General features: G+C 42.4%; 2 protein-coding genes across 2 annotated transcripts; both read right to left on the reverse strand.

Moving 5' to 3' along the window:
- Window positions 1-7736: 7736 nt before the first annotated feature.
- Gdpd1 (glycerophosphodiester phosphodiesterase domain containing 1) lies at window positions 7737-39766 on the reverse strand. The gene is made up of 10 exons (XM_048366336.1): window positions 39518-39766; window positions 32022-32064; window positions 25388-25523; window positions 22768-22813; window positions 16718-16836; window positions 15338-15427; window positions 14311-14444; window positions 12586-12645; window positions 9680-9731; window positions 7737-9047 (listed from the first exon to the last, which is right to left on the reverse strand). The coding sequence occupies exons 1-10, from the start codon at window positions 39657-39659 to the stop codon at window positions 8925-8927; spliced, it is 945 nt and encodes a 314-aa protein (XP_048222293.1). The 5' UTR covers window positions 39660-39766; the 3' UTR covers window positions 7737-8924.
- Window positions 39767-43025: 3259 nt separating this feature from the next.
- Window positions 43026-50849, reverse strand: Smg8 (SMG8 nonsense mediated mRNA decay factor). Its single transcript, XM_048366235.1, has 4 exons — window positions 49089-50849; window positions 47438-47583; window positions 44973-45845; window positions 43026-43454 (listed from the first exon to the last, which is right to left on the reverse strand). Exons 1-4 carry the CDS (start codon window positions 50845-50847, stop codon window positions 43257-43259), a joined length of 2976 nt encoding a protein of 991 aa, XP_048222192.1. The 5' UTR covers window positions 50848-50849; the 3' UTR covers window positions 43026-43256.
- Between the last annotated feature and the right edge of the window lie 3482 nt (window positions 50850-54331).

A 54331-nucleotide genomic window follows, 5' to 3' on the forward strand; every position in this document is an offset into this window, starting at 1 on the left:
AATCCAAATATGAAAGCCCATTCCCCCTCCCTGCCCCTCAGGGAGGTTTGTGAGTTCCTTTAAACAGGCCCCATCTGACTGAACCGTTAATGTGCATAATGGGTTCCCAGAACCAGGCCATTTCAGGCCATAATCACAAACTTTCAAGGCATGACCCGAAACTCCAGCTACTTTCAACCTTGCCCCCACCTAGGACCCTACTTATGTCCCTCCACCCCTGCCCCCATTACACTTTGTGTCTCCTGACTCTCCTCAGGTCACTGTGATGTCCCTCTTCAACTTTGATTAAAGTTGATCTGGTTTGTTGAGGTCAGTATTTTGGTCTGCCTTTGTTCTTCTCCCCTTTCAAATTTGTCCTTTTCCGTAACAATGCTGGCAGCTCTCGCTGGCAATCCTAGCCTACTGTGGAGGCTAAAATCTGAGACTTCTATGAGACACTTATTCCAACTAACCACCAGAAAACTGTAAGTGGCACTGTGGCTTAAGTGGTAGAGCACTAGCCTTGAGCTGAAGAGCTCAGGGACAGTGGTGAGGCCCAGAGTTCAATCCCCACACTGACAAAAAAAAAAAAAAAAAAAATGACAGAAAGAAAGAAAGAAAGAAAGAAAAGAAAGAAAGAGAGAGAGAAAGAGAGAAAGAAAGAAAGAAAGGAAGGAAGGAAGGAAGGAAGGAAGGAAGGAAGAAAGGAAGGAAGGAAGGAAGAAAGAAAGAAAGAGTTGGAAAAGGGCTAAGCGCCAGACCCCTGAGTTCAAGTCCCAGCAACTTCAGCAAAAAAAAAAAAAAAAAAAAAGGAAAGAAAGGAAAAAAGGCAATGTGAGAATCTAGTTTTAGATATAGCTTAAAGAAAGCAATTTTGGGCTCTGCAACCTCCATTCTAGGCCCTCCCGAAATTGTGAGTAACTCCAGCCTCCAGCTGTATCCACGGAATGCTGTCTGCCTGGGCCTGACCACAACTGTTGACTCGCAGGCTATGTCCAGTGGCAGCTGCAGACGTGACCCCGCCCCTCATGGCGCCAGGATGAGACCTTATGGAAATTGCTTATGATAAGGCTAACAGCAAGGTTAGCTTCTGTGAATCAGCTTGCTTGCTTGGGAAACTGCCTCGCCACCTGCATGTGGTTTTTGCCTTTATAAACCCTGCCTCACTGGGTGCCAGAGGCTCACGCCTGTAATCCTAGCTACTGAGGAGGCTGAGATCTAAGGGTCACAGTTCAAAGCCAGCCAGGGTAGAAAAGTCCTCATAAGACCCATCTCCAATTAACCACCAGAAAACCAGAAGTGGCACTGCGGCTCAAATGGTAGAATGCTAGTCTTGAGCTGAAGAGCTCAGGGAAAGTGTGCAAGCCCAGAGTTCAAGCTCCATGGCCGACCAAAAACACACAAACAAACAAAAAAAACAAAAAACAACACCCTGCCCCGCTAGAGGACGGGGCTGCTCTTTATTCTGAGACCCTGAAGTCCAGGACAAGACATTTGCCAGCCGGCTAATAAACTCCTTTGTCATCTTTAATTGTGCCTCTGAGGACTTCTTAACTCCGAGGTTTTTTCTTTTTTTTTTTTTTTTTTTTGCCAGTCCTGGGGCTTGGACTCAGAGCCTGAGCACTGTCCCTGGCTTCTTTTTGCTCAAGGCTAGCACTCTGCCACTTGAGCCACAGCGCCACTTCTGGCCATTTTCTGTATATGTGGTGCTGGGGAATTGAACCCAGGGCTTCATGTATACAAGGCAAGCACTCTTGCCACTAGGCCATATTCCCAGCCCCCTGTAAAAGTCAACAAACTTATAAAATTAGGGACTTTCCAATGAGCTAGACCAAAAGTCAACAATATAACCATAATCAATCAAATGTCTTCTTTCCTTTCCTGTGTAAGTGAAGGATTGACTCCTTCCTTATCCCCCCAGGTCAAGCCAGACACCAGGTGGACATGAACACGCTTGACCGCAAGCCTGTCCACAGGCAGGTGATTCTAATCTGGGCTGGTCAAGGACATCGTCCTTGTCCCCTAGGAGACCATAGCCCATTTTTAAATTTGCTGCTTCCTTAAGCCCCATATAAGCCCATCCCCAAATCTAGTCCCTTGTACAACCTCCAAACCTGAGGGAAGCTTTGTTCCCCTCGCTGGCAATAAACAGCCCTTGACTATTGAGGATGAGTCCAGCCTATTTCCTTTCCATTCTCCTTCATTTTCCTAACAGTAATGAAATACAGACACTGGATTTAAGAAACACCATCTCGGCATCTTAATAGAAAATGGGGGCTTTCTGAGATTTCAGCCTAGGCTGGCCCAGACAAAAAGACCCTATCTCAAAAAAAAAAAAAAACACAACATGAGGCTGGGAATGTAGCTTAGTGGTAGAGTGCTTGCCTAGCAAGCAAGAAGCCCTGGGTTTGATTCCTCAGTACCACATATAAACAGAAAAAAACTGAAAGTGGTGCTTTGGCTCAAGTGGCAGAGGGCTACCCTTGAGCAAAAAGAAGCCAGGGACAGTGCTCAGGCCCTGAGTTCAAGTCTCAAGACTGGAAAAAAAAAGCTTGGTGCAAGCTTGATTCTGGGCTGCAAGTCTTTGAGAAAGGAGTCCACCTGCAGTTGCTGGCTCTCCAATAAAGACTCCCACTTCGACCTTTCAAAATGTGGCTTCTGGGCTGGCTTAGTGGTAAGACTGCTTGCCTAGCACGCATGAAGCCCTGGGTTTGATTCCTCAGCACCACATAAAAAGAAAAGGCCAGAAGTGGTGCTGTGGCCTAAGTAGTAGAATACTACCACCCTGAGCAAAATAAATTCAGGGACAGTGCCCAGGCTCTGATTTCAAGCTCCAGAACTCGCAAAAAGAAAAAAAGTTTGTTTCTCCCTGGTTGAGCTCTTGCACAACAGTAAGTCCTGTAAAAGCCTCCCATGTTTGTTTTCTTGGTGGAGCGACTAGAGCAATTTGGGTCATAAACCATCATTTGCCCTAGGAACTGTGTCTTGTAACTATATTTAACACCTTGCCCAGGGCCTGGCACATGAAACATTCAAATATTTTTTGAATGAATACATAACTGAGTGAATTAAAGAAAAGAATGAAGATAAAAAAGCTTTTAAATCTGCATTTTGGCTAGCTTCCCAGATTCTTGGTCAAGGAACAAGCAGGAAATAAATGCACACTAAATTAGAACAACTGAATTATTGTTCATTGCAAGATCAGTAACAAGGTATGGGGGTGGGGAGATACAAATACCCAACGACTAGTAATGGCAGAAATCTTCCTGCCCATAGTCCACAAAGCAGAATCAGAGTTCTCTCTCTCTCTCTCTGTACATATCTCTCTGTCTCTGTCTCTGTCTCTCTTTCCGTTTGGTGCTAAGGATGAAACCTAGGACTCATATCTTCCAGGTACATACTCTACCACAATTACAGCTTTTCCAGCTCTATTTGACTTACCTATTCCATTATTACACTTAAATTTAAAAAAATCTTCCCATTCTATCCAGGAGAGAGTGTGTACATGTAACTTCTTGGACTGAGAATATAGTTTGGTAGTAGCATACATGTTTTACAGGTACAAATCCTGTGTTTAATACCCTAAAATACTGATAATGGATCTAAATAAGTTCATCTGGCATCTTAACAGAAGATGGGGGCTTTCTGAGAACTCTAGAGATGACAGAGGGCATTCTTTGGAATGCAGATGTGTCCTGAGCTGTTAAGCTCCAGGAAAGTCTTGCTTCCCCTAATTAATTGGGGTCCAGAATTCCTCTGATTGTTCCCCTGGGTAGTATGCTCTGCCTATGTATAATTTTTTCCTTCTTTCTTTTCTTTCTTTCTTTCTTTCCTTTCTTTCTTTCTTTCTTTCTTTCTTTCTTTCTTTCTTTCTTTCTTTCTTTCTTTCTTTCTTCTTTCTTTCTTTTCTTTCTTTCTTTCTTTCTTTCTTTCTTTCTTTCTTTCTTTCTTTCTTTCTCTCTCTCTCTTCTTTCTTTGTTATATAGTAAATTATCCAACAAGCTACCTATTGAAGGATCTAATCTTGGAGTCTTTATTAGAGCATGATTAGTCTTCAGGCAGCCAGTTGTTACAGAGGCCTACAGCCCACAAATACACCACTGTCAGGAAACAGGCCAGAGAGGAAAGACAGAACAAAAACCATACCAACAAACCAATCCAGCTCCAATGGAGAGCTGCCTTGGGAAGCCATAGTAACTGGAGATGAGCCAGGAACCAAGAGACAGGACGTGAACACGAAGATAAGTTGCATGGCATAATGTCACCTGAGCTGGCCTGACCCTAATAGGGTCAGGTCAGGGGGCTGGATCACAGGAAGCTCCCAAACCCGGGCACTTGACTGACAGGTTCAGTAACCTATAAGCCAAGTGCCCACCCCTGTCTCTAGGGATTTAGGAACACCTGTCACCTGGGGATGGGACTTCCCTTCCTCCAAGAATCCAGGCATACCCATCAAGACAAGATGCCAGATAGTGCAACTCGCCATATGGCCAATTATGGTGCTGGCCAGATCTGACCTCCACATTACACTTTCCTTTTTATTTTTGTTTTTTGCCAGTCCTGGGGCTTGAACTCAGGGTATGAGCACTGTCCCTGAGCTTCTTTTGCTCAAGGCTAGCACTCTACTCCTTGCCACAGTGCCACTTCTGGCTTTTTCTGTGTATCTGGTATGAGGAATCAAACCTAGGGCTTCATGCAAACTAGGCAAGCACTCTACCACTAAGCTACATCTCAGCCCTGTATAATACTTTTGTTAGGACTAAGTATTCTCATCCAGTTTGCTCTGACTATAACACTTTTGTTTAGGCTTGTTCCCCACCCTGGGCATTTGGTTTTTGTCTTTAGAAGCTTTGTGCAAGCTCTTTACTGGGTTTTACTGGTCTTTGAGACAGGAGTCAACCTGCAGTCTGTGGCTCTTCAACAAAGACTCCCAATTCGACCACTCAAAATGTGGCTTCTCTGTTTCTCACTGACTGAATTCACATACAACAACCCAATGCCATAAAACAAAACCAAACAATACCGCCCCCCACCCCCCTCAGGAAAGCACAAGCACCCAGGGCAGAAATAGGTCAGTGTAATGTAGAGTGAGACAGATATTCCAAATATCGATTACAACCCACTGAGTCTTAAAAAGATCTTTGCTTGTGTTCTCTTGCAGTATCTTCCATCTCTCTCCATAGGCTCCTTGTTTTCACACGTGTATCAGCCTTCCTATTAAGGGCACAACTCACTCGATACTGCTGCCCTCTTAAATGTCCTAATTCTTTTGAATAAGTGGCTGAGTTGCCTTGTTGGGAACAATTCAGTCCTCCACCTCCCTTTGCAGTTTGCTATCAGTTCCATCAACCACAGAGACATATTAACAAGTTACAGAGGCCTCCTTTTAAACCAAACACCACTATCCTTTCCCAGCCTTCCTTGACATCAATGTCCCACTTGGGGAACTATTGATAAGGACCTTTCTTAAATTCTTTCAGGGACTCCCTATTGTTACAAGGTAGTGGGCTCTGGGAATGGAGATAGTCTCTTCCATGATAAGGATAGTGGGGCTAAATAACATCCCCTTGTTCTCACAACCATCTTGGTGTCTTGTTGGGTGAAGGAGGCTTTCCCCCCAGCTCTTAAAAGCCTAGAGGTGAAATAGGCTGTTCTTTGAATTGCAGATGTCATTCTCTTTAGCCCAGGAAAGCTTTGTAGAGAATGCTTACCTCTGACTGTTCCCCTATAAGGTTGGCTTTGTTTGCCTTTGAGGATTCCCCTATATGGTCCACTTCTGTTGGGCTTGAGTCTCTACCCAAATGTGTTTTGTTTTTTTTGTCTTTGAAAGATCTGTGCTTGCTGTATTCTGGGTTGCAGGTCTTTGAGACAGAAGTCAACCTGAAGTGGTTTCTAGTAGACACCCAATTCAACCTCTCAAACTGTGACTTCTTGGTTTCTTGTGATTAAATCCCCGTAAAACATCAAGGATGGTCTGCTTGACATGTGTAATCCTAACACTCAGGAGGCTAGGACAAGAGTATTTGTTGGTGGTGGTGGTCGCTAGGACAAGAGTATTTGTTGTTGGTGGTGGTCGTGGGGCTTGAACTCAGGGCTTGGGCACTTCCCTGAGTTTTTTGCCCAAGGCTAGTGCTCTACCACTTTGAGTCACAGTGGCACTTATGGTTTTCTGGTGGTTAATTGAAGATAAGAATCTTTTGGTCTTTCCTGCCTGAGCTGGCTTTGAACTATAATCCTTAGAATTCAGCTTCTTGAGTAACTAGGATTATAGGCATGAGCCACTGGCACCAGGCTGACAAGACAATGATAATGGTGTGTGTGTGTACCAGCACCAGAGGATGAACTCAGGGCCTTGCCCACTTGCTTTTTTTCCTGAGCACTGTATTCTATCACTTGAACAATATTTGTACTGCCTGGCTTTTTGCTGGCTAATTGAAGAATCTCTTAAATTTATCTTCTCTGGCTGGCTTCAAACTGCAATCCTCAGATCTCAGCCTCTTGAGTAGCTAGGATTATAGGCTTGCCCCATTGGCACACAGCCACTAATTGTATTATTTTGCTTGCTTTTGGTACCAGTATTGGGGCTTGAACTCAGGACCTGGGTGCTATCCTTAGTTTTCCATTCAAAGCTGGCATTCTACCAGAGTCATAGTTCCACTTCGGGCTTTTCAGTAGTTAATTGGAGATAAGAATCTCAAGGATTTTCCTACCCAGACTAGCTCTGAACTGCAACCCTAGATCTCATCCACCTAAGTACAGACAAGTATAGGCATGGGCCACTGATGCCTAAATTCTTTTTTTTTTTTTTTTTTTTTTTGCCAGTCCTGGGCCTTGGACTCAAAGCCTGAGCACTGTCCCTGTCTTCTTTTTTTGCTCAAAGCTAGCACTCTGCCACTTGAGCCACAGCGCCACTCCTGGCCCTATTCTGTATATGTGGTGCTGGGGGAATTGAACCCAGGACTTCATGTATACGAGGGCAAGCACTCTTGCCACTAGGCCATATTCCCAGCCCCTAAATTCTTATTCCAAAACTAAGAAATAAATTTCTTTCTATAAAAGGCATACTGGATAGAAATCTTAACCATATTTACTCATAAATTAATTACCCCCATTAAATTCTAGCAGAGTAAAAATATCTTTTCTTTTTCTCCTTCTCCTTTCTCCTCCTCCTCCTCCTACTAGTCCTGGGGCTTGGACTCAGGGCCTGAGCACTGTCCCTGGCTCCTTTTTGCTCAAGGCTAGCACTCTCTCTCTTGAGCCACAGCGCCACTTTCGGCTTTTTCTGAGGTACTAAGGAATTGAACCCAGGGCTTCATATATGCAAGGCAAGCACTCTACCGCTAAGTCATATTCCCAGTCCTCTTCTTCTTCTTCTTTTTTTTTTTTTTTGCCAGTCCTGAGGCTTGAATTCAGGGCCTGGGCACTTCTCTTTGGTCAAGGCTACCACTCTACCACTTGAGCCACAGTGTCACTTCTGGCTCTTTCTGTTAAAGTGGTAATGAGGAATTGAATCCAGGACTTCATACAGGCTACCACAAAGCTACATTCTCAGCCCTACCAAAAAAAAAAAATCTTTTAAGATATACTTCAAATTGCAACTGTAAAAAAAAATCAAGGACCCTTATTTTGTTCTTGGAAAACTTTTATTTCAGTTTAAACCACAGAGCAAATGATATTTATGCCATCCAGGAAAAGATGAAAATATGGTCATCCTTCATAGCTGTACAGCTGGCAAATTCCAAATGAAAGACATAATGTAGGCAAAAGACATTTATTATTCCAGTTTATATTTATCTCTCCATCTAAGACCATGAAAACCAGTGAAAAAACTGGAAACAAATTTATATGAAGTCACACCAGAACAGCTGAGAAAATGATGTGTAATGTCCTGGGAAATTCTCTGTTTCTACTTAAGATCAAGATGAGTTACGTTCTCAAAGGTCAGAAACAGGTGGTTCACACCCTAAGTGCTAGAAACAATGACACACACTTTTAGCAGTTTAATGTGATTATTAGGATTTGAAACATTATTTAAAATCTAGATGTAGGCTCAGTCAAGTCAAGGCCAAAAAATGAAAATCTTACATTTCTTTAGTGGAAATATAGAAACATGACTACTTAGATTTTTATCTTAATTAACAGTTAAAAGGTCTATTTTTAATGCATAAAAAATAGACATAGTCATACTGTTTCACACCTGAAAATAGCTCCAAATAGAATAACCCCACTAGCAACACTGAATGAGAAATCTAATTCAGTTTACAGATTTTATTTCTGATCAAGCAATAAGCTTTCAGTTATTTTTCTTCTTTTTTCTGTTCTTCTTTGTGACAGTCTCAAACTGGCCTCTCATATTATGATCTTCCTGCCTCAACCTTCTGAAAGCTGGGATAGAGGCATGTATCACCATCCCTAGCTCTGGTCTGTTACTTCTTTGTCTTCTTCTATTAACAATGTATTAATGCCATATATAACTACAACATTGATTTTCGAGCTCTTCACTAGTCATACTGCCCTCTTTAACTCAGAACTACAAATTTTAAGGAAATGCAAAACAGCTGTAATGGCCTTCAATAATTTTTTTTTTTACTAAACTACCTGATCTTATTCCAGTGAGGACTAATGCCAAAGTCTTACCAAGTCTTTGATTTCTGAATTACTTATCATAGTAGATACTGCATCATAGACAGACATCTTGATCAATAATCTTCTACTAACATCTCCTGTTATCTTTCTCATCGATTTACAAATGTAAAGTATGTGATACTGTTTAAAATAAATAGACAACATACAATTTTACTCCTTCAGGCTTAAAAGTGAGGTAATAAAAACGTAACTGATTAAACCTTTTACCATTCTGGAAGTATCTTTAAGAAGTGATGGTGACATATTTTTCTTAGGTCTTTTCGTGATTCCTTCCTTTGAATACTTTGGAGTATCTGTTCCTAGGCTGCGAAATTATTTAAAAAATCCTTAAGCTTTGTTGGATAGTCTGTCATCACTCCAGTTGCTCCCAAATCAAAAGCTCGTTTGTACTCCTGTTCATCATTTAATACCCAAACATACACCTAAAAATTGGGGTCATGAGAAATATGAAAAGATAGAATAGAAAAAAGTTTATAGTATTTATCCACTATAATATCCTCATACCTACAACTAATGATCAAAAAGCTCTTTTTTGTTGTTGTTGGTAAGTTGTGGGGCTTGAACTCTGCCTGGGCACTGTCCCTTAGCTCTTCAGCTCAAGGCTAGCATGCTGCCACTTAAGAGTCATAGCACCACTCCCAGTTTTCTGGTGGTTAAATGGATATGAGTCTCACAGACTTTCCTGCCCCGGCTAGCTTTGAACCTCAATCCTCAGGTCTCAGCTTCCTGAGTAGCTAGGATTACAGGAGTGAGTCACTGGCAACCAGCTTTCATTAAGCTCTTTTACATTTTAATATTTTTTAATCCAACCCTTTGAAAAATTCCATTTTGTTCATTAGATATGTCTTGTCCCATCCCTTTGCCTACCTACCGCACTAGACCCAGTAAGAGGAAGTATAGAAATGCTGATGATGCAACTGCTACCTGTAAGACAGAGCTTAAGGTCCTCATTTGTGTCAGTAAGGCAGCAGCATCAGTTAAAAGCTTCTGCACTTTCACTTGTGCTAACTGGCAAGCTATCCTGTTTCCAAAACTCAGCATTCCAGAAACTTACTTGAATGCCTCTTGCAGTGAGGTGGTCAAATAAAGCTTTCCTCATTAATAAGCTAGAAAAAAAAAAAGCAGAATAGATTCAAGTATTTATTAGTACCAACTAAGGATTAGAATGTCTTCAAACACATTAGAGATTAGTGATTCCTAGTTGTATTCACTCCCAATACCAGTGATATAAGTAACTACAACAAATAATGGCCACTGTGGATGATTTCACACCTTTTCTTACAGCACTTTTTTTCCCCCAGTCCTGAGGCTTGAACTCAGGGCCTGGGCACTGTCCTAGAGCTTCTTTTGCTCCAGGCTAGCACTCTGTTACTTGAGACAAAGTGCCACTTCCAGCTTTTCTGTGTATGTGGTACTGAGGAATTGAACCCAGGGCTTCATGTATACTAAGCAAGCACTCTTACCATTAAGCCACCTTCCCAGTCCAGTACTTGGGTTTGACCTCATGCTTGCTAGGCAAGCACTCCACCATTTGGACTGCTACCCTTTTTGCTTCAGTTGTTTTTCAACTGGGTCCCATGTTTTATTGCCCAGGCTGGCCTTGGCCCAAGATCTTTTTTTTTTTTTTTTTTTTGCCAGTCCTGGGGCTTGGACTCAGGGCCTGAGCACTGTCCCTGGCTGCTTCTTGCTCAAGGCTAGCACTCTGCCACTTGAGCCACAGTGCCACTTCTGGCCATTTTCTGTATATGTGGTGCTGGGGAATCGAACCCAGGGCCTCATGTATACGAGGCAAGCACTCTTGCCACTAGGCCATATCCCCAGCCCCAGCCCAAGATCTTTTATCTACACCTTTTTGTAGCTGAGATTGTAACTATGTACCACTATGACCAGTTGTTTGTGAAGATACTGGGCTTCCTAACATTTATGCTTAGACTGGCCTCAAATGTCAGTCTTCCTATCTCCACCCTCCCAAGTACCTGCAATTACAGGTGTGAACCATTGCATAGCTGGAATTTAAATCCTATCTGCTGTATCTACTTTAATGGCTGACTGTTGGACAACCAGAACCATACTGCCCCAAGATCCTCAGGAGACCCATCCTTTTCAAAGCAACTGGATGAAGAAGTAGCTCCTCAATTTCCTACTGGAGCCATAATGTGAGAAATAGCCAGAGGGTTGGAAATGTGGCTTAGCAGTAGAGTGCTTGCCTAGTATTCATGAAGCTCTGGGTTCGATTCCTCAGCACCATGTAAACAGAAAAAAACCAAAAGGGGTGCTATGGCTCAAGAGGTAGAGTGCTAGCCTTGAGCAAAAGGAATCCAGAGACAGTGCTCAGACCCTGAGTTTAAGCCCCAGGACTAGCAAAAAAAAAAAAATAGCCAGAAAGTATGCGTTACTAACTTGACACATTCAATAAGGCAGGAAATTCAGATCAAGTTCTAGAACATCATAGTTGTTGCATAATGGATTAGTCTTGTTAGCTATCATAGAAACTGTATTTCCATTGATTTCAATAGTCCTTATCTATCAATATACTTTTGAATTTCAAATAACTAACATCTAAGTATGCGTTTGACTAAAAAACATTTAAGCAAAATGGGACAGATTATATTGGAAAGTTATATACATTATTTGTATTCAGTTATGTCTATTAGAACATTAAATAAAACTAGAAATCATATGCTTTTACTACCAATTAAAAATGCATCCTAGAGCTGGGAATATGGCCTAGTGGCAAGAGTGCTTGCCTCCTACACATGAAGCTCTCAGTTCGATTCCCCAGCACCACATATATGGAAAACGGCCAGAAGGGGCGCTGTGGCTCAGGTGGCAGAGTGCTAACCTTGAGCAGGAAGAAGCCTGGGAAGGTGCTCAGGCCCTGAGTCCAAGGACCAGGACTAGCCAAAAAAAAAATAATAATAATAATAATAAATAAATAAATAAATAAATAAATAAAAATGCATCCTAGGTGGGTGATGGTGGCTCACATTATTATCTTAGCTACTCAGGAGCCTGAGATCTAAGGACTCCAATTCAAAGCCAGCCCAGGCAAGAAAGTTTCTGAAACTGTTATCTCCACTTAACTACCAAAAAGCCAGAAGTAGAGTTGTGGCTCACGAGGCAGAACTCCAGCGTGAAGTGGAAAAGCTAAGGAACAGAGCGTGGGCCCTGAGTTTAATCCTCAGTACTAGAACACAGAAACAAGTAAGAAATGTGGAAACATACACTTTTTTTTTTTGCCAGTCCTGGGGCTTGAACTCAGGTCCTGGGCACTGTCCCTGAGCTTCTTTTTCTGCTCAAGGCTAGCACTCTACCACTTCAGCCACAGCACCACTTCCAGCTTTTTCTGCTTATGTGGTACTAAGGAATCAAACCCAGGGCTTCATGCATGTTAGGCAAGCACTCTACCACTAAGCCACATTCCCAGCCCAGGACATAAAATTTTATATATGCTGTACTGATAAACACATTCCTCATTATGCTTTTGACCATGGGCTAGTGGAAACATCAAATAAGTAGGAAGGAATGGTTATTTAGTCCAAGTTTGATACTAAGTAGCTACATAATCCCAAGAAAACTTTTTTGTTTTCTTGGCCAATCCTGAAGCTTGAACTCAGGACCTGAGCACTGTCCCTAGCTTCTTTTTGCTCAGGGTAGCACTCTACCACTTGAGCCATAGTGCCTAGTATGCAAGTACTCTACCACTAAGCTACATTCCCAGCCCCCAAGAAAACCTTTTAAGTGGGTGAGTGGGTGCTCAGTTTTCTGATAAAGTTATCTTTCAAAATTCCTCTAAGGTTTTGTGACTAGTAAGTGTGCTCATTTTAAATGATTCACACATATTTACTTACATAGTAGGTGCACAACAAGTCCTTCTTGCAAGTTACATGTGCAAAGCATGCACTAAAGTATAATGTAGAACTTGTAAGAACTTGTATTTCAAGAAATTAAAATGCTTACGCATCAGAAAGCCAGATGATAAACTTTTGACTTCTGGACATGGTATGTGGTTCTTTTAGCCTAAAGTAAGATAAAAGTTTAAATTACAAATTAGAAACACAGGAATGTATCAATATAAGACAAGTTCATAATGAAAACAATTCCTGATTATAGGATGTTTTTTTAAAACTACTTGTGTGAGCAGGGTTCTACTAGTACTTTGTAGCCCAGGCTAGCCTCAAACCAGTAATTTTCCTTCCTAAACCTCCAGGTGCTGAGATTATAAGGATATATGTCACAGTGCCTGGCATGGCGCTGGTGGCTCATGCCTGTAATCCTAGCTACTCAGGAGACTGAGATCTGAGAATTGCAATTTGAAGCCTGCCTGGGAAGGAGTCCTTGAGACTCTTATCTCCAATAAACTACTCAGAAAAAGCCAGAAGTCACACTCTGGCTCAAGTGGTACAGCACTAGCCTTGAGCACATAGAGGCTCAAGGACAGTGCCCAGGCCTTGAGTTCAAGCCCCAGGACCAGCAAAAAAAAAAAAAATAAGATAAAATAAAAAATTTTTGAAGAGGGGTTAGGTAGTTCAATTATCTAACAGTTCAAGAAGTCCAAGAGTATAGCACTGATAGGTGGTTTGCTTCTTGTAAGGTCCTTGTCCAGGCAGAAAATCAGTGGGCATATGTGTTGTAGGTAGTAAATGTTGGGGGGAGTAGAACTGACTCCATCTTAAAAATGAAGTTAAATATTAAGTCAACCTGACTTCAAAATTCTGCTTCTGTAAATGGCTTGCTTAACTTGTTGCTTGCTCTACCCCCTGCATCAACCTCCTACATCTGTGCCATGCTCGCTTGTTGCTTGCTCAATCCCCTGCGTCAACCCCCTACATCAGTGCTACACTTTTACCTTTATAAACCCCAATTTGAGGACTGCTCAGGGTCACAGTGTCAGTGCCCGAGTCTGCACTGTGTCCCTGGCCGGTCAGCTCGCTTTTCACTGTCACAGTTTTAGCTCCCGAGTCTGTGCTGTGTCCCTGGCCGGTCAGTTCACTTTTTGCTTCCCCAATAAATCCATCTTTTTCCTTGAGACTGTCTCTGAGTGATGGACTCTTGGAAGGACGGGGAATCTCTTCCCTCGAACCCCATAACCATATGCAGATGAAGAAAGGTATATGTAACTGAGAAAACAAGAGAATGCTGAGAACTCCGTCCCCCTCCTGAAAGACATAATCTGATTTCTCTCTCTCTCTCTCTTTTTTTTTTTTTTTTGCTAGTCCTGGGACTTGAACTCAGGACCTGAACACTGTCCCTGGCTTCTTTTTGCTCAAGGCTAGCATTCTGCCACTTAAGCCACAGCGCCACTTCTGGCCTTTTCTATATATGTGGTGCTGAGGAATTGAACCCAGGGCTTCATGTATACAAGGCAAGCACTCTTGCCACTAGGCCATATTCCAAGCCCCTGATTTCTCTTAATGAGCAAATCACCTATTAAAAGTCCCACTTCTACTCAATACTGTTAATTCTGAAGACTAAACCCAAACATGATTTTTAGATGAGATAAACCACATCCATACCAGAGCAAAGACTCGGGGCACAGCATGATAGAGTGCATGCTTAGCATGTAAAAGGTCCTGGGTTCAATCCCAGCATAAAAGAGATGAACCTTAGCAATAATGATATTAACAAGTCTTTATCTTTATCCTTCTGCAATTAATAATTGGTGAAAACTGGATAACTACTTACTTCAACAGGATAGAGGGCATTGGAATTTCAAAAAACTGTTCTCGAATGGGCACAAAGGGCAAGAGGCCAGTGAAGAAAAGGCCAAGGATAAGCAGAACACGTTGCAGACTGAAGAGTATAGGAATAGCTGAATTCTAGAAGACAAAAAAAACCATGTTAATTTACAGTAACTACTCAAAAAGGATTGTTTTAATAAGCCTCAAGATTTCCCAAGACTGTATCTTGATATCCATTGTAAGCACTCTCTGAATTATGAATATCTGTTTACAATAAATGACTTAGAAATGGCTAGCCTGTAATATATAAGAATGATCTATCTGGAAGCTATTACATACTTAATGTTATTGAAGTTTGTCTATTCCCTTCCCTCTGCTTTCATAATAACACTCTGTTGACCACAGTATTACTAACTAAAGACTAATAAACATGTCAGTACAAAATTAAAGAGACTAATATATAAAATATTCAGTAATCTGTTTAAAATATATATAGTTGGTTCTAGAGGTGTCTGGCAAGTGCAAGTCCCTGAGTCTTAACCCCTGTACTGAAAAAGATAGGAAAAATAGACAGGCAGATAGATATAAATGTGAGTCCACAAATGTATGGAATACACATCAATATGGTTGTAAATAGTCATCTTTCAGCTATATTATGAATGGATCAAATATAAAATACAAACAGAAACTGAATATTGTAGTGCACATCTAAAATCTGGGCCCTCAAAGGCTGTACTGTATATGTTCCCCAGCTGTACTTACAAGAAATCTAGGTATCCAGGTGTTTTTATTTTATGCTGTCATCTATATTATCCTTATTTATCATTTATTTATTTACTTATTATTATTATGTGTGTGTGTGTATATGTGCCAGTCCTAAAGCTTGAACTAAGGGTCTGGATGTTGTCCCTGAGCTTTTGTGCTCAAAGTAAGTGCTCTACCACTTGAGCCATAGCTCTACTTCTGGCTTTTTGGTAGTTTACTGAGATAAGAGTCTATACAACATCAAAGATATTGTTCTGGAAACTTACCTCCTTGTAGCACTTGTCTACAATTTCATAGCTGGCATTACCCCATACTGTCATTTGTTCTCGCTTATACTGCTTCACCAGTTCTGAAACCTATATGTAAAAATTCAAAGTTTTATGCACATACACTTTATTTTATTTTATTTCATTTATTTTTGTATCAAACCAGTACTCAAACTCAGTATCTGACATTTTTGCTAATGATCCAACAGCTGGCACTCACTCTGCCACCTGAGCTACAACTTCAATCCCATTATTTTAAAAATGGATTACAGGGGCTGGGAATATGGCCTAGTGGCAAGAGTGCTTGCCTCGTATACATGAGGCCCTGGGTTCAATTCCCCAGCACCACATATACAGAAAACGGCCAGAAGTGGCGCTGTGGCTCAAGTGGCAGAGTGCTAGCCTTGAGCGGGAAGAAGCCAGGGACAGTGCTCAGGCCCTGAGTTCACGGCCTAGGACTGGCCAAAAAAAAAAAAAAAAAAAGGATTACAATCAACTATATGTCAATAAACAGTATAAAACTTGGGAAACTGTTAAATAAATTCAGAGTATTTTACTTAATGCAAAATTATTTACACTTATCATAAAATGTATTTGATAGAGTACAACTATTTAGTAATTTGATAAGAACTACCCACAAATGAAACAAGTTGAACTAGAAGCCAACTATAATAAATACCAGAATGACTGGTTCATATGAGCTTACTGCCAAGCCAGGTGATGGTGGCTCATGCTTCTAATCCTAGCTACTCAGGAGGCTGATATCTAAGGATCATGGTTCCGAGCCAGCCTGGGCAAGAAAGTCCTTGAGACTATTATCTCCAATTTACCACCAGAAAACTGGAAGTGAAGCTGTTGCTCAAAAGTGGTAGAGTGCTAGCCTTGAACAAAAGAGCTCAGGGACAGTGTGCAGGCCAGGCCCTAAGTTCAAGCCCTGTAACAACAACAACAACAAAGAACTTACTTGTAGGACTAAAACTGCCAACTCATTCAAGAAATACTCCACTACAGGAAAATGACCTCTATTGGGGCAGTATTTTATTTGTTTTGTTTTGTATTTTGCCAGTCCTGGGGCTTGAACTCAGGGCCTGAGCACTGTCCCTGGCTTCTTTTTGCTCAAGGCCAGCACTTTACCACTTGAGCCACAGCCCCACTTCCGGCTTTTTCTATGTATGTGATGCTGAGGTATCGAACCCAGGGCTTCATGTATACGAGGCAAGCACTTTACCATTAGGCCATATTCCCAGCCTTAGGGCAGTATTTTAAACAATGCTGATCTCCAGAGGATCCTATTTCATTGAACAGAATCTATCTGAATAGTACTTATTTAGTTTGTGAACTAAGATGACAAAGGCCAAGAGGAGGCAATGACTTGAGTACCTTCTTAATCAGCGTATTGTTGTTGACTTTGATATCAATGTTAATGGGGGTGTTAGGAAAGGCCTGGAAAACTTCCTCCAGTAATGGAATTCGGGTATCTTTTCCTTCACATTGGCATGCTGAGGAAGCAAGATTTTTAAAAATTAATTTTAAAAAGAACTTTTTTAATAATTAGAAAAGTGAAAGCATGCATTCATTAACATAGGACACTTACAAAATAAGACAAAGTATAAAGAAAAATTATATAGAAGGCCAACTTAGATATAACCATTATAACCACTTGATGTACTTTACTCTTTTCTCCTATGCATAATTTAATATAGTTTTGTATAGTGTGTCCACAGATTTTTAACCTGGTCTTTATTTATTTGTTTATGTATGTATTTTGATGCTGGTCCTGGGACTTGAACCTGCTTAGGCTGGCTTCAAACTGTGATCCTCAGATCTCAGCCTCTTGAGTAGCTATGGTTAAAAGCATGAGTCATTAGTGCCCCATTCCAGCTTGCTGGTTATTTTAGAGACAGAATATCATCAACTTTTTAAAACCAGGACTGGCCTCAACTGTGATTCTTTGGAGTTCAGCCTCCTGAGTAGCGAGGATTGCAGGCGTGATTGTACCTGGCCCTATTTTGATGACTTAAAAAGGTTTCAAAATACTCTATTGAGTAGCTATACAATAATTTAATTCTTTTAATTTAATCATTCCCCTGTTTGTAGAGACTAAGGTAGTATCAATGTTTTGCTGTAATATCATTGAAAAATTTTAGGGACTGAAAATAATTTTCAGGAAAAGCAAGTACACTAATTCAGTAACGTGTTAAAGAATTATTATCATTATAATAAATGAAGAATAAGGAAAGGGTTGGCATATAGTGATAGAGCACTAGACTACTGTATTCAAGGCCCCTTTGTTCAATTCCCAGCACTGCAATATTTTATAAAGTAGACTTTTTTTTGGTTGGTTGTGGGGCTTGAACTCTGGGCCTGTCCTCTGAGCTGTCCCTCAGCTCTTCAGGTTCAAGGCTCAAGTAGTAGTAGAGCACTAGCTCTACTACTTGAACCACAGTGCCACTTCCAGTTTTTTGGTGGTTAATTGGAGATAAGAGTCTCACAGACTTTTCTGCCCGGGATTGGTTTTGAACTTTTTTCCTCAGATCTCAGCCTCCTGAGTAGCTAGGATTACTGGTGTGGTCCTCTGGCACCTGGCAAAACAGCCTATTTTTAGCCAGGTGCTGGTATCTCATGTCCATAATCCTAGCTACTCAAGAGATTGAGATGTGAGGATTAAGGTTCAAAGCCAGCACGGGCAAGAAAATCCTTGAGACTCTTTTATCTCCAATAAATCACCAAAACAAAACAAAAACCCAGAAGCAAAGCTGTGGCACAAGTGGTAGAGTAATAGCCCTGAACAAATAAGAACCCAGAGTTCAAGCCTCAGAACTGGCACTTAAAAAAAGAAAAAGAAGGCTTTAGTAAAAATAAAAGGACTGGTTCCGGTGGCTCACACCTGTAATCCTAGCTACTTAGGAGGCTGAGATCTGAGGATCATGGTTCAAAAGCCAGCCCTGGGGCTGGGGATATGGCCTAGTGGCAAGAGTGCCTGCCTCATATACATGAGGCCCTGGGTTCGATTCCCCAGCACCACATATACAGAAAATGGCCAGAAGTGGCGCTGTGGCTCAAGTGGCAGAGTGCTAGCCTTGAGCAAAAAGAAGCCAGGGACAGAGCTCAGGCCCTGAGTCCAAGCCCCAGGACTGACAAAAAAAAAAAGAACAAAAGCCAGCCCTGGCAGGAAAGTGTATGAAACTCTTATCTAGTCCTCTTTGCCTTTAATCAGACACATACTATACTATCTGTACTATAGAACAATTGTAGGCCAGGCACTGGTGACTCTAGCCTGATGCCTAGCTTTCACCAGCAGTATTACTCACTCAGGTGTGACAAGAGGCAAGGAAGGGTCACCCAAGGGTGGGGATTCTAGGTGAGGCCAAAGTCAAGAAAGGAAAAAGCCAGGTGCTAGTGGCTGACACCTATAATCCTAGCTACTCAGGAGGCTGAGATCTGACGATCCTAGTTCTAAGCCAGCCTGGGCAGTAAAGTTTCTGTGAGACTCTTATCTCCAATTAACCCCTCAAAAACTGGAAAGGTAGCTGTGGCTCAAAGTAGTAGAATGCTAGCCTTGAGGAAAAAGAGCTCAGGGACATCACCCAGGCCCTGAGTTTAAAAAGAAAAAAAAAGGTTGTAAAAACTTCCTCTTCTATCCAAAACTTCAGTTCCATAAATTTGTGAATAAATAAATTCATTTCTTGTGTGCCAATCCTGGGGCTTGAACTCAGGTTCTGGGTGCTGTCCCTGAGCTTTTGTGTTCAAGGCTAATGCTCTACCATTTGAACCACAACTCTCTTTTCTTTCCTTTCTTCCAGCAAAATGATATACACATAGCCATGCATGACTGTAATATAGGTCACTGAGGATGTGGCACAAGTTATAGTGTTTGCCTACCAAGTACAATGTTCTGAGCTTTATCTCCAGTACAGAAAATAAAAAAAGAGGAAAAGGAAAGGGGAAAAAAGAGAAAACATTTAATTCATTTAATTACTTCTCCAATAAAGTTGTGAACCACAAAGAGAGCAAAAGCCTTGACATTCATATTCTCCTAAGACAGTTTAGTTTAGTTTTAAAGAAAACTAAACAAGAATTCTGAGCAAGGGAATAGGAGAGAGAGAAAAACAGAATAAACTTTCTGACTCATCTGACTTATGCTTAGGGTACTACATATTTATCAATTTCAAGTGTAGTAACCTTCTCCTTGGAGATACATCCAAAGCCAATTAAAGGCCGAAGGCAACCTAAATAAAAGCTTTTATTCTTCACAGTTACCTAAAACCAGAGCATAAAGGGTATATTATAGACAGCAATGGAGGATGGATGGTCCAGAGGGAAGAATGTGAGGTGCCAGACTTGGAAGTCAGGCCCCACCACGTGAACCCCATTTTAGAATCGAACCCTGAGCCAATAAGATTTGTACCTGTGTTCTAATCTCGCTTGCACAGCTGATTGTTGTAACCTTGTTCTTTGCCTTTATAAGCCCTGTGTAATCACAGCTCGGGGCTCCCTCCTAACCTCTGCTGTGTCGGTGGGTAGGACGAGGCCCGAGTTGGCAGCTCGTTAAATAAAGCCTTGCCTTGCTTTTGCATTTCGGAGTGTCTGAATCTCGGTGGTCTTCTTGGGGGTGGTCTTGCGACTTGGCACAACAAATGTATTGAAGAAGTTGGACATTGGCCTGTAAGGGGAACCTAGTTTCAAATTCTAGCTCTGTCATTTACTTATTATAGGATGTTGGCCAAGTTGATTTCCATCTTTAGACTTCATTTCCTTATTTATAACAGAAGACAAGATTAGATAAATTCAGAGGTCTCTTCACATTCAAAAGTGTTTTGACTTTATCAGGGTGATATAAAGCCACAAAAAAGAGTTTTCTGGGCTGGGAATGTGGCTCAGTGGTAGTTTTTGCCTAACATGCATGAAGCCCTGGATTTGATTCCTCAGTACCACATATACAGAAAAAGAGGGAAGTGGCGTGGTAGCTCAGTGGTTGAGTGCTAGCCTTGAGCAAAAAGCTGCTCAGGGATGGTGCCCAGGCCCTGAGTTCACAAGTCCCAGGACCGGCAAGAGTTTTCTTCCCTTGAAACCTTAGCAGGTATAATTATATAAACTACTAAATGAAAAATATGTTTCCTCAAACCAACATAACTTAATGATACTTATACTTGGAGGGCAAAACCAAATAAACATCAGATTTAAATATCTCTTAGATCTGGCTTTGTAAAATTTCCTAACTAAGGATAAATTACATTGAACAATTTTATTTTATTTATGTGTAGTGCTAGGAATCAAACCTAGGGCTTTGTGCATGTAGGCAAGTACTCTATGAGTTTGTTGCATCACTAGGCCTATACTGGCCAACATTCCAGTGGCTTTTGAAAATTATCAACAAATCCCTTACAACAAAAGAAACACCCAACGGAGTAAAGCGATAACCTATAAAATAGGAGAAAAAAATTACAAATAATATAAAACCAGTATGTACATAAAAAATGTATTCAATACTGCTGGGTGTGGTGGCACACACCTGTAACTGCAATACTTGTGAGGCGAGAAATAAATATTCACAGCCAGCCTGGGCTACATGGCAAGACCTTGTCTCAAAAAAATGGGGAAGAGGGGTGAGAAGAGGGGAAGAGAGGAAAGGGAAAAGGAGGAGAATGGAGGGGAGGGGAAGGGATATTCATCAAGAGCAATAAAGATCAAAATCACAATGTGAAATTGCCTCATTCTACACAGGATGACTACTACAAAAAAGAAAACAAGCAATGAGCATGTAGAGAAAATGAAACCCCTGTACACAGTTTGTGAGGGTGTAAATTAGTACAACCTCTATGGAAAACAGAATGGAAGTTTGTTAAAAAAAAAAAAATAGAGCTGCCATATGAACTAGCAATCTCACAACCGGGGTATATACTACTCAAAGGAAATGAATTTAGTATGTAAAAGAAGATATTGGCATTTCTGTTTATTGCAACACTATTCACAACAGCCAAGGTAAGAATCAACCTAAGTGTTCAACAGTGGATTAAAAAAAAAAAAAAGAAAATGTACTGTAAATATATACAACAGAATGCTATCCTTAAAAAATTCTTTAAAAAATCTTGTCACCTGCAACAATATAGATGAACATAGAAGGCATTATACTAAATGAAATAAACCAGACAATGCTACATGATCTCATTGATGTGAAATCCAAAAAAGTTGATTATGTAGAAGTAGCAAACAGACAGTGCTTACCACATACTGCAGAAGAGAAGAGAAAAGGGAAGAGATTTGTCAACCGATACAAACTCACAATTAGAAGAAAGGAATTAAGTTCTGGTATTCTACTGCATAGTAGGGTAACTATAAGGTATTGTATATCTCAAAAATAGCCAGAAAAGAACCCCCCTCCTCCCTGTACTGAGTTTTGAATACAAGGCCTCAGGCTTGGTAGGCAGGTACTCTACCACTGAACTACACCTCCAGTCTATTTTTAAATTGGCTTCTTTTTCTTGCTCAAGTGCTTGCCTGAACTTTAATCCTATTTTTTCCCCTTCCTGCTGTAGCTGTGATTATAGGCATGTACCACCATGCCCAGATTTTTGCATAAAAATGGAGTCTTGCTAACTTTTCTGCCCAGTCTGGTCTGCAACTGAGATATAGGCCAATAAAGACTTGTCTTCCTGGGGTGCTGGTGGCTCATTCCTGTAATCCTAGATACACAGCAGGTTGAGATCTGAGAATCACGGTTCAAAGCCACCCCATGAAGGGAAAAATCTATGAGATGATTATCTCTACTTCACAGCCAAAAAGCTGGAAGTGAAGATGTGGATCAAGTGGTAGAGTGCTAGCTTTGAGCAAAAAAGCTGATTTGGACAGCACTCAGGCCTAGGACCTGCACAAAAACATACATACATACATACATACATACATACATACATACATACATATACATACATACATAAATAGATTGATCTTCCTGCTCTCAGTCTTCCAAGTAGCTAGGATGAGACACTAGTGCCTGGCTGGTAGAGATTCTGAATGCTCCCATCAAAAAGAAATGGTCAATGTTTGAGCTGACGGATACGCTAATTATCCTGATCTGATATTACACATTGTGTGTATAAATATATACATACATATGTATGTACAGAGAGAGTGAAAAAGAAAAAGAAAGACATTATTTCCCAATGACATATTTAATTTTATTTCCTATATTTGGTATTGAGGCTTAAATTAATTATATGTAACTTCAAATAGAAAGAGCTAGTTAAATCTTTGGGTTGGTGGGCTCAAGGTCAGATGATTACCAAAGTTTCAGATTATAGGCCTGAGAGAACCAGTTTAGAGGGCAGTAATTTTACCAAGAATTTGTTATGTTAAAAGAACACACACTTGCTTCTTAGCATAAATAAATACACTTTAGTATCAGTGTTTAAGCCATAAAGGAGAAATGTTACCTCTTTGAAATGGGACATCCAGTTTGCCAAGGTAAGGTGGGAGCTCCTTTAAAAGAAAAGACATAAATTATTTAGCTCTCAAAAAAGTTAAATAAATTATTTTAATGTCTTGCTTTAGGACAAAATAAGATTTTGTTTCTTTTTTTTTTTTTTTTTTGTAAGTTGTGGGGCTGAACTCTGGGCCCGGGCGCTGTCCCGGAGCTCTTCAGCTTAAGGCTAGTGCTCTACCACTTGGGCCACAGTTTCATTCTGGTTTTTGGATGGCTAATTGGAGATAGACTCTCACTCTCTCTCTCTCTCTCTCTCTCTCTCTCTCTCTCTCTCTCTCTCTCTCTCTCTCTCTTGCCCAGGCTGGCTTTGAACTGTGATCCTCAGATCTTAGCCTCCTGAATAGCTAGGATTATAAGCATGAGCCACCAGCCTTGCACTCTTGGTTGGCTCTTCCACTCAAGCCTGGTAACTGTTCTACTATTTGACTCATACCTCCAAATTTCAGAAATATCTTAAACTATATTAATAATCAAAGAAATGTTAATTAAAATTGAACCTATATGTTAGCAAAATTTTGTAATTTTATAATTATAATGACTAATAATAGAGTAAATAAAGTAAGATACAATTCTTTTTCTTTTCTTCTTTTTTTCTTTTTTTTCCTGTCTTGGGGCTTGAACTCAGGGCCTGAGCACTGTCCCAGAGCCTCTTTTGCTCAAAGCTAGCACTCTAGAACTTGAGTCACAGTGCCACTTCCAACTTTTTCTGTTTATATGGTGCTGAGGAATCAAACCCAGTGCTTCATGCATGCTAGGCAAGCACTTTACCACTATGCCACAATCCTAGCCAAGATACAATTCTCAATATCAAATATTAAAACTTTTAAAAGTGGGGTGCTGGTGGCTTATGCCTATAATCTAGGGGATTGTGATTCAAAGCCAGCACAGGTAGGCAAATCCACAGGACTTTTATTTCCAATTAACCAGCAAGCAACAACAATAACAAGAAAACCACAGAAGTAGAGCTGTAGATCAAGTGGTAAGGTGCTAGCCTTAAGCAAAAATGTCAAAGAGAGTGAGGGGCCCCGAGTTCAAGCCCCAATACTAGCGCGCGCACACACACACACACACACACACACACACACACACACACACACACACACACACACAGAATTACCTTAACATTCAACAGTGGAAGATTGGTTAAAAATAACTAAGCTGAGCACCAGTTGCTCATGCCTGTACTCCTACTCAGAAGGCTGAGATCTGAGGAATACGGTTTGAAGCTGGCCTTCTAGACAAATCCAAGAGACTTATTTTTTTTCTTCTTCTTCCAGCACAGTGGGTCAAGGGACTTGAACTCGCTGAGATCTTCTGCTCCAGGCTAGCATTCGACTACTTTGACCCACAGCTCCACTTCTGGTTTTCTGGTGGTTAATTGGAGATAAGAGTCTCACAGACTGGACTTTCCTGCCCAGGCTGGTTTGAATCATGATCCTCAGATCTCAGCTTCCTGAGTAGCTAGGATTATAGGCATGAGCCATGGGTTGATGGCCCAATTTATAAGCAAAAAGTTAGAAGTAGAGGTGTGGCTCAAGTGGTAGAGCACTAGCTTTGAGCCAAAAAGCTAAGGGACAGTGCCCGAGTCCTGAGTTCAAGTCCTACTGCTAGTAAAAAACAAAAAACAAAAACAATTAAGCTGGGCTGGGAATATGGCCTAGTGGCAAGAGTGCTTGCCTCGTATACATGAAGCCCTGGGTTTGATTCCTCAGCACCACATATATAGAAAAGGCCAGAGGAGGCACTGTGGCTCAAGTGGCAGAGTACTTGCCTTGAGCAAAAAGAAGCCAGGGACAGTGCTCAGGCCCTGAGTCCAAGGTCCAGGACTGGAAAAAACAAAACAAACAAATAAAAAACCCAATTAAGCTCTACTTAATAACTGCAGTAATTTAAATCATGAAGAATAAGCATGGAGCCTGGCGCCAGTGGCTGTTATCCTAGCTACTCAGAAGGCTGAGATAGGAGGACTGATGTTCAAAGCCAGCCTGGGAAGGAAACTCTTATCTCCATTTACCACCAGAAAAACAAAAGTGGTGCTGTGGCTCAAGTGGGAGCATGCTAGCCTTGAGCTGAAGAGCTCAGGGACAGTGCCCAGGCCCAGAGGTCAAGGCTCATGACAAAAAAAAAAAAAAAAAAAAGAACAAGCATGGAATCTGAATGGTTAAATACCGTTTGACTCCAAGCCTTTTGGAAAAGGCAAAAAATATGGAAACCAGGAGGCATAAGTGGGAGGATCACAGTCCAGACCAGGCCAAGCAAAAATGTAAGATCCTATCTGTACAATAACTAACAAAGCGAAAGGGCATGGGAAAATGATGATGACAGCTGGGCACAGTGGCTCACGCCTGTTATCTTAGCTACTCAGGAGGCTGAGATCTGAGGATCATGGTTGGAAGCCAGCTCAGGCAGGAAGGCTCATGAGACTCTCATCTCCAATTAACTATCAAAAAGCTGGAGCAGCCTTGAGCACAAAAATTCAGGGACAGTGCTCAAGCCAAGTGCAAGCTCCATGAGCAGCAAAACATAACAAAACAAATAATGACATTGGTTTATCATATATTTTTACTCACACAATACTTGAGATCAGAGATGTTTACATTAACCCCAGTTGATCTCTTTAGATTCTCATCATGTGATACTACAACTTGTTCATCTTTTGTGATATGGCAGTCCAGTTCTAGCATGTCAGTTCCAATTGTAACTGCACTAAAGAAATAGAGAAAGAATTCTGAAAATGCAAGTAAAATATGACATCTGAAACATGTAATAATTCAGTTATAAGTCCTAAATATTCCATAATACTGAAATAGCTCCTCAAAACACCATTTGTCAGAATTTATTGATGGAAAAAAATGTCTTAAGTAATCTTACGATAAATGAATCACATTGTCTCCTTTCCAACAACCAGTTATCTTTAATTCTAGCAACCCAATATGAATGCAGAAATTATTTAGATGCCAGTTATTGATATGCTATGTTATATACCTCTTACCATGATAGAACTTTTTTTTTTTTTTTTTTGGCCAGTCCTGGGCCTTAGACTCAGGGCCTGAGCACTGTCCCTGGCTTCTTTTTGCTCAAGGCTAGCACTCTGCCACTTGAGCCACAGCGCTACTTCTGGCCATTTTCTGCATATGTGGTGCTGGGGAATCGAACCCAGGGCTTCATGTATACGAGGCAAGCACTCTTGCCACTAGGCCATATTCCCAGCCACTTGATAAAACATTTTAAAAAGAAAATAAATGACAGCATCAGACCAGATACTCTGTACAGTTCCTTTCACTTACAATATCCTACAGAGGCCAGGCACCAGTGGCTCACACCTGTAATACTAGATACTCAGGAGACTGAGATCTGAGGGATCACAGCTTAAGCCAGCATGGGCAAGAAAGTTTTATCACCAACTAACCACAAAAGCCAGAAGTGGAACTGTGGCTCAAGTGAGAGTGCCAGTTTTCAGCAGAAAAACTAAGAAACAGACCTAGGCCTTGAGTTCAATCCCAAGTGTACACACACACACACACACACACACACACACACACACACACACACAACTTAAAAAGTTGTGATTATTTTTTTTCTCTTTTGCCAGTCCTGGGGCTTGAACTCAGGGCCTGAGCACTGTCCTGGCTAGCACTCTCCCACTTGAGCCACAGCGCCTCTTCTGGCTTTTTCTATATATGTGGTGCTGAGGAATCAAACCCAGGGCTTCATGTATACGAGGCAAACACTCTACCACTAGGCCATTATTCCCAGCCCGTATTTTTATAAATTTTAGTTGGTTGTGGGGCTTGAACTCAGCCTTGGTGCTGTCCCTGAGCCTCTGCTCAAAGGTACAAGGTTAGCATTCTACCACTTGAGCACCACTTCCTGTTTTTGAGTGGTTAACTGGAGATGAGTCTCATGAAGACTTTTATGCCTGGGCTGGCTTTGAGTCACAATCCTCAGATCTCAGCCTCCTGAGTAGCTAAGATTACATGTGTGAGCCACTAGGGCAACAGTGGCTATTAAGAGGGTGTATTTGAGAGCACAGACCGTGGAGCCTCTGCCATTTCCTTAGGTGAGTGATTTAGCTTATGACTCACTTCCTTATCAGCAAGCAATGATAATGCTAGCTCTGCACATCTCTCTCACGTTGCATACTCCAAGCCATGTTTCATTGCTACACCTCCTTTTTCTCAACTGTCCTTTCAAACAAATATACAACAAAATCATAGGAAAAAACTGAACAGGATAGGCAACTCACAAATAAGGATTTCCAAGTGGCTATGAAATGTATAAATAAGAGGTTCAGCATCAAACTCCTAAGGAAATATAAGCCATAACACCAGTGTCAACAACTAGACCTCATAAATTGCTAGAGCAAGTATAAACTGGTAAAACATCTTTCTAAATTACTTATTTACTTAGAAGTGCCAAGTTTAGCAAGCACTGTACATTCCCAGCCTTTGATACAATCATTTTTGAAGGTACAACACACACTTACCCTGTAACTCAGCAATCCCACCTCTCCTTTAAGTGTATTCCAGAGAAATGACTACATGTTTCAGAAAACATGTATGAAGCTGTTTCATGTAACATCATATATAAACTTTACAGATATAAATTGAAAGAGAAGTGAGAAATGTGTATAAATACTGTGTAACAACACTTATGCAATCAGAAGCAGGTCAAATCTTTCCCCATGGGGCTGGGAATATGGCCTAGTGGTAGAGTGCTTGCCTCACATACATGAAGCTCTGGGTTCGATTCTTCAGCACTACATATATAGAAAAAGCCAGAAGTGGTGCTGTGGCTCAAGTGGTAGAGTGCTAGCGTTGAGCAAAAAGAAGCCAGGGACAGTGCTCAGGCCCTGAGTCCAAGGCCCACGACTGGCCAAAAAAAAAAAAAAAAAAAAAAGTTGGGTGGTAAGCAAATGGTTACAAATGAGTTAACTGAAGTATAATAGACTCTACAGAGAGCTCAAATACTACATTTTTTTTAGAAAGGCTAAGTTACACACAACAAAATCAATACTCTCTCTAAAAGAGAAGTTGGACCAAGCAGAGAGGGGTAGAGAAATGAAGGGAAGATGTAGGGGAGAATGTGGTCAAGAATTCATTGTAAATCTGGGTGCCCATGGCTCATGCCTGGAATCCTAGCTCCTCAGGAGGCTGAGATCTGAGCATGATGGTTCAAAGCCAGCCTGGGCAGGAAAGTCCATGAGACTCATCTCCAATTAACCACCAGAAAACCAGAAGTAGTGCTGTGGCTCAAGTGGTAGAGCACTAGCCTTGAGCTAAAGAGCTCAGGGACAGTGCCCAGGATCAGAATTCAAGTCCCACGACTGACCAAGAAAAAAAAAAAAAAGAAAGAAAGAAAAATTCATTGTATAGACCACAAAATTAAGAAAATGGAAGGGGTGAGTCAAAAGGTGGTGAGAATGTTGAAGGGAGTTACTGCTTTGTAAAATGTTACCTCCTTTGTACAATTACTTAAAGATAATAAAATATTAAAAAGAATAAGAAATCATAAGAACATGGCCACTGATTAACTTGAACTGTCTGCCAAGTTATACTTCCTGGTACCTCTAATATGCTTCTCTCCTACCATTCATGTTAGACTATAGGGATCACATTGTCCTGTGGGTATTTACAAATGTGGCCTAGTTTAATAACCTAGTTTTAGAAGCCCTGAAGAACCAAGTCTTATATACCTAAGGGCTTGGTGATTACATGTGTGTGCCGTTGCAATGATTCTTTAATTTGGGGTTCTACATTCACTATAAGGGGGGTTCTGTCTCTTTTATCCATCTTTTGTTAATATTGTGCTTTGGTTGTTTTATTTCTATTACTTTTTTGTGGTATTGGTGTTTGAACTCACAGCCTCACACTTACTGCAGAGGTGCTCTACTACCCGAGCCACATCCCCACCCTTTCTTGCTTTAATACCCTTCTTGCTTTAGGGTATTGTGTTCATTGCCTAGGCTGGTCTGGATCATAATCCTCCTAGGTAGGCCTCTAACACTGCTGGGATGACAGGTATACACCACCACCACACATGGCTTGTTATGTTGAGATGGAGCCTCTCTAACTGTTTTCCCAGGATGGTCTGAACCTCAGTCCTAGTTTCTACCTCCTACATAACTGATATTACAGGTGTGAGCCACTGTTCCTGGCTCCATGTTTTCATTTTTGTTTTTTATGGTGCCAGTCCAGGGGGTTGAAATAGTGCTCAAGGCTGGTTAGTGCTCTACTGCTTGAGTCATGGCTCTATTTTGGTGCTTAATTGGAAGTAAGAGTCTCATGGACTTTCCTTCCCAGGCTGGCTTCAAATATATATATTTTTTAATGGGTTACATTACTTGCTTTCTTTTTGAAGTAGATCATTCTGTATCTCATTCAGTAAACAACTAATGAAAACTTATCAGAGTTAAAGCCTGAGTAAGACTCTAGGGAATGAGCGATCAGTAAGAAAAGATTATTATTCAAGGCTGGAGATGTAGCATCTTGGCTTGCACATGGCCTTGAGTTCAATTCCCAAAACCACCAAAAAAAAAAAATCAGAAGGGAAAAAAACGGAGAGGGGAAAAAAAACAACCCTGTTATAAATTAAGCCATATAGGAGTCATCTTCATAACCTTATGGAAGAAAACAAGCAAAATCCTTGATTTATGTAGTCACAATTATATACATAAAGTTGGCTTCAAATTGCTCAGGAATCTTGGTCCAATCTGAGCAACATAATAAGATCTGTCCCCCACCCCTTATACCAGGGATTGAATCCAGGACCTGTTAGGCAAAGTGTTCTATCATTTGAGCCAAGTCCCCCAGTCCTTTTGTGTTTTGTTTTCAAGGTAGGTAATCTACGTAACTTTGCCTACACTGGATGGCTTCAAAATCATGATCTTCCTGCCTGCCTTCACTTCCTAAACTGGAATTACAGATATGAACAGGGCAAGACTTCCATCTCCAAAAAACAAAAGGCTCAAAATTATATGAGAAAATTTTTTGTTTACTAAGTATGAATAGGCAATGTCTTCCATATTCATGTTCTCTGTTTTTCATATTCTCTGTTTTTGTTTTTCAGACTAATGATAATCATTGACTCTAAGACAAAGAGCAATGGTATGAATCCACTTGCACTTCTGCCTCTCCTGTGGCTTCTCAGCACAGTGCTCTTAAAAGACATCTATACAACATATGAATCAATTATAAATAGAAAAAATAGCTTAGCTTATTAAAAATCAGAACAATACTAATGAGGATTGCAAGAAGAAAATAGGAGTGCAGGTTCAGATCTGTATAAAAATTACCAAGTACAAAGACACACAATCCTATTCATAAATAGAAGCCAGTATAGCAGTTATTTCATTTTCTCTTTCTCTCCAAGACTAATTAGCATTATGAACAGTGTGTCCCTTGTTACTGATGTCTTTCAGCTTTGGAAATACAGTATCTTTTGACTACTCAAAACTCTGATCTAGTTTCTCCCTAACAGGAGCCAAATACTCTATATAACACTTCAGACTAAATAAATTAAAAAAGCAATTGTGTGTGTGTGTGTGTGTGTACGGGTCCTGGAACTCAGGGCCTGGGAACTGTCCCTAAGCTTCTTTGTTCAAGGCTAGCACTCCAATAGCTCCACAGCTCCACTTACAGCTTTTTAGTGATTAATTGGAGATAAGTGTCTCATGGACTTTCCTGTCCAGGCTAGCTTAAACCCATGATCCTCGGATCTCAGCCTCCCGAGTACTAGGATTACAGGCCTGAGCCATCAGCTCCTGCAGGAAATTCTATAAGTGTCATACAGAAAACTAAGTTAGAAGACTTTCTAACCTTCTTTCTGAAAGATATGTCAAATATTCTAGTTATGCTTTAATACACCAAACAGATTCATGCAATCTCAAGTCATATTAAATAGCTCTATTAGGTGAGTATTTATTTACTTGCCCAGGCTGGCTTTGAACTGTGATCCTCAGATCTCAGCCTCCTGAGTAGCTAGGATTACAGGAATAAGCCACCAGTGCCCAGCTAAAATATTAATTTTTAATTGAGATTAACTACATATATTGGGGCTGGGGATATGGCCTAGTGGCAAGAGTGCTTGTCTCGTATACATGAGGCCCTGGGTTCAATTCCCCAGCACCACATATGCAGAAAATGGCCAGAAGTGGCTCTGTGGCTCAAGTGGCAGAGTGCTAGCCTTGAGCAAAAAGAAGCCAGGGACAGTGCTCAGGCCCTGAGTTCAAGCCCCAGGACTGGCCAAAAAACAAACAAACAAAAAAAACCCTAACTACATATATTTCATAGTACACATTTTAACCTTCACAATTATGAAAATCATCATTCTAATCTACAAATCTTATGAACTCTATGAACTTTAACAATAAATTATTTCTTCCAGATTGGGTGATATGTACACTTCTTTCCTTTTGTTTAGTATCATCTATTCCCTCTTTCTCTCTGATACCCTCCCTCCCATCACTTGCCCTTGAGTTGTTTAGTTCACTTGCATAAATGTCCAATGTAGCTGATGGGCTCCTCTGCTGTATTTTTTCACCTTCTTTCCATTTATTCTGTGCCCTCTCCTCCTTCCCTCAGATGTGCTCATGCATACCCCATATATGAGGTGAAGAATATAGAGTCATCTAAAAATAGTAAGAAAATTTCAGAAGAAGTCCTTTGTTTCCTTATCTTTGGGATTCTTTTCAGTCTGTAAGTTATTTTATGTACATGTGAAGAGGTGCTTGGGTCTTACTATTTGGTGCTTTTCTCCCAAGCCTGTCCTCTTTTGGTCTCATTGTATATTGGTATCTTGAGTCCTGTGTTGTGTTTTAATCTAACACCTGCATATCAGGAAGACCATGCACCACTTATCTCTCTGTTCCTGGCTAAAATATTAATTTTATAGACATAACTTTTTTTTTTTTTGGCCAGTCCTGGGCCTTGAACTCAGGGCCTGAGCACTGTCCCTGACTTCTTTTTGCTCAAGGCTAGCACTCTGCCACTTGAGCCACAGCGCCACTTCTGGCCGTTTTCTGTATATGTGGTGCTGGGGAATCGAACCCAGGGCCTCATGTATACAAGGCAAGCACTCTTGCCACTAGGCTATATCCCCAGCCCCTAGACATAACTATTACTGGTACATAAATACTATCTCTACTCTGTGATCCATGATTTCAATGAATAATTATAAAAGAAAGTTACCTTCTTATATACTTACTACTCAAAAGCTGCCATTGTATTCTCCAAATTTTCCCCGGCACCTGTGAAAACATGAAATTTGAAATATTTAGTTAGCCATTTTGAAATTGATCTCAACAAGATAATAAATCCTGGCATTTATTACATAGATACAAACACGCACACACACACACACACACACATATATACACACACACACACAATCACACCTAGGGATACACCAAACACACACACACACACACACACACACACACAATCTGTCTGTCTGTCTGTATGTATCTCTAGAGAAAAAAAAACTGTCTCAAGTTGAGCAAGGTAATACTTGCCTGTTATCCCAGCACTCAGGGAGCTAAGGCAAGAGAACCATGGGTTCAAGGACAGCCTGGGTTATAATATCAAGATTGTATTTCACCCTACTCCCCAAATTGGGGAGTTAAAGTCAAATAGCTAGTAAGGGAAAACAGAACTCAAGTACAAGAAGTATAATTTCAGAGTCCATCATTTTTACTATTATTGTGCTTTATTTAACTTTTGGTTTTTTTTTTTGCCAGTCCTGGGGCTTGAACTCAGGGCCTGAACACTGTCCCTGGCTTTGCTCAAGGCTAGCACTCTACCACTTGAGCCACAGTGCCACTTGTGGCTTTTTCTATATATGTGGTACGGAGGAATCGAACCGAGGGCTTCATGTATACGGGGCGAGGACTTTACCACTAGGCCATATTCCCAGCCCTTTATTTAACTTTTATGCTACAATTTAAACAGCCTTTTTGTTTCAGCTACACAAGCATATCATTCATATGGGTCTCTATTTCCATTTTTTATTTATAAAGCAGGAGGATAAATTACACAGGAATAATACTTGCAAATTACCCAGACATATGGTAAAAGCCTGAAGAGTAACTAAGGGACTAATTAAGAAGTATAACATCCCTCTCCAAGGAATTATTTAATGGTAGGTCTCTCATGAAATGGTTTCAGTTTCCTGTCTTTCCATTAATGATTGCATAATTCACAAAAGCAGGCTTGGTCATTAATGTTTTTGCTTCTATAAGCAGCTTACACAATTTCTGGCTCTGCAAATAATCACTTCACATACATTTTTAAAAATTTTTTTTCTTTTTGGGGATATGGCCTAGTGGCAAGAGTGCTTGCCTCATATACATGAGGCCCTGGGTTTGATTCCCCAGCACCACATATATAGAAAACGGCCAGAAGTGGCGCTGTGGCTTAAGTGGCAGAGTGCTAGCCTTGAGCAAAAGGAAGCCAGGGACAGTGCTCAGGTCCTGAGTCCAAGGCCCAGGACCGGCAAAAAAAAAAAAAATAATAATAATAAATAAATAAATAAATATTTTTGCCAGTCCTGGGGCTTGGGACTCAGGGCTTGAGCACTGTCCCTGGCTTCTTTTTGCTCAAGGATAGCACTCTACCTTTTGAGCCACAGTACCACTTCTGGCTTTTTTTTTTTTTTTCGCTTTTTTTTCTGGCTTTTTCTGTTTATGTGGTGCTGAGGAATCGAACCCAGGGCTTCATGAATGCTAGGCAAGCACTCTACTGCTAAACCACATTCCCAGCCCACATATACATTTTAATTAGTATGAAAGACAATTAGTATCTAACAGACATTACATGCATTTTCTATTATAACTTGTTCATAATTCCTCTGCACCAATTTACGTCTTTTTCTTTCTCATTCCTTTGTTCCCTTCATTCTCTCTCCCCTCATTTCTTTCACTCCTTCCTCCTTTTTTGTTCTTCAGTATTGGTGTTTGAACTTAGGGCCTTGCATTTGGTAGGGAATTAATTGATCTACCAACTGAATCACATTCCCAACCAATTTTGCTTTAGTGTTGATTGATTGTGACAGTACTAGAGCATGACCTCAAGACCTAGGTACAGGGGCTGGGAATATGGCCTAGGGGCAAGAGCGCTTGCCTCCTACACACGAAGCTCTTGGTTCGATTCCCCAGCGCCATATATATGGAAAACGGCCAGAAGGGGCGCTGTGGCTCAGGTGGCAGAGTGCTAGCCTTGAGCGGGAAGAAGCCAGGGACAGTGCTCAGGCCCTGAGCCCAAGGCCCAGGACTGGCCAAAAAAAAAAAAAAAAAAAAAAAGACCTAGGCGCAATGTCCTTTAACTTTTTCGCTCTGGGCTGGTGCCCTACCACTTGAGCCATAGCTCCACTTCTGGCTTTTTGCTAGTTAATTGGTGATGAGAGTCCCATAGACATTCCTAACTGGGTTGACTTTCAACTATGACCCTCAGATCTCAGCCTCCTGAGTATTGATGGTTACAGGCATGAGCTACCAGTGCCCAGGTTGGCTTTTCTTGTGTGTGCCAATCCTGGAGCTTGAACTCAGGGACTGAGAGCTATCCCTGAGCTTTTGTGCTCAAGCCTAACAGCCTAACCACTTCAGCCATAGCTCTACTTGCAGCTTTTTGGTGGTTAATTCAAGAGAAGAGTCTCTCAGACTTTTCTTGTCTGTACTGGCTTTGAACCACAATCCTGAGATCTCAGCTCTAATAGTAGCTAGGATTAAAGCCACGAGCTACCAGCACCCAGCAGTGCTATTTATTTATACTTCATGCAGGTCCTGGGGCTTGAACTTAGGGCCAGGGTTCTATACGTAAGCTTTCTTGCTCAAGGATAGCACTCTAGCTTCACTTCCAGCTTTCTGATTAATTGGAGATAAAAGTCTCATAGACTTTCCTGTGGAGCTGGCTTTGAACCACAATCCTCAGATCTCAGCCTCTTGAATAGTTAGGATTTCAAGCATGATCTATTGATGCCCAGCCCGGTTCAACATTGTTTTTTTTCATATGAGATCTTACTTTTTTTCTGGGCTAGTCCTAAAACATTGTCCTCTCAGCTGGATTACAGGCATGTACCCCATGATTGGTTAAGTTTTGATATAAGGAAAGGAAGCATTGTATTTTTAATATAATTTTAAAACTAATTTGAGTGTGTACCCCAATACTAAAGCTTGAACTCAGGGCCTAGATGCTGTCCCTGTGTTTTTCCACTCAAGGCTATGCTATACCACCTGAGCCACAGCTCCATTTCTGACTTTTTGCTGATCAGTTGAAGACAAAAGACTCTCATGGACTTTTCCTGCACAGACTTGTTTCAAACCACAATCCTCAGATCTTGGCCTCCTGAGAAGCTAGGATTATAGGCCTGGACTATTTTGTAGATTTAAGTAGATTTGAATGTTGTGAAGGATGTAGTTAAGGAATAAAGGAGTAAACTGAACAAATACTTCTTTTGTTTTTTTTTTGCCAGTCCTGGGCCTTGGACTCAGGGTCTGAGCACTGTCCCTGGCTTCTTTTTGCTCAAAGCTAGCACTCTGCCACTTGAGCCACAGCGCCACTTCTGGCCATTTTCTGTATATGTGGTGCTGGGGAATCAAACCCAGGGCCTCATGTATACGAGGCAAGCACTCTTGCCACTAGGCCATATCCCCAGCCCCCGAACAAATATTTCTTTCAACAGCATTGTATATGTCTTCCAGTCACGTTCCAACTACCATTATCATTAACATTACAATGTATATGTTTCTGTATAATGTTCAGAAAGCCAATGACAATTGTAATAACATGCTTTAGCCATAAAAGAACAATCTTCTGCAGGGAATAGGTGACTCACACCCATAATCCTAGCTACTCTAAGAGTCTGAGATCTGAGGATCGAAGTTTGAAGCCAGTAGGGCAGAAAAGTCCCTTTGAGATTTATTTTTGCCAGTCCTGGGGCTTGAACTCAGAGCCTGGGCACTGACCCTGGCTTCCTTTTTGCTCAAGGCTAGCACTCTACCACTTAAGCCACAGCGCCACTTCTGGATTTTTCTATATATGTGATGCTAAGGAATCAAACCCAGGGCTTTATGTATAGAGGCAAGCACTCTACCACTAGGCCATTTTCCCAGCCCCCCCCCTTTTTTTTTGTCTGTTGTGGGGCTTGACCTTGGGCCTGGGTACTGTCCCTGAGCCTCTTTGTGCTCAAGGCTAGCACTCTACCTCTTGAGCCACAGTGTCACTTCTGGCCTTTTCTGTTTATGTGGTGCTGAGGGCTTCATGCATGCTAGGAAAGCACATACCACTAAGCCACATTCCCAGCCCCAATAAATCAACTTTCTAACTGTGAAAAATGTCAGTGAAGCAGGGTACTGGTAGTTCATGCTTGTAATCCTAACTACTCCGAAGGCTGAGATATGAGCATCACAGTTCAAAGACACTCAGAACAGGAAATCCCATGAGATCCTTATCTCCAATTAAGCACCCAAAAAGCTAGATGTAGTGGCTCAAGTGGCAGACTGCTACACACACACACACACACACACACAATGTCAGTGAGGGGCTGGGAATATGGCCTAGTGGCAAGAGTGCTTGCCTCCTACACATGAAGCTCCCGGTTCAATTCCCCAGCACCACATATATGTAAAATGGCCAGGAGGGGCACTGTGGCTCAGGTGGCAGAGTGCTAGCCTTGAGCTGGAAGAAGCCAGGGACAGTGCTAGGCCCTGAGTCCAAGGCCCAGGACTGGCCAAAAACAAACAAACAAACAAACAAAATGTCAGTGAATCACAGGGAGATCATCTGGAATACAAGAATGGAAGGAAGGAAGGAAGGAAGGAAGGAAGGAAGGAAGGAAGGAAGGAAGGAAGGAAGGTTGGTTAGATATTTGTCTGTCCTGGGGCTTGAACTCACACACACACACACACACACACACACACACACACACACACACACACACACACAAACTCAGGGAAAGTACCCAGGCCCTAAGTTCAAGCCCCAGTACTGGCATGTGTGTGACACAGCATATACCACACACACAAAAGTGTACTTTAGTTTACTAAAGTTTGCTTTATTAAGTAGAATAGAATTATTAAATAAAAGATAGAATTATTAAGCAAAAGCTAACTCACTCTGTTGCAAATAAGCCATCAGTAGGGAAGAACACACCTGGTGGGAAAAAGTCCTCACTGAAAAGTGAAGAGTTCCCTGCTAATAGGAATGCAGGAACAAAGCTGAAATGAAAATAAAGCTCAAGGTGCAACTGCAAGATGCTACTTCCACTGGGACTTTGGAGACTCAACTTGAAGCCAATGATTGTTTACTTCAACAACCAATTAAAGTTTGGGGCCAGTGTTCAAGAGCAACCCTTACTGTCACACTATTACATACCAAGTGAATCTACAGCAGGATAACCAGATTGTGACAGCTTCTAGCCTTGAGGCCAAGGGTTAAAGTTATAAGGGAAAGAGTGTATTTAATCAGTTCCCAGTTTTTATTCTTTGGCCACATGGCCCCAATGAAAAGATTATTTTCTAAAAAGCCCATTGTTTAATTCAATTGGCATAGACACAGAAAGGTGAGGTTACATTCTTTCCCTGCTATCCTTATCCTTAATTTGACTAAGTGGGTATCTGGAATGAATGTGTCATTCATAAATGATTCCAAATGTAGAAAAATGTGTTATTAAAGGTTATATTTCAAAATATTAGTAGATACAATACAGCTTTAAAAACTATTTTTCTTCTGTTTTATTTATTTATTTTTTGACACAGGGTTTTGTTATTTTGCCCAGGCTGAAATCCAACTCAAGAGCTAAAGTGTCCTCTTGCCCAGTATTCCAAGTAGCTAGAATTATAGGCTTTGCCACCTTGGCTTATTTGTTCTTTTTTTTCATTTTTATGTTTTCTAAATTTCCTACAGTGAATGTGCGTTACTCATGCAAATGAAAACATATACTTAAAGTACTAATAAAAATGTCTATTACTTCATTCAGTAATTAAGAAAATGGTCTTTGAGCTGGGTGCTGGTGGCTCATGCTTGTAATCCTAGCTACTCAGGAAGCTGTGATCTGAGGATGGAGGTTCAAAGTCTGAGAGATTCTTATCTTTAACAAACCACCACAAAACAGGAAGTGGCACTATGGCTCAAGTGGAAAAGCGCTAGCCTTGAGCTGACCACCTCAGGGACAGCACTCAGGCCCAGAGTTCAAGCCCCACAACAACAAAGAAAAGGGGGCTGGGAATATGGCCTAGTGGTAAAGTGCTCGTCTCAAAAAAGAAAAGGTCATTGAGTAGAATTGTTTATTCTCTTTTACTCCAAAGGGTTTACCTTTGGTTCCATGAATGTTTCACCAATATTCTGTAATTATAAAAAAGTGTTCCTTGCTGGGAATGTGGCTTAGTGGTAGAGTGCTTGCTTAGCATGCATCCCTAGGTTTGATTCCTCAGTACTACATAAACAGAAAAAGCCAGAAGTGGCACTGTGGCTCAAGTGGTAGAGTGCTAGTCTTGAGCAAAAAGAAGCTAACAGTGATCAGGCCCTGAGTCCCAAACCCCAGGACTGGCAAATAAAAAATAAAAAAAAGAGGCTGAGAGCTGAGAATCCAGGTTTGAATTCAGCCAGCCAGACAAATCCATCCAGGAGACTCTTAGCTCCAAATAACCAGTGAACTGTGCAATGTGAAGATGTGGCTCAAATGGTAAAAAGCACCAGCTTTGAGCAAAAGAAGCTAAGGGACAGCACTTAGCCATAAGTGCAGTATGAGCACGGAAACAACCTGACTTCACAAGGTTTTGTGGGTACTGAAACAGTATGAGTATGGGTACTGAACCAACCTGATTTCACAATGTTTTATACATTCTGCTTGAAATTTAGTCCTAATATTGCTACCAAGAATCCCTTTAGCAGACATTTACAAAAGGAACATATCTTTGTTCTTCAAATGATACTGTTCTCACATATATATGCATTTGGAAATCGACTGTGATTGCTGAGGTACATAGTAGTGCTAAAAAAAACCAAACCAAACATAAAAGGAAAAGCAACAAGAAACACACACACACACACACACACACACACACACACACACACACACACACACACACGAGACCCGGGAACAGGACCTTCCAGTTCCACCCAAGCGCTAATTGTGGCTTTGGGTAGCATATGTCCGGCTTGGAGGATTCAATTTCGCTCTCTCTTCTTAATTACTGGGGTGAAGGACTGTCACCCCCCAGACATCGGGGCTGCAGCTTGCTCCAGGTTCCCTCAGATCCTCACGCCCTGCTCACCCGGGAGCTCACCCGGCCTGCTAGGGCACCGGAGGGCTTTGGAGCCGTCGGTTCCCGCCCTCCACTCCCCCCACCCGACCCCCCGACCCCGGGTATCCAGGGCTCGATACGGGCTGTCAGGAAAGGGACCTTGCCAACATCCTTCCATCCGCCAGAAACGCTCGCACCTACCTTTCGTGTGCGTCCTGACTTCCTCCACCACCCCCGTCCCCGCGTCAGGACCCCCTGAATCCCGCGGCTCTCGAACCCGTACGCGAGTCCCCCACCCCCACCCCCATCCCGCTTCCTCTCCTCCCCTCAGAATCCCCCCTTCCGACGGCGCCCCCACCCCACGCCACCCGTCTCCTCCTCAAAACTCTCCCGGCGTTTCCATGCCCGCTGCCTCAGGCGGACCGGCCCGAGGCCCCCACCGCAGCCCCGGCCCCCCGCTCACCCCCGCGGTGGGAGATGTGTTTACTGAGGAATCGCTGTTTCTTCCTCTGGTGGAGCAAGGTCGGGTATTTCAGCAAGAGGAACGAGGTCAGCAGGTACCCTCCCAGGGTAGACAGGAGATAAAAGGCCGCGGTGGACGACATTCTCGGCCGTAGAGGCGGGGAGAAGTCTCCGATCTCCAGGAGGGCGGAGGGAAACCTCTGAAGCCCGCTGCGGCGTCGGGAGCAACGGCTGCGGCGGCGGCGGCGGCGGCTGCTCGAGGTCTGTCCGCCCCCCGCCGGTGCTGGGCGTGCAGCGCACTTGTTCGTGCCGGCTTACCACGCAGGCGCAGTCCGATCTTTGGGGCCCCGAGCAACAAAGGGGCTCGCAAAGCGCAGGCGTACTCCGGCTTCTGCGCTGGAGCCTGTCTAGGTGCTGCTGTGAGTGCCTGTCATCTGGCGTTCCCCGTGTGTGTGTGTGTGTGTGTGTGTGTGTGTGTGTGTGTGTGTGTGTGTGTGTGTACACTTTTGCAGAAATGCCAAAGCTTCTAAATATGCAGGTCCTTTTATTTTTCTTTTTAAAGCATCACTTAAACGGGAAAGACTATTATTATTCAAAGGGAAAGAAGGCCTTCAGGAAAGCCTGACGTAATTGGAAAAACGAAAGAAGTTTCCATGGCAGGTCTTAGAGGCTTCTCTAGGAAATGCAAACAATTAACCGAGGCCTGGTATGCAGTAGGCACTCGAGAAATTTTTGTTGTTATCTCTTTCGGGCTGAGACTGTGGCTTTTTGGTAGAGTGCTTGCCTAGCATGCATGAAGCCACATATATAGAAAAAGTCAGAAGTGGCGCTGTGGCTCAAGTGGTAGAGTGCTAGTCTTGAGCAAACGAAGCTCAGTGACAGTGCTCAGGCCCTGAGTTCAAGCCCAAGACTGGCAAAAGAAAAGAAACCACTTCCTGCAAAGACTGGCAACTAATCCCAAAAGGCTCTACTGGTTTTTCATCCCATACCTCCAAACATCCCACACATTCCAAATAACTAAGAGCCACATCTCAATGTAAAAGAATTAATATAGGACTGGTGGTAGAACCCTTGCCTAGCATCTCCAATATGAGAAGAAAAAAAACAAAACCCAGATGCCGTGGCTGATGCCTATAATCCTAGCCACTCAAGAGGCTGATACCTGGAGGATAATGGTTGAAAGTCATCTGTAGGAAAGTCTGTGATTTTTATTTATTTATTTATTTAGCTTGTCAGTCCTGGGTGCTGTCCCCGAGCTTTTCAGCTCAAGGCTAGCATTCTATCACTAGAGCCACAGTGCCACTTTCGGTCTTCTGGTGGTTCACTGGATATAAGAGTTGCAGGGGCTAGGAATATGGCCTAGTAGCAAGAGTGCTTGCCTCCTATACATGAAGCCCTGGGTTCGATTCCCCAGCACCACATATATAGAAAACGGCCAGAAGTGGCACTGTGGCTCAAGTGGCAGAGTGCTAGCCTTGAGCAAAAAGAAGCCAGGGACAGTGCTCAGGCCCTGAGTCCAAGGTCCAGGACTGGCAAAAGAGAGAGAGAGAGAGAGAGAGAGAGAGAGAGAGAGAGAGAGAGAGAGAGAGAGAGAGAATTACAGGGACTTTCCTGCGCAGGCTGGCTTTGAATAGCGATTCTCATATCTCAGCCTCCCGAGTAGCTAGGATTTTAGGTGTGAGTCACCAGCGCCCAGCTCTGTGAAACTTTTGTCTCAGCACCACTTCTGGCTTTTTCTGTTTATGTGATGTTGAGGAATGGAACCCAGGGCTTCATGCATGCTAGGCAAGCACTCTACTGCTAAGCCACATTTCCAGCCCCTTTGTGAAATTCTTTATCTCCAATTAGCCAGCAAGATGCCAGGCTGGAGGCATGGCCCAACCAGCACAATGATAACCATGAGCAAAGAAGCCCCAGTTATGGCCCATACACACATGATCCATAGTCCAGGAAAGAGATGGATGGATGATTGGATGCATAAAAAGGTAGATGTAAAGCAGGATAAAAGTCTGGCATCCCTGCCTTCACTTTCTGTCTTTTTTGCTTCAAGTGTCTGTCCTGGGTTTCAAGGATAGGGCTAATAACATCGAAAGGAATGAAACTACCCCCAAGAACAACAGCCTTAGGATAAATCATCTCCTAATGAGAATGACTACCTATAATGATGAGACTATTCCTTGATATATGCTGCTGCTCTACCTTGCAGCAAGAAATGCAAACAATTATTGGGGCCTGGCATGTAACAGACACAAAAGTAGAAATTTTAGTTGTAAGGCATCACTTCCTGCAGCCTGGATTGCTCCTCTCAAGTGATTACAGCAATAAACATTGCTCCAGAATTTTTTGCAGAACCACAACTTAAATAATGCTCAACCAGCCACATGTTATCTAGGAGTACTTAGTTGCACATACTTCTCTCCCCTTGCCCTAGTTCTGCCTCTATTTAAATGCAAAGTTCATGTCAGAATCCCAAAGATGGGCTGAAATGCTTACTTTGTGTGTACTACACTTCACTACTACTTGTCTCTATTTGCTGTACTGAGGTGAATGACCAGGCTTGATATGTTGGAACTCCTAGAATTGAGCTTCTGGACTAAGTTTCATTTATATATGTGCATATTTAGTGAGTCTCACTACATGGCTATAATCCCAGCACTTGGGAGGTTGAGGCAGGAAGATGCAGAGTTCAAACTAGCTTGGACTACTTAGTGAGAACTTGTCTCAAAAAAAAAAAAAAAAAAAAAAAAGGCCAGGAAGCTACTTAGGAGGTGAAGAGCCAAAGAATCTTGGTTCGAGGCCAGAGGAAAAATGATTGTGAAAACCATCTCAACCAACTTCGGGGTGAAGTGATGCATGCCTGTCATCTCAGCTACAGCAAGAAGCTTAAATTAGGACTGTAGTACAGGTAAGCTGGGAAAATAAAAGAAACCAAGACTCTTGTCTCAAAACTAATCAGAAGAAGGGTTGGGGATTTAGCCCAGTGAAAGAGTACTTGAACTCAAGGCCTTGGCACTATCCTTGAGCTTCCAAGGCTAGTACTCTATTACTTGAGCCACGGATCCACTTTCAGCTTTTTTGGTAGTTAATTGGAGATAAGAGTCTCATGGACTTGCTTGCCCAGGCTGACTTCGAACTATAATCCTCAGTCTCAGCCACCCGAGTAGCTAGAAGTTTAAGTGTGAGCCACCAGCACCCGGCTTTTAAAATCTTATATATACAAAATGAATCAAAGAAAACACATATCAATAGCTTTTATGTTTTTGATTCCAGGATTCAAGATTTTCCTTGGGAGGGCTGGCTTTGAACCATAATCAGTTCTCAGACTCCTGAGAAGCTAGGGTTACAGGCTTGAGCTACTAGTATGCAGCCAGAAGCAGTATCTTTGAAAGAAAAATCGTCTTAGCAAAAACAATTTTAGCAAACAATGTTTTGACCCAAACTGGTTATGAAACATTCAGTAAGAAGGAGTGAAAATGAAACAAGAGAAAGGAGAGCTATCAACTCCATATATTTTATGTCCTTTTGTTTTACAACTAAGCCAGTCTTTATTAGGAAGCTGTAACCCCATTGGCAATAAATATCAATAATAATGAAGTAGTAAAAGAATTATTATACAAATACTGAAATCTGTAACCAAAACACATTTTGGGTTTGGGAAAACACAGTATACATATACCAGTACAACACAAACAAAAACCAAAAAACCAGCTCTGGTTAAGGCTTGAGCTGGTGGAAAACTCTTATTGTGTCACAGCTTTAAGAACTCCACGGAGCACCTTATAGCTCATTAACTGCACATTTTCCTTAGGAGGGAAACAAGGTCCTCTCTCAGTCACATATGCATAAGGAAATCTCAAGACCCAAAGGCCATCAGGAGGAAGAGTGATTTCTTGTTTTTCTGGATAAAATACTGGACATGGTGGTGGGCCTGGCTGAACCTGAAAAACACAGGAAATACAACTGTTTTTACATTTCTCAGTACCAGAAACACCTGAAAGAACTGCATGTGTGGCTCAAATGTGAGAGCCAGTGAGAGCATGAGGCTCTCAGTAATGTAAAAACAACGGAAAGACAATATCTTGAATAGCATTAAGTTCAAAGACAACATAAGGGCTGGGAACATGGCCTAGTGGCAAAGAGTGCTTGCCTCGTATACATGAGGCCCTGGGTTCGATTCCCCAGCACCACATATATAGAAAATGGCCAGAAGTGGAACTGTGGCTCAAGTGGCAGAGTGCTAGCTTTGAGCAAAAAGAAGCCAGGGATTTTGCTCAGGCCCTGAGTCCAAAGCCCAGGACTGGCAAAAAAAAAAAAGACAACATAAGATTAAACACGAAGTAGAGATGTGGCTCAAGTGGTAAAGTGCCGGCCTTGGACAGAAGTCAAGTGAGAGCTCCAAGGAGTGAGTTCAAGCCTCAACACTGGCACACACACACACACATTAATAATAAAAAAAAAACCTTTATCAGGGCACCAGTGGCTCACATCTGTAATTCTAGCTATTCAAGGGGCTGAAATCTGAGGATTGCAGTTCAAAGTCGGCTGGGACAGAAAGTCTATGAGGGTTTCATCAACTTTGCCCAAATGGTCTTCAGACATAATCCTTTTATCTCCAAATCTCAAACAACTGAGATTACAAGCATGTATCACCATGCCCAGCCAGACATTTTTTTTTTTTTTTGCCAGTCCTGGGCCTTGGACTCAGGGCCTGAGCACTGTCCCTGGCTTCCTTTTGCTCAAGGCTAGCACTCTGCCACTTGAGCCACAGCGCCACTTCTGGCCGTTTTCTGTATATGTGGTGCTGGGGAATCGAACCCAGGGCCTCATGTATACGAGGCAAGCTCTCTTGCCACTAGGCCATATCCCCAGCCCCAGCCAGACATTTTTTAACTTCAAGCTCTGCTTTTGAATAAAAGGTCATGAACTGATTAAAACAGTAGCTCAGACTCCTGGACTAAAGTAACTCGCTGCCTCAGCCTTCCTAAGTAACTGGGATTACAGCTAGAATCTCCTGCTATTTTTTTTCCCCCAGTCCTGGGGCTTGAACTCAGGGTCTATGGCACTGTCCCTGAGCTTCTTTTGCTCAAGGCTAGCACTCTACCACTTGAGCCACAACACCACTTCTGGTTTTTTCTGTTTATGTGGTACTGAGGAATCGAATCCAGGGCTTCATGCATGCTAGGCAAGCACTCTACTACTAAGCCACATTTCCAGCCCCTGCTAGTCTATTTGTTTATTATTTGTTTATTTTTGTGCCAGTACTGGTGCCTGAATTCAGGGCCTAGGAGCTGTTCCTGTTTTTCTGCTCAAGGCTAGCACTCTACCACTTGAGCCACAGCACCACTTTCCACTTGCACTTTTAGAAAAAATAAAATACCTAATTAATTTATACTTTTCAAAACAATCAAAAGAAGCATCAGCATCTGTTTTGTTTGGAGAAAAGGTGTATTTCTTACCTGAGGCATGAGTACTATCTGCAAAGGAGCATCAGGAACTACAACAAAAAGCCTCATAAGTTGAGCATAATGTGGTTTTAGCCCTCTGCCCTGAGATGATGACAGAATATATAAGGGCATATCACTATTTAGGGCTTTTAAAGCTGATTCCTTTGGTCCACTGCCCATCACTTTCATTATTTTTTCAGGTCCCGAGCACATGAATCTCCGACCTCGAGAGTCTTCGTATTCAAAGCCCACAAAAGCTCGGGCTATGTCATCTCGTCGTCTTCCTCTTCCCATTACAACTGCACTTCTTTTTCCAGGAATAGCTTTATTTGGAGCAGGCCATGAATTTGTGTCTAAGTCTCCTTCATCTTCAGCTCTAGTCCTGATGACAATGTCCCAGGGCATAAGATAATTTGTTCCTGGAATGAAGCCCTGTTGGTCCAAACCTGTATGAAAATTATAAGACTTAGCAGGACCTAGTTTAACCAAAGACCAGCTGGAGAACTTGGGTAGGAGACCTTTTGGGCAATTTGAATGTAGCATGCCTGGTAGATATTCAACTGTGGAAGCCTGTCGATCAACCAAGTTTGGTCTCTTCTCAGGTTTTACTTCTCCTTGACCATGAACTTCTGGGTTGTCTCCTCCTGCTTGTGGATCAGCTGGGTAGGTACCTAAGCTATCTGTGGATTGGCCCAAACTTAAAGCTAAACTCAGGCTTGTGCTTTCTCCTTGAGTTTGAGGTTCTTTTTCTTTAAGTTTATCAGCATCTGAATCTGGAGGGGCAGGAGAGGACTCATTTTTAGCAGGAGCAGGATCTGGAGTACTTGGTTCAAATACTGGAAAATTGATATGATCCAACTTTGCACAACATTTTTCTTCCAGAAGCTACAAAGGGGAGAAGAATACATGTACAATTTTCATTTAAAATAATATTATTAGTCCTGCGCTGGTGGCTCATGCCTGTAATCCTAGCTACCCAAGAGGCTGAGATCTGAGGATCGCAGTTTGAAGCCAGAGCAGGCAAGAAAATCTGTGAGACTCTTATCTCCAATTAACCACCTGAAAACCAGAAGTAGTACTGTGGCTCAAATTTATAGAGTTCTTTCCTTGAGCAGAAAAGCTCAGGGACAGCACCCAGACCCTGAGTTCAAGTGCTATCACTGACCAAAAATATTTTAAAAATAAAAAATAAAATAACATTCTTTTTTTTTTTTGGCCAGTCCTGGGCCTTGGACTCAGGGCCTGAGCACCTTCCCTGGCTTCTTCCCGCTCAAGGGTAGCACTCTGCCACCTGAGCCACAGCGCCCCTTCTGGCCGTTTTCCATATATGTGGTGCTGGGGGATCGAACCGAGAGCTTCATGTGTAGGAGGCAAGAGCTCTTGCCACTAGGCCATATTCCCAGCCCTAAAATAACTTTTTTTTTTTTTTTTTTTTGGCCAGTCCTGGGCCTTGGACTCAGGGCCTGAGCACTGTCCCTGGCTTCTTCCCGCTCAAGGCTAGCACTCTGCCACTTGAGCCACAGCGCCACTTCTGGCCGTTTTCTATATATGTGGTGCTGGGGAATTGAACCCAGGGCCTCATGTATACGAGGCAAGCTCTCTTGCCACTAGGCCATATCCCCAGCCCCATAAAATAACATTCTTGGGAGAAGGAGGAAAGGGGATTAAATAAAGAACAATACAGATGAGGGGTATCTAATCAAAGTACATTACATGCATGTATGTAAATATTACAGTGAGACTCCATTCTATAATTTATGCTACTAAGTAATTTTTCTAAGCAACACATTCTCATGTGTGGAAAGGTAGCAAAGAAATTTCCCTTTTTACATAATTAATATGTCACTAAAAATTTTTTTTAAATGGCTGGGAATATGGCCTAGTGGCAAGACTGCTTGCCTCATATACATGAAGCCCTGGGTTCAATTCCTTAGCCCCACATACATAGAAAAGACCAGAAGTGGTGCTGTGGCTCAAATGGTAGAGTACTAGCCTTGAGCAAAGAGGCCAGGGACAGTGCTCAGACTCTGAGTCCAAGCCCCAGGACTGGCAAAAATAAATAACTAAATAAAACACTAAAAAATAAATAACATATTCTTGAGTGCAGTGTGATAGATCACACTCAGGACTTAGGAGGTAAGGCAGGAGGACAGAGTGAGTAGAAGGCCAACTGGGCTACATAGGAAGACCTTTCTCCTAAATGAATAAAATAAACTAGCACGCTAGGTGCATGTGGCTCACGTCTATAATCTGCGCTACTAAAGAGGCTAAGATCTGAGGTTCACAGTTCAAAGCCAGCTTGGGCAGGAAAGTCATGAGACTCTTCTCCAATTAACCACCAGAAAACTGAAGTGGTGCTCAAAATGGTAGAATGCTAACCTTGAGCAAAAGAGCGCAGATTGCCTAGGCCCCAGTTCAAGCGCCATGACAAAGAAAAAAAAAAAAACCAAAAGAGAAGAAAACAGTCAAGAGTATACCTGATAGAAGTCATAGTTAGCTGCCTTGATATCAAAGGGATCATCTCGAGGTGCTTGTTTCCTTCCACAGTTACAGGCACCAGTGGATCGAGCTCGGCTATTGTGATACAGCACAGGAGGATTTCTATCAGCCTCAGGTTTTTCTCCTGGAAAAAAAAAAATCACTATTAATTTCACAAACACAACGTAGAGTTAATTTATACTGTAAAAAGAGCCAACCTTAAAATTCTCTGAATATGACCGGGTGCTGGTGGCTCATGCCTGTAAATCCTAGCTACTCAGGAGGCTGAGATCTGAGGATCACAGTTCAAAACCAGCCCGGGGCAGGAAAGTCCATGAGACCCTCACCTCTAATTAACCACCAGAAAACGAAGTAGTGCTGTGGCTCAACGTGGTAGAGAGCTTGCCTTGAGCAGAAGAGCTCAGGGACAGTACCCAGGCCCAGAGTTCAGGCTCCACAACACACACAAAAAAAGTTCTCTGAATACACACACACACACACACACACACGCACACATGCACACACAAACGACTAAATACAACAGAGGTAGCAAGTAAAAGTATATGAAGTAATCTATATTTTTTAGTCTAAAACTTTTTAATTTCAAGTTTTTGGTGGTACTGGGGATGGATTTTAGTGACTCATGGGTTATGCAAGTACTCTGCTACTGAAATCCATCTCAAGTTATCCTAAAGTTTTGAGTTTCTAAGTAGATTTTTTTTCTTCCTGTTGCCACCATCTTGGTGACCATACACTCAGTTATTTCATTTTACATCAGCAAATAAAACTGACTAAGGTACCTAAATTTCTACAGGACTCTTTTTTTTTTTTTTCCTTGCCAGTCCTGGTGCTTGGGACTCAGGGCCTGAGCACTGTCTCTGGCTTCTTTTGCTCAAGGTTAGCACTCTACCTCTTGAGCCACAGCGCCACTTCTGGCTTTTTTCTGTTTTATATGGTGCTGAGGAATCAAACCCAGGGCTTCATGCATGCTAGGCAAGCACTCTACCGCTAAGCCACATTTCCAGTCCCACAGGACTCTTTTAAAAACATCAACATAGGGCTGGGGATATAGCCTAGTGGCAAGAGTGCCTGCCTCGGATACACGAGGCCCTAGGTTCGATTCCCCAGCACCACATATACAGAAAACGGCCAGAAGCGGCGCTGTGGCTCAAGTGGCAGAGTGCTAGCCTTGAGCGGGAAGAAGCCAGGGACAGTGCTCAGGCCCTGAGTCCAAGGCCCAGGACTGGCCAAAAAAACAAAACAAAACAAAAAAAAAAACATCAACATATTGTAAGCAATAACCAAAACGCAACTCAAAAATTTGAATTCAGGCCAGGCGTTGGTGGCTCAAAGCTGTAATCCTAGCTACTCAGGAGGCTGAGATCTGAGGATTTCGGTTCAAAGCCTGTCCAAACAGTAAAGTCCATGAGACTCTTACGTTCAATTACCCATCAGAAAACTGGAAGTGGCACTGTGGCTCAAAGTGGTAAATCACTAGCCTTGAGCAGTAAAGCTCAATGACAGCACCCAACCCCTGAGTTCAAGCCCCATGATCACCAACAACAAAAAAATTGGATTCAGATAAAGATAATACAAGAAAGAAAAAGAGAGGGGAAGGGAGGTCCAACATCAGAAAAAAAAAAATCTTACCTGACTTAGGTAATGAGTGAAATTTGTGTACACAGTGTTGATCAGTTAAGCTCCTCTCTTCACAGAGCTGATGGCCATTGCTCCAAAACTTGTAGCAGTCCTCATGTAACTGCATGGCATATTTATGAAAGGCTGGACCTCTAGCATGTTGACTGTACACTCGAAGAGCCTGGGCAAGCTGATTTTTATGGACTGTCATTGTATAATTATGAGGCAAATTTGACTGGTAGGCACTATGAGCCATGGGTAAAGCTTTCTGACACCGGTTTTCTGAGAATTTTGTGTCGATATCCAAAAACCCTTCCAAGACTTTAATACTGCTTAAAATCTTGGAAGTTATCTCCCCAGTGGGTGACCCCAAGTCTTCTTCTTTCCCATCAATAGCCACTTCATACAGTTTAGCAGCTGCTGAGATCCATTTCTGGTAAGTGGGAAGTTCAAAATGGGATGGCTGAGGGTTCCTACCCACACTGTCATCAAAACCTTTCTTGCTTAGGACCAGCTCCACATGCTGCCATAGGAATTCCCGAAGAGTAAAATCCACTAGCTGGCCCGAAGAACTGGAACTGCTGCTATCAATGTGGAAGGAAAGTTGCTGTCTGCTGTGCTGCCTCATCACCTGGTATCGCCTAGGCCCCGAGAGGGGTGTAGGCACCAGCAAGGAGTCAGGGTCCTTCACAGTACAATGACTCCTAAGTTGGTCCAGCAACATACCTACTGGGTCCTCCTCCTGGCTTCCTGGGACTATGTACACAAATGCTTGGTTGGCAGGTACAGTAAAGAGGCAGTTGATACTCTGATTAGTCAAGACTCGACTCTTGCGGAAGATTCTATAGATTTGGTCCTCCAGTGCATGCTGCAGTCTTCTCTTGGGTGAATGTTTCTTGGGTTTGTCTGGATGAGCTGTATCTTGACTCCGCGGGGGTTCCACCTTGAGGGCTCCATTCAATTGAAAAAGGAAAAGAAGTCTAGGTGGGCAAGGCCGGCAGTTTAGCTTCCAGTCTTTTCCAACTGGACAATCCTTAATGGCTGTTTTGAGGAGGGGCAGTACTTTTTGTCTCAGCCCATCCAAGGCTCTGAATACTCGATCATAAGTGATGTCAAAGGAACAAGTAGGATGGACCAGTAGCAAGATGTGGCAGACGGAGAAAAGGTAAAGGAGACTGAGGCACTGTAACTTCTCCTGATGCTTCCAGAACTCGTGAGCTTCCGCATGAGGCAAAGACAGGCCTCCTCCAGCTTCACCGCTCTGAAGGGCCCGGCAAGCCCTCAGAAGTTGTGAATTGTCGCAGATAGAAGTGAGAAGAAGATACAGAACTTTGCTTTCCTGATTGTAATAGGCCTGCAAAAGGCTGAAGTCCTGGGAACCCGGCTCAGTCCGGTTACCTTCCGCAGCAGCCGAAGTTTCCCGAACCGGATCCCCGGATGAAGCACCTGGGTCCCCAGCTCCACCAGCCTCCTCGACAGCACTAGCTTCCGGCTTGATTCCGGGCACTGGATCTCCTGGGTCTTGGTGTCGAAAGAGAGGGAAAACCTGCCGGTCGCACACGGTGTTCACAAGAGAAAATTTCTCGGAATTGAGGCGCAGAGCAGTCTTGCCGAAGATCCCCACTACGCAGATCTCATCCTCTCGCCACGGAGGCTCCGGTGCGCCAGCCGCGGTGCCCCCGCCTTCTGTGGGAGATCCTCCCGGACTTTCCGTGCCCATCCAGGCCGACGCTCCCATGAACAGCTCTCGCAAGCTGACAGGACCCGCCATGGTGCAGAGCTTGCGCGAAAGGACTTCCGGTCCGCTTGCTAAATCCACCCGGCTCGGCTTGCGTCCAGTCGTGAAAATCCTCCTCCGTTTCTTCAGTTCCTGCTGTTCTCTCACTCGGGTTCCGCCCCCTGCTCCACGCTTTCCCAGCTTCAAGCCAACATCTTCCCGGAGCTTTAAATTTCTTCCATTTGAAACAGTAGGACATGTCCTGAAGACAAATGGGGGCAGTTTGAGCTGTAAAGAACCCAAAAACACTGCCAAAGAAGAACCTTGAGTGAATCTCCTAACAGTAGAAAAGGGGTGCGGCGGCTTGTGTTTGTAGTCCCAGCTGCTTTGCTGGAGGAGTTCCAAGCAAATATGGCAATATAGTGACATCACATTTCGGGAGGAAAGAAGAGAGGAAGGGAGGGAGGGGGAAAGCAAAAAGGAAGGAGGAGGGAAGGGAGGGAGGGAGGAAGCAAGAAGGAGGGAAGGAAGCAAGAAGGAAGGAGGGAAGGAAGGGAGGGAGAGAGGAAGGGAGGAAGCAAGAAGGAGGAAAGAAGGAAGGAAGGAAAGGAGGGAGGGAGGAAGGTGAGGAAGGGAAGGAAAGGAAGGAAAGAAGGAAGGAAGGAAGGAAAGAGGGAAGGGAGGGAGGGAAATTTTAAGCTGTGTAACTTTGCTTCACAAGATGCAGACTGAAGATGAATAGAGGCAGCTTGTGAAAAATGCAGCATTTGGCATTAGAGAGCAAAGAGGCGCGGCGGCACAGTGCCCAAAGCACGAGGACCTGAGTTCAAACCTCAGTACCACCAATTAGAAAGGAAAGACGAGAAAGAAATACATAATTCGAAGTCCCAGCTCAGGTCTACTGAATCAAATTATGCATAATAGCTAAATTTGGATCGTGCACTCTTTACAGTGTAAGAAACACTACTCTAAAAACACTTCGCAAAGCCAGATGAACAAACTTCCTTTTCCTGCTCAATTCACAAACATAGTGCACAGAAGTGGGGGAAAGCCAGTGATTTTGAAAGGTTTGCGAAGTACAGGTTAAAAGTAATTTCTCTAGCTAGGAATTTTTTTTTTTCAGTTGTGGTGATTGAACCCAGGGCCTCTACTATACTAGTTGAGCATAATTCTCCTGCCTTTGCCTTGTGTGTGTGAGAGAGTTGCGTGCACACGCCGTGCTCTTGTTCAGGGTTTTTGATTTTTTGTTTTGTTTTGTTTTGCCAGTCTTGGGGCTTGAACTCAGGACCAGAGCACTGACCCTGTCTTCCTTTTGCTCAAGGCTAGCACTCTATCACTTGAGCCACAGAGCCACGTCTGGCTTTTTCTATATATGTGGCGCTGAAGAATCGAACCCAGGGCTTCATGTACACGAGGCGAGCACTTTACCACTAGGCCATATTCCCAGCCCCCCCCCCCTTTTGATGTTATTACTGTTTTTTGGTGTGGTTTTTTTCATTTGTGGGGCTTGAATTCAGGGCCTGAGCGCTGTTCTTGAGCTCTTTTGCTCAAGGCTAACACTCTACCACTTTGAGCCACAGCAATTTTCTGGTGGTTAATTCAATGAGTCTTGTGGACTTTCCTGCTTAGGCTGTTTTTTTTTTTTTTAATACTGCACGACTGATTTAATCAGTATAAAATTGAAAGAGCTTTAGATTTGTAGTAAAAATCCCAATATGGGGAAGGGCAAACGTTTAAAACAGCAGTTAGGCTGGTTTTGAACCACGATCCTTAGATCTCAGCCTCCCGAGGAGCTAGGATTACAGGCATGAGTCATAATCATTCTGGAAACATGCTAGGAAATGGGCATCCTGCTGGTACTTTCAACTTCTATTTTTCATTTTATTTAGAATTGTTTCATTCATGTGTATTAAATTGTACATGTAAAAGGGGGTTGTCATGATATTTCCATTCATGTATGTAATGTCCGTGATCATATCCACCCCTCTAATTTTTTTTTAGGTCCTAGGGCTTGAACTTGGGGATTGGACGCTGTCCCTGAGCCTCTTTGTGCTCAATGCTAGCACTCTACCACTTGAGCCACAGTGACACTGCTGGCTTTTTTATTGTTTATTGGCGATAAGAGTCTCACAGACTTTTCTGCCTGGGTTTGCTCCAAACCACGATGCTCAGATCTCAGCCTCCTGAGTTGCTCGAATTATAGGCATGAGCCACTAGCACCCATCTCCACATTTTCTTTTCTTTACTAACTCATGCACACGTAGGCTTGATTGCAAGACATTGAGCTCTTGCTCTGCTAAGGACAGGCACTCTATCACTTGAGCCACTGGACTTCAGTCCAGTTTTTTGCTGGCTAATTAAAGATGGAGTCTCACCACCTTTTCTGCCTGGGATGGCTTCAACCTTGATACTCCTCTAAGTGTCAACCTGTTCAGTAGCTAGGATTGTAGGTGTGAGCTGCCAACACCTGGCTATCCATTCATCTATTGATGGGCACGTAGGCTTTTTTCCTGATGCCTAAGGATGTCGAATATTTTTCATGTATTTACTGGTCATTTGTAGCAGTAGAGGGTTTTTCTTAATGCATTTTGAAAAAGATTTGTTTTACTCTTTGCTTTTCCTCTTCTATTACATATCCAAATCTTCATTCTCTGATGCAAAATGAAAATTTGTACATATTTGTCCAAATATGTAGAACCAGCATTACTCTACATGTATATGGCCTACATGATCCTCTTCATGTACATTTTTTTTTTGGTCACTCATGGGGCTTGAACTCAGGGCCTGGGCACTGTCCCTGAGCTTTGCTCAAGGCTAGCACTCTACCATTTTGAGCCACAGAACCAAAGTATTCTCATAATTTACTAAAGGACTAGGGATTGGTATAACTATTAAGGAAACCAGTTTGGTAGTATCTGGAAGGTTTTTTTATTTTTATTTTTTTAGGTCAGTTTCAGTGGACAGGCTTGAATCCCAACTACTTAGGAGGTTGAGGCAGGATTTGGAGTTCAGTGCCAGCCTGGATAACATAGAGACTTCATCTCAAAAAAAAATATGAGAGGACTAAGAATGTGGCTTAGTGGTAGAGTGCTTGCCTAGCACTCATGAAGCCCTGGGTTTGATTCCTCAGCACCACATAAACAGAAAAGGCTGGAAATGGCACTGTGACTCAAGTGGTAGAGTGCTAGCCTTGAGCAAAAAGAAGCTAGAAGTAATGCTCAGGCCCTGAGCCCAAGCCCCAGGACTGGCAAACAAACAACAAAAAAACCACCTCAATAACTGTAAAACAGGGCTAATCTTAAAAATACGGACTGAACGAAGTCAGAAACAAAAAAAAAATATTTACCATTTGATTCTATTCATATGGCATTCAAAAATATGTAAACCTAAGCACAAGTGGTTCACATCTGAACTCCTAGCTACTCAGGAAGCTGAGATCTGAGGATTGAGGTTTGAAATCAGTCCAGGCAGACAAATCTGAGACCAATTAACCACCAAAAAGTCAGAATGAGAGCTGTGGCTCAAGTGGTAGAGTAGT

The sequence above is a fragment of the Perognathus longimembris genome, chromosome 17 (assembly GCF_023159225.1).
Source record: "Perognathus longimembris pacificus isolate PPM17 chromosome 17, ASM2315922v1, whole genome shotgun sequence".
Taxonomy (NCBI): domain Eukaryota; kingdom Metazoa; phylum Chordata; class Mammalia; order Rodentia; family Heteromyidae; genus Perognathus; species Perognathus longimembris.

What these genes read in the sequence shown, in the direction of transcription:
- Gdpd1 (XM_048366336.1), bottom strand. Translation starts at nt 39,659, where the DNA reads ATGTCGTCCACCGCGGCCTTTTATCTCCTGTCTACCCTGGGAGGGTAC. An exon ending in ACAATACGCTGATTAAGAAG is followed by an intron (nt 15,428 to 16,717) that starts GTACTCAAGTCA and finishes TTTTACATATAG; the next exon opens with GTTTCAGAACTGGTGAAGCA. An exon ending in ATGCCCTCTATCCTGTTGAA is followed by an intron (nt 12,646 to 14,310) that starts GTAAGTAGTTAT and finishes ATCTTACTTTAG; the next exon opens with GCTAAAAGAACCACATACCA.
- Smg8 (XM_048366235.1), bottom strand. Translation starts at nt 50,847, where the DNA reads ATGGCGGGTCCTGTCAGCTTGCGAGAGCTGTTCATGGGAGCGTCGGCC. An exon ending in TCACTCATTACCTAAGTCAG is followed by an intron (nt 47,584 to 49,088) that starts GTAAGATTTTTT and finishes TTTTTTTTCCAG; the next exon opens with GAGAAAAACCTGAGGCTGAT. An exon ending in AGATAGTACTCATGCCTCAG is followed by an intron (nt 43,455 to 44,972) that starts GTAAGAAATACA and finishes TGTGTTTTTCAG; the next exon opens with GTTCAGCCAGGCCCACCACC.